The sequence below is a fragment of the Anopheles marshallii genome, chromosome 2 (genome assembly GCF_943734725.1).
Source record: "Anopheles marshallii chromosome 2, idAnoMarsDA_429_01, whole genome shotgun sequence".
NCBI lineage: Eukaryota > Metazoa > Arthropoda > Insecta > Diptera > Culicidae > Anopheles > Anopheles marshallii.
The window spans coordinates 41,093,657-41,165,745 of NC_071326.1; the positions used below are offsets into that span (position 1 = coordinate 41,093,657).

At 44.3% G+C, this 72,089-nt stretch overlaps 2 protein-coding genes across 2 annotated transcripts in view; one reads left to right on the forward strand and one right to left on the reverse strand.

Annotated features, from left to right (window-relative positions):
• Window positions 1–12,869: 12,869 nt before the first annotated feature.
• On the forward strand, window positions 12,870–57,242 carry LOC128710140 (serine-rich adhesin for platelets). Its single transcript, XM_053805181.1, has 9 exons — window positions 12,870–13,245; window positions 20,151–20,536; window positions 35,650–35,768; window positions 35,853–36,073; window positions 39,736–40,160; window positions 49,939–50,604; window positions 51,362–54,442; window positions 54,793–54,956; window positions 57,035–57,242. The coding sequence occupies exons 1-9, from the start codon at window positions 12,885–12,887 to the stop codon at window positions 57,240–57,242; spliced, it is 5,631 nt and encodes a 1,876-aa protein (XP_053661156.1). The 5' UTR covers window positions 12,870–12,884.
• An 11,406-nt stretch (window positions 57,243–68,648) lies between these two features.
• LOC128719091 (interference hedgehog-like) overlaps window positions 68,649–72,089 on the reverse strand; it is a 5,946-nt gene continuing 2,505 nt past the window's right edge. The window contains exons 4-6 of the mRNA XM_053812711.1: window positions 71,270–72,085; window positions 71,039–71,199; window positions 68,649–69,446 (exon numbers count right to left, since the gene is read on the reverse strand). Of these exons, the coding sequence (XP_053668686.1) occupies window positions 68,649–69,446; window positions 71,039–71,199; window positions 71,270–72,085 (1,775 nt within the window). The remainder of the gene's footprint in view (window positions 69,447–71,038; window positions 71,200–71,269; window positions 72,086–72,089) is intronic.

A 72,089-nucleotide genomic window follows, 5' to 3' on the forward strand; every position in this document is an offset into this window, starting at 1 on the left:
CACGAAACCGTCCAAACGGTTGAAGTTGCTCATTTCGTTCATACCACCCGAACGATCCTCGCCGGTGTACTTGGGAGTGTATATGGATATTTTGTCGCATTATTCGTGCATCCCAAACCCACGGCACTGCACTGCCACCGAACCGTTGTTCTGTTTATTGGCAAAATTAAGCAAAATGCAACGATGACAACACACCGCTACGGACGGTTACGACAATGTGTCCATGAGTCCGTTGTCGAACGTCGGGTTGCTCTTCGGAGTACGTCTCATGGCACCAGCGAGGTCGCCCGGCTAAAGAAGTACGCCAGCGAGTGGGACAGGAACAGCCAGAAAAATCCCTCCCCCAGTACATGAAGTGGTAGCATTTACATGCACGGTTCGTATTTCCAAAGCGACCGGATCCGCTCTTGTGCCGCTTGGCTCTTCGAGCTGGTCGCTTTTCCGATCGCCCGTTGTTGATGCCGGATTACGGTTACGGTGCGCCAAACGCGACTGAATCGTCCCCCGGAGAGCGAGAGCCGTAGTGTCCGTGCTTCGGCGGATTGGAGTATCATAACCGGGTCGGTTTTGGTGTTCACGTCATGTCGTACAATAAACATGAATCGTAAAATTCAACTACCTTTCCATCCCATGGATTACGTGTACGGGAAAAAGGGGGTTGTAGCGTATGTGTTGAAGGCACACCCTACTGTACGGCAAACAATCATTTTCGATTAAATAGTGGGATCGGTTTTGTGCAAAGCTGTTGTTTGCTAAATGCAACAAGAGTTTATGGGACTTGAAGCAGCTAGGGTTGCTTTGTACAATTATCTATTGTTTTGAAAGAATTTGCCCTCTAATCGTCGTTTCTTCCACAGGGTATGTGGCACAGTTCACAAAAAAAAACAAATAAATTGATTACATTGTGAGTCGCGCATCCTCCATCTCACTAACTTCATCAGCATAAAACATGATCTAATACAACCGAACAAGCTACGTGCTTTTGACGATATGTGGTTTATGTCTTCCTGTATGATGATTTTACTTTACAGCACAATGAAAATCTTCCCCACTGCTAGCATTCGCGTTGGATTGTTACGTCAAAACAGACGGCTTGGTAGAAAGACATCATAAAACTCAGTACACTCTGCTGCCGAGTGTTTGGCACGTGTGCATTGTGTCCTGCTCGCCGCTGAGTGCGTATGATGTGAACTCAATCAGACCGGACAGCACTAACACTCCAGACGGTTCGACCCGGCTTTGGTGATGACGAGATCGTACCCAAGTCGGCGCTGCATTCCACTGTCGGTATGAATCATGCCCTAATGTTGGGTAGAAATTTGAGTAACTCCAAACCCACCCCGGCATATCCGTTTTGAAGTCGGACGCTCTCGTGACCGGTTGTTACCTACCAAAAGACCTGTCAGATGAGTTTGATGTGGTGAGGAACAGAGTGTTTTTTTCGTGTGGTCTTATGGTGAACTTGAAAAAAAAGGAATATCAGAAAAAGTTGACTCACGTAGTTGCATGGGAAGAAGTGAAAGCGAGCTCAAACCGGGAGAGAAGTTGGACGATTGCATGCCGACGATTTTTGTGAACCGGATCGTCTACGCCCGCGCGTAATTGATCTTTGAAAACGGTGCAAATTCCCCTGAACGCTCTTCGGGGAAGGACGGATGCCCTAAAACTGAACCAGTTTACCATCGTTCGCATGATGATGGTCTGGTAACGTAATATTTTAATGCACTTTTCATTCACCTTTCATGCCGCTTAAAGGGTTTTCCTTGAGCACTCTGCCACACTCCACGGCAACGCAGGTAACACGATCAAGACGCACTTCGGTGTCTTGATATGAAACGTTCCAGACCGTGTGCGTTTTTTCGAGGGTTGTTTCGGGGTCATCGAATGCGGGGCACAGCGCTGCTGATGGAAAGCAAATACACCGTGGAAATACGCGCACTTTGGAGAGGTGGCCTGTCAGGAACGGTAAGCAAAAAACAACAGCAAAACACCCAAACACAACCTTCCCCGTTTGTTGCCGATTCTTGAGTCACTTGCCTTCAAGTCGTCATCTTTACTTGTTCCATCTCTCACCAAACGGCTCCGGTGAATGCGTCATGTTTGCGTGCCACAGCATCACCACTCCCCCAGCAACGCAGCCGAGCTGACGCAAATACGCGTGCAAACGCGGGGTGCGAAAGGAATGCAGAATTACAGCAACCGTGTCCGGCACCTGTGTCTGCCTGCCTGGGGTCTCAGTCCCACCAAAATGGCCAAACCACCAAACGGGGTGGAATGGAAACGAAAGGAAGCGTGTAGCATGTTCACGCGCGCACAATACGCATCATGTTACGCAGGCTGACATTTACGCAATGGCGACTGAAAATAATAAAAAATAATACTCCCCGAGACGATGGGCCGGGCCGGGGTTTTCGGGTTTGGCTGGATCTTAAGTGCCAAAAGTGGAACGCCACTTCCATTGCGGCTTCGGATGGAATACTGCGCTCGCACGGTTCGGTGGTTGGCTTTTCCTTTAAGACTACTATTTCCTCCTTTAAAGTTGACGATGTGTGGCCGAGTGCGTTCGTGCGCGCGTGTGTTTGGCGGGATTTGGCGTGAAATTAATGGATGCAAATGTCTTTCGTTTTTTTTTTCTTGCTTTGTTTTGCCGTCGTTGTTGGTTCTGTTGTTTTGCACAACAATTTTGGAGCTTCGTTTCGCAAAGTGTCCAAGGTTCCAAGGTTTTTCGTTGCTGTGCTTATGCAATCGATGACAGTCGTGTGTACGAATGTGTTTCACCATGTTTTCGTGAGGATATTTATTCGCGCAAGTTTCGAAAGCATGTCCAGTGTAGATTTTTCACTAAAATAAGGATTTTAATAAAACAGTTCTAAGAAACATAAATATTCAAAAAGTCTCATATGTATTTGACTACTCGGTTTTTGTTTGAGTATTTAGAAGAAAGATAATTTTCAAGCAATAAAACAATAGGATAAGCGACCCAATTGCGGCAATAATGTGCATTATATTTCATCTAAAATGAAAAATAATAAGTTTTAAAATTACTGAGACAATAAAATAATTAAATTTTGACATTACCTATACACTTTTGCACCATTAATGTTGAACTGCTTGTCGCCAACATTATGTTGTTTTAAAGTGTGAAAAATCTACACTACAAAGCAATTTTAAGATAATAAATTCTCTATGTCGATGACGTATTATGGACAAAATTAGGCCTCTTACCCTTAAAATAATGTCAGAAAACACTGATGAACTGAAACTATTTTTCTGATTATGCCATGTGCACTTGGACAGAAGATGCGCTTGAAACCCAATATGGGATGAAGTGATAGCGTTGGGTGTGTCCACCAGAATTGTTGCGATATTGGATTGACAAGCGATGGCGTGTCGCTATGAGTGGTTCACAGGACATCTAAAGCAGGCGAAGATCGTGAATCGATGTTCTTTCTCAGCCTTTCTGGCCGACGCATCAACGCAACCACTCCAGCTTAGTTTGTAATCATAACTGCTATCCCAGAGCTCATTATAGTAGCGGATCGTGCATTGCACTGTCACACATACGGAGCTAAAATTCCTTCTGACCATCTTCTTCTTAAGCGCCGCTAAGTATATTTCGTCAGTTTTGGACAACATCCATGTCCAGCGCACTAAAACTTCACTCCAATTTGTAGTAACTATAAGACAAGATTACAAAATAGAAAATCAATCACACATGACTTATGTCTGCTTTAGTCAATTCTGACCAAACCAATCAGGCATGTTAGAATAATCGTAAATGCTCGCACCTATTGGACAACAGGGAGCGCTTCGAAAATCTCTCCTGCAGCGAATTAAATTCAATAGACATGGATTTGCTATCCAAAGCTATTCATTGTCCTCATTTAAACAGCTTGAAATGCAACACAGCACTAACCCAACCGGCGTTAAGCTTTCACTCCACCAAACGACTTCATTTTTCCATCACTCGGCCCGACACGCACTCGATCGACCTTAACTCACGACGCACGCCTCAACTCCCCACTCACACGCACACCCAATTGAATTTAATTTGGCAATATTGCTCCGTCAATTTTAATCATCCCACACTCATCACCTCATCATTATGCTCGCCCTGAAAACATTGGGCTGCCCAGTGGCGGTCCGGACACCGGGGAACATGACAAAGGTTTCGTTCGAAACTCATAAATCAAACACGCAGTGCGATGACACTCAAATTAAGCCGGGCCAGACCTGGCCGGTATTGGTGCTGCACATAATATCACCGTCACGCGAATGGAAAAGTGTGCACGGGGAAGTAAAAAAGGCAAAAAAAAAAACGGCCACAAATGTCGATCAATTTTCATCTTATTTTAGCCTGTTTTGTACGTCCGGACCACGGTCGCACCGACGGTTTCGTGTGATTGCGCGGCGGAGGAGCATTTCTCGCTCCACCCCAGAATGTCTGCACCGTTCTCGTTTTGTCAAATAAATTGAATCGAATTTGCCATACAATAAGGCATGGCTGGGTGGTGGGCCAAAAAGCGGGACCGGGGAAAAAAATGGCAATCGTTGCAAAATGAACAGAACGGACGCAAAACAAAGTGAGCGAGAGCAAGAGGGAGAGAGAGAGAGAGCAAATAAAAAAGGACACACACACACCTCATTCGTATCAAAAATCATCCAAATGGAAATGGTTTCCGGGCCGAATCGAGACAAACACACCGGCGCTCGGTGCTGCGGATGCCTTTCGGGAAGCAATTTGGAAAACTCGATACAAGCATGGTTGGGAAAGTCTAAAAACCTCACCAGAAAAAAAACCCTCCAACCTCCCTCGTGGCCCCGTGCGCAGGAAGAGGAATAAATAAATAAAACAATTTCATCATCCAATCCTCCGGGATGCTCCTCTTTTATTTACCCTAATTAAATTTTAATAATCACATCATTGCTCCATTGGTCGTTTTCAACGGCTTCGGATGCTTCGACCCCGTCGAGCGGTTGCCGTGTGTTCGCATCAAAGCCGTGGGTCAAGTGTAGCGGGGATCGAATATACCGCTCAACACCGAAAAAGAATGAATAAAACACACCACAGCTTCGCTATCGAGTGCAGCTCAATACAGTGGATTCACCATCCCGTAGCCATCCGTGTCCCGTGCACCGAAACTCAACTCAATGACAACGCAACGATGATGGCGATGATGACGGCGATGATCATAAAACATTGATAGATATTTGCGACCATTAAAAATGCAGCGTCCATCTCACGTCCGGTGAACGCGCACGGCCATTGGCCTCGCTCGTCCGCAGCTCCACGTCCGTTTTGGTGGCTGGTGCTGGTGACGCGTAACAGGACAATCGCAATCGACAAGTCGTTCATGCGTTCGGTCGTGCCGGGGGACGGGCCGAAGCGTTCGAATGCCACCCGCAACACGGACGGACGGGCCAAAGGGTTGAAATTGCGCATCGGGACCATCGTTGTGGAAACTGGATCATTCGTCCGTGACCGGTTATTTTTCTCCCATTCTCCATGCAATGCGCTGCCTGTTGTGGGACAAACATCCTCCTTCGGTACCGAGCACACCGTGGCTCGGTGGAGACAGCACGACGCCTTTGGGGTACGATGTCGAGGGCATGAAATATTTATTTACCGGAAAATGCTGGACGGTAGCACGGGTTAGGTGGAATGGTAGAAACGAGACGGGAAGGTTATTTTTATTTGTATTTAAACTTCGATCTCGGCATCCTGCCGGGTGACATTCAGCAATGGGGGACACTTTCAGTGACCATTCGTACCTTTAAGAGACAACCCATGCTGCAGATTCGATTGAAGCGTGTATTTCTTCTCCTTCTCTCGTTCATCAGATGTCAGCAGTAAAACTGTATAACAGGGATTTCAATATGCCAGTGTAGAATTTCAACCTGGAAGAGTAGCTTTAAACTAATCTACTAGGAGATTGCCGACAGTGAAAACCATCAAACAATCGTCATTCTAGATTTGATGTTTCATGTGTCAAAAATCCGTTTTCTGTTCTTCCAGAGTTTCTTTTGAATGCTAGTTGTACCTTGTTGTACCTGTATAAGAGAGCAAACGCATATAAAAGTCATGTGCAGCTCTTAATTTATTCATTTATTTATTTAACCTCAACACTTGCATGACTCGTGCAATGTCCGGAACAAATTTAATCTGACTTAAAACTACAGATTATACATTTTCATATAAGATTTTCTACATAACACTTTCGACAGTCCAAATTTATATAAAGCTAGTAGGTAATGTTTACACGTGTCCATAGAGTTTCTATAATCCAAATAAAAAAAGGGCGAGTTTCAAGTGCGAGACAAGGACAGCGAGGGTGCATAGGAGATATACTGACGCCTCATAAAGTCTATACGTTAATGTTCGTAACGGCGTAGTGTCCTAGAGTCGTAGTATACAGGGAAATCAATACAGTGTTGGAAAATTGTAGCCACAAACACACTTTGGGCGACCGTTTGTTGTGTTTCTTTTAGGAATTGTAATCCTAGTATAAAGCAACGAATGCGATATGAATTCGTTCATCAAGGCACATTTGTTCACTTAGATTGACATGAAGTTATTTAAACACCAAACGGAGAATCTGTCTATCAACACCAATACTTCATACAGGATGACATAAAAGTCGTCAGTAATTAAACAATTCTTGGTCGGTACCGACAAGATGAGACCACCTGAAAAGTGGCCTTAAATGATTGCCTTGAGGTACGCCGGAAGGGTTATTCAAATTTTAAGAACCATTACTCTTGAAATAGTGTTTTCTATTAAGTAAAGAGGAGCTCAACAAAGCCAAAAGGAATTGAGAGAACCCCATACGTTAAATCATTATAGACGGTATCTACCAGACAGCGTTAAAAAAAGGCTTTAGACACAATGAGCGGAACTCCAGTCAATTGTTGGTGACCGATCGCTTAGGGAACAATCCATGTTGTCGGGTAGAGATGATAAAACGGCAGTAGGTCATTAATGGGGTAGATCACGGGCTAAGCCAGTTTTTTGTATGCGTTTTGACGTTTCCAGGCTTATCCGCTTACAGCTCGCCATACAAATGGTAAGCCAAGTTAAGCCTAGGATAGAAGGATTAGATTGGTTTCTCAATGAAAGTACCCAAGTACCCAATACCCAAACTCGGCAAATGTCAAAACAAAGAATTTTGCTAGCTGGTCTGAGCCAGGTTAGGCCATATTTCCCGTGTGCAAAAAAGGAAAACATTTTTTTTTAACAAAAACAACTAAAAAAAGATTATTTAAATAACCAATCTTGCATATAATTTCAAACGCATTTAAATTAAAATTAAGTTACTAAACGTAAATCGATTGTTCTCAAATTATAGTTTCACAAAAAAGATCCCTTGTGTCATTCTTTATGTCAAAATGCTATGTCCTTTACGAATCTGTACAGAATGATACCGCCCGGTACCTGGATTATTTGACAGATACAGGCTTAAAGCTTAAGCTTTCTAACTTTTGGGATGATCTACCCCAATGTTTGGTACAATAGCATCTTAAGCAGTTTGGGATGCTTCACATATTTTTACTACTTAACCAAATTAAAGTCGCCTTAATTTGTCAGATATTTCGCCACTTAAAAATTCTGGTACAGTGTCGCCATCTGTTAGTTAAATTGGAAACTAAAATAATGCTTATCAATTGGTCAATTTTCTATTCAAGGTGAAAAAAGACACAAATATAATTTGCAATTACTGAAAATGAAGAAAGTCTAGCTCCTGATGTTGTTTATTGTTTTTTTATAGAGACTTTGAGCTGGGCAGCTTCATTCACCTCTTCAGTCTAGCTCTTTTTGCTCACGCATCAGTAGTGTGATCGGCTTTTAACCTGCAATTCAGCCATTTTAGAAGAATTTCCCTCATCATTTGATCATCATTCTGGAGAGGAACTGACCGCACTAGCCGACAGCTAGCTTTCCTCAACGAAATCTTACAGAGTATGCAACACTCCAAGCCCCGATAATTTCTACGTCTAAATATCTAAAACCAATTACTTAAATACCAAATGTTAATGAGATCTCATCAATTCTCACCAACAAGTGTGATTTAAAAACATCTCTGTAACATTACAAAAAAATCATATACTGAAAAAAGAAAACGATGTTCCCGCTTTCCATATAAACACATACTAAAAGTGCTAAAAGTTCATTATGGCAACATTGTTTGTTATCAACAGCCACCCCTCCCCCCAAACAGCTTCAACTAGCTTATCGTAGCAACTAAATGAATAGTGACGAAAGATGGATAGGCCTGTTATGTGTCTACTGCCGAACCGTAAAAATGATCACTAACAAATGCACCCGGTAGCCGTGCGATCGTTGCCCGCTCCATTAAAACCCTATCCACTGCGTGTTTCTCCTTTGCCGAATGTTTTATTGTTCAATAACCATTTCCCTAATCAAACGGTCGATTCCGCGAAAAACTACTTTACCGCTCCACCCGAACTCTGCACCATTGCCCCTTGGACATCATTTGCCGGCTCCTCCCCAATCATTTCCATCCAAGGTGGGGGAGGAAGGAGGGGGCGTCTTTTATATCGTCCATCAACACATTTACGATGGGTGAAAGGCGAAACAACAACCCTGTCCGCTTTCGGTAAAGACGGGTCCGGTCCGAGCGTCACAAGGTTCGGGAACGATTTGGATAGATTTTATTGATCACAAATGGCGGAGGATTTGCCCTGCCGTTCGATTCGTTTTCTTTGCACCGTAAAAGCACCGTTTCCGCAGGGTTTTTTTTTTTTTTGCTATTCGGTGGCCCAAGCGCGGTTGGATCGATTTCGAACCGGGCGGCAACATTCGTGCCCGATTGGACACGCTTCATTTTATGATGATTCCGTACCCATCCTATGCCGGCAGATCCGATTTGATGATTGCATTTCTTAGCCGTTGGCCCGATGTCCCATTTCCGGGTGTAGTAAAAGTTCCGCCCAACAGGAAATAAATACAATAAAACTTAAAGACCCTCCGCGCAGTGAGGAACCGAGCCGCCTTTGCCGAGATGACCTTTGGCTGACCTTAGGAAGCGCTGGTGGTGGGACTCCCATCGGGGTCGGGGCGGAAAACCATATTTTTGCATTTGCATATCCGCACCCGACCATCCGACTGCGGGGAACTCTTCCCATGACTTCCGTTTCGCCGTCGACAGATTGTGTTAACTTCTCGCCTCCATTCGACCGCCCAACGCACTGACGCGACACATATGGTTTGACTGGAATCCAATTACTGGTGCGAACGATGGGCAACGCAAGACGGTTTGAGTGTGGGAACGAACCGGCTACGGTGCAAAAATTGTCTCGTCTTCGTGAGGCATTCTTACGCAGATCCGTAACATGCCGTGCTTAACGTGTTGGCCATCCGGTGCTACTCATAAAAAAACACCCACCCACACACACGCACACACATCCGCCTCTGCTCTTTTCCGTGGCGAAGGCACCGTGTCGATGAGGGAGCAATATTAAAATTTGATTACGATCAGCACACGATTTGGAGCGTTGCGCCTTGCAGCAAACGGAACGGAAAATTTTTAGAGTGAGAAAATTTGCCAAAGACGCAAACAGCATGCAGGAGGAACTCGCCGTTTGCCTCACTTTGTTAGAGGTGCTTAAAACAAGCCAGAAAAAAAGGACCCCGAAGGGATGCTTTTTACGACCCTAAAATACAAAATGTTTTTCCGTGTGACAAGTGCAGTTTCTCCCGTTGCACATCCCGGGGGTTTGGTTTCGCATGCGCACGGGAAGCTGTAACGCTATGCTTTACACGTTTCGCGCAAATCTGTTTGCCATGCAAAATATGCAATGTTTATGACGCTTGCACATGGTTCCTTCAGCAAAGATGTTGGTAAGTGTTTGACAATTTTTCACGTCGATGTGAAGCGGGTCAGTTTTATTGTTGCGATTGGATGTGCTACTTTTACGGTCTTGAAATAGTAATTTTCATATTGAAAAGTCAATTTTTCGGCAAATTTTCATACTTATTTGTGTTTTTCTTAAAATCTTTAAAATCGTTTAAAATCTTCACGAATATGCTAAAAACATGTTAAATTGGCAAATTTACGGTCTTAAAGCGTAATTTAATCATTTTTTTTTTTTTGTTAATTTTGGGCAAAGTGTCACTATCGCAACCAAAAAACAGACCTGACCAAAAAACAGACCATATAATGGTCGTAGTAGCATTTGCATACAAAACTTATATGAAACGACAATAGTAAGCTTGGCTTAAACATAACCAAACAAACCAGTCAACGGATCAAACTTTAAGGGATGAAACAATCTATCGCTTCTGGTCATTCGAGGGACAAATTGACCTCCAAAGATCGGAAAAAGTTACACAACGGCCATAGGGAAAATGGAGAACGAAATTGGATCATTACCTCAATGTTATGGGAAACGTGTTAGTGATAAAGTGTTAAACCAAAAATAGTATCACTATTGGTACACGATACCAGCACAAAAGGATCGATTACAAGTACAATAGAATATTTACAAAAAAGGGATTCTTTATTTAAATTCGCTATATTAATATTAATATCGCTTATATTATTCGCGGTATACTTATCCTTTCTATTTTTTTATCGTATTTTGAAAGTATATTTGAACATATTGTTCACGATGTACAATCGAAATTGGCTTGAAACTGTTTAACTGGGGTTGCTTTTGATGGGACCAGTTAAAAATCCTGTACCAAGAGCTACAAAGCAACATTATAAAAAGGGAAGTACGTTTATACTTGAATGGTGAACAACATTTAGTTTATTAACTTGTTGTTTTCGCCAATTTATAAGTGAAGGCTACAACAATTGCAGGACGCTTGATTTCCTGATTAAAAAACAACATTGCAGGATTTATCAGGCGTACGAGTTAGCCGCAGGATGAACATTTTCTATTTCGCTTCAATATTATTTAGACAATGTTGGAAAGTTTCAAGCAATGTTGTTTTTCTATTTTCCCGGAATTACGAGCTGTTATCATGTGTGCAGCGGGGAAATACAAGCACACGTTAATGTATTATCATTTCTGATTATTTTGTACAACCATATCTTGTTTTTGAAACATTTCTCCCTAACTCCCAGTACAGCAGCACCACACTAAGAGCAAGCTATTGGTAATGCACTTGTAAATGGGGCAAAACAAAAGTGCCCCATTAGAGAATAGCTTATCGTAACTTTCGCTTGCAATATGCAACGTGTAAATTGCAACTCTGAATGCATCTCGATGCAATGTACAGCAAACAATCCGAACATGATTCCCCGTTAGCTGGGGGTTTAAAAAACATATTCCCTTATGAATACCTGTTAGATATGCTGCACCATGTCGATGTTATTCAATTACTGTATCAGCAATGTGGCTAGACGAAGTTCGTGCACCGGAGGTATGCAATCGTTCCCGTTTGTATAAAGAGTATGTAATTTAATTTAAAAATTATGTTCAACCAGCAGAACAAACGGAACGTTCTTCCAGTGCGAGCCCCTGAACACATTCCTGTAATCTGGCGCTCATTGTGCTGGAATGCTTATTTATAAATGAAACAGCGCAATCTGATGGATACGAAGAAGAGATAAAAAAACAAGCTGCAGATAAAAAAAATCATATCTAACGCTTTTGAAGTCCTTTTGCAACGTCATTCAAAAGGGATAAGGAAAAAGGATATCCACCACCAATGAAAGGCGGATTTTTATTTCACTCCTTAAATCCTTTCAATGATTTAAACCACCACGAGACAGCGCACGGTTGCCAAGGTGACGGATTCGGCTTGGTGGAAATAAATTTAACAAAACGCTTAAATAAACTTTCCGGCAAAGGCTACCAAAAAATAGAAAACACAAACGGGCATAACCAGCAAAAAAAAAAGTCTCAACCCAATCCCAATCTACGGACCGGTTGCGCCTGGAAACGGTCTTTAAAGGATAACAAGCGCAGAATGTAACAACAAATAGCACAAAAACGGGAACGCAATCCAAACACATCCCACCCGGAAAGGACTTAACCAAAAAAAAAAAAGGTCCACGGGTTAGAGTGACAGTTCGGAAATCCTGGCATAAAAGAAAACCCATTAAAACGCAAATCCCGTTCCGCGTGGCCCATCATCAACGGGCGATACATCATTTCCCTTGGGAGAATGTTCCATCGTGTGTTTTTTTGTTGTTTCGTTTATTTGCAAAAACCGTTTCGAAACACGGGTATGGTTTAAAACGGTGGTCGCTTACTTGCGTTTCTTAAAGGTTTTTTCGTGCACATCTTTACATTTGCCAATTTACGTTCTATCCTCTTTTTTTTATCGAAACCATTCTCTCTCCGCCATTCAACCCGCACCCAACCCGTCGCAGAGCCAAGGCACGGGGGAAAGAAAAATCGCTCGCTTACATGCACCGCGTGACCCATAAAACCGTCGCCAAACGATGGCAGTTATTCAAATTGGCACCGATTGGAATATGCCAAACGGTATGTTTTATTTACTTCTTTTTACGACACTCAACTGTCACCGGGCGAATCCGTGTGGGCCCCCCCCCCCCCTCACGGAGGGGTGGACCACGATGTGACTTTGCGTCAACTGTGTGTGGAGTGTCGTAAAGTCGGTGTCGGATGACGGTGTGAGCAGATGGAAAATTACCTTCTACTAACACATGCAATCGTTACGCAGATTTCACGCGGCCGTTTTACCTTGTTGAACCTTGTTTTATCAATTTTTTCCAGCAAAATGCTCCCACGATACTTTCGCGTTTCAGCATTAATTAATCCGATAAGTGTCACTAAATTTAGCTTACTAATACGATCTCTCTTTATCTTTCCATCTCCATCTGTTTCGCTTCTAGGTCCAGAATAGCATTCGGTTGCCATTGGCCGGACTGGCACCACCGCGCGTCCTTATGTGTAGTGCCTCGATGGGTGCGGAAGGTTCCGTCACACTTCAGCTCCGGGAAGCGGTCCAAGCGCCAGATGCGACCGGTTCGCTGGACGGAGCGCTCACGATCGGCTACCCGGACTCGGAAATGTTGGCCGACATGCTGGGCACATTCCAGGGAGCCTCCACCGGTGCGAACGATTCGGACGGTGGCAGTTTCGATCTGCTACAGGACAGTAATGGTAGTTCCGCCGGTGCAACGCTACGAGCGGCCGATCAGATCGAGCATCTCGCGGGGGCTATTCTCACCAAAACGAGCAGCAGTAGCAGTAGTGGTAGCAGCAACACAACCGGTACGTCCACGGTGACGATAAAGGCAGAACCGGGTAAGTGGAATAACCATTAACACCAAAAACAATTAAAGTTATTGCAGTGCTTTCTATCGTTTATAATTCATTTTGAAAAAATGAATTCACTGATGAATTTCTTTCATACAATTAGTAAACTTTTTGGCAAACATTATGTATCTACTTGATTTGTTTTATTGCATGGTAAAACACTATCAAACTTGCTAAAGAACTGATTAAAAGTAGGCCTAATGCAGGCAACATGGTTTGTGGATTGCATACATTACGGCTGATTCCACAAATAAGTGTTATACAGATGCATCGCCTAAAGATATGCAATGTACTATACAAAACAGCTACTTCGTATGAAGCTCGAAAAGCAAACTCAGTTTACTCCACAAAATGAACCCTACGCTACACTCAATTATTGAACAAAATTTACATTTACACCGTAAATTACCGGCTCGGCTCGGTTCTTTTCAATGCAAAAGCTCAACAAGTACTAACTACTTTTTATGCGTCCAGCCCCCGTTTCCCAAACTCTCAAAACAGCCCATGCCGGCAAGGCATCGAATAACTTGTTGGTCCTTCGAACGTTTTCTTCTTCCTTTGGTGGTGTGTGAAAAAAGCAGCCTTACACGAATGGTTTATAGCGTAACCCAAGCTAATGGTAATGAAAATCAAAATCCTCTATAGCCCGACGAACATTGTTTCTCCGGGCAACTGGTTGTAAAGTATCGATTCTCGTAGTGCCAAACCCTCAAATCGGGGAAAAGGGTCAAATCGAATTACACAAGCAAAGCTCTTTTGTCGATCGGCTATAACCAAACTTTCACCCAAATGCAAGGTCTTGGTTGAGCTTTATACTGTGAAAGAGAAATGAAAAACCATAGTCCGGAAAATTCATGCATGCAAAAGTCAGTGTGTTGCCAACAAGGCTTGAAAATGTGTGTTGAAAAGTTTCTTCAGCTAATGGGGCTACAGATACGGCGAATGTGTGCAATGATTTAAAAAAATGTAAACACATTTCACATTACTACATTCCTTTTTCTATCCACCGTGAAGCATCACGTAGCGCAAAAATGCACCTCATTAGTTTATAAAATCACACATTCCAGCACCAGAAACGGATCATGTTATTCAAACGCATAATGCTTCAGCAATGGACGCACAAAAAAAGCTCGAGTGGAACATGTTCCCCGCTTGCAGGAATTCTTGTGATGCTTATTTTTTGTTCTACCGCTCTGTTGCATGTTTATGCACTCGCCGTACTCATGTTTCATGATTATTCAATATCCTTTGCAGTGCTGTACCCGGTCCGTTCTGCGAAAAAACCATCCCACTTTCGCCCCCCATCCGTTGCATCCGTGCGTTCTTTTTTGTCTCGCAGTGTTGTTTTGTAAAATTATCGGTAAAAAATTGATCAACCCACTGGCTCACTGGTACTACCCTATCCCTAACAACGGTCCGTTCGGTCCCAACTGTACACCAGAACATAAATTTATTGAAATAACTCTGCATATCTCGCTTACGGGTCGGAGAGGAAAAATCCACCACCCCAACTGACCCCAACCGTTTCGGGCTCGTTCATGGTCCAGCAGCGGTGTGGTGCCGGTTTCCTACACGCTTTGTCCTACGGTATGCAAAAAGCGAACCTTATCAACCGTACCGAACGCCCGTACACGTGTGTGTGTATTTGTGTTTGAATCACCAAGCTCATACGGGCAACGATGAGTACAACCCAACCTGTCCCCCGAACACCAGCACCAGTGCATAAACTTTTCAGCTAGGTTTTATGGTTTTAAAGCATATTTATGTGCATGCACATGAGCTTTGATATCGGACTCCCATCGGACGGGTATCCTTCTTTCACTGCCGGTCGTAGACCGTTTCCTCGACCAGCCGTACCCGATGCCAACGTCCTGCAACGACAAACAAATTCAAGGCTTGTCCGTTCGTGCAACGCTTTTTCCCCCCACCTTCCATCCCACAAATCCCCACCAGATCCCACAGCTCCCTGCCTCGTTTTCGGTACGGTCCGCCCTCATCTGTTCGCATTGCCGTCCTCGTTTTTGCAAACGATATCGAACGATGGTAAAGTAAACTTTGGCTACACGTGCCCTCCGGTCTGGACACTGTAATTGTGCTAACCAACAATAGATATGTGTCTGTGGTCGGTTTGTAACAGGCCCGCACTGTAGCAGCGCCGACACAGTGTGTACCGAACGGCTACAGTACTGGAAGATAAATCACACTACCCACCCAGCTCTAACCAATTTTTTTTCGTGCCATAGCAATTTTCCACAAAAACTTAATTGAGTTTAAATTTATGGAGCAATTGAGAGCGTGGCTGGGTTTTTTTTATTCTTCTACCACCAAAACTATTATTAGTAATTATTTTTTCATTACAAACTGATTGCTCTTTCCCTCGGCCGGAGCGGGTTAAATGATAACGTTGTTTTTTTGTTTAACAATTATGCTACAATAATTCGCATCTTGGTTTTACTGATCCTGCACTGCACAGTATGTTTGGATGGCTCACGAGCGACCCTACACATACGCCACCCACTGTATTCGTTTGGCTTGTGTCCGGTGAAAATATTTCCTTATGCGTCACTTTATATGTACATAAACACCGGAATGTGCAGTGGTCGTTGAAGTACGAATGGGCAATGGTTTCCGGCACCCCTTTTCCAACCACCGGTCAGCAACCACCATCGTCATCAGCATCACTCATACACCGCACCGTGCACCGAGTCTAAGCCGTCCGGAGGTTTTCCGGCCAAGCCGCTTTAAAGCAACCTTATGCATATATTTACATGCACCGTGTGTACTATTTGCATTTTATATTTATCTATCTAGTTTTGTGAAATTATAAAAGCAAGCTTTGCGGATTGCCACACTCCACACGATGGTGAGCGGGACGGTCTAGGTGGGTAGGGGAACGATCGGTGCACCACCGCACTGTTGTTCCGCCATGCAAGTCCATTCGAATTTAATGATTATCATTGCATTCATTTGCCCACCAGTGCTCCAAGGTCGTGCTGCCCGAGTGTGGTGGTCATCTCGCATGGTTTCGATCGGTCGGAAGATAATAACCCTTCGGTGGCAGCCACCAGTGTTGCCATCCATGGTTTTGTGGCAAAATGGACATGAAATTAATGACACAGATTTTCCTTCCCATTTTCCATGAGGCGCATGAGGTATGGGAAACCAAACCCGGTGTTTGAGAAGATCCGGTGTGCAAGAGCATGCACATGCAGGTCTCGGCGTTGCGTTGGGCAAACACGTGGACAATGGCCCTGCCCTCGCCCCGTGGACGGTATGAAAAACCCCTTTCCCGCGGTTCCGTTCTTCCGCTTTAATGAACATGAAATGTTAAATGTCACGGTGATTGACGTTTGGGACCGGTTCATTAGCGCTGCGGGACCTTTTGCTGCAGGATTTATGCTCATAAATATAAATAGTGGGCGCGCTCGGAGCGTACATCGATGTATTTGCTTACATGTGTAGGCTACGTTGGACACCCGGCTGGGGATTGGTTGGGCATTGATGCGCTGCCGCTTCATAATCAACGCTCTGGGTCGTATTTGCTGCACCGACCGCTGTGCCGTTGCCGGTGAATGGACGGTATTTCTGAAGAGCTAACATGAAAAGCCCTGCCTCGTTTGGCTTCGCAACGCAACGCTGCATCCGAACGGACCGATTTGACTACGATGGAATTTAATTATTGAATTTTTGCTTCAGCAAAGCAACCCAGACTGGGAACAGTTGCTATAACAACATCTAGAATAATAAGTTCGGTCAAACTATGGAGCAGATATGCTATTCACCACATATGAATGGATTTCATTAAATATTTTCCATTCACCAACTCAACTTATCAAAAAGCGTTTAACGCAATCGAGTGGAATGTAGTAGTACATTATCTGCCACTAGTTGTTAGCGGCAGACAATGAGCTTTTCTCTAAAACAGCCAATTGCAAAAGTGAATTACAATAGCCCTCAAACAGTCTGTTACGCCATGTGGATTGCATACAGTAAGGCGCATTTAATAACACGAGCACTGCAGGGCTCACTTGATAATTAAACCTCCTAAATGTATGCAATGTTTTGATCATTATTCAAACATTTTATGAAGGTTGTACGTAGTTTTCAAACTGTTGTAATACATCTGCTATGGTTGGTTTAATGGCAGCATGCAGAAACCTTTGTATTTCCATAAAAAGAAACCACGGGTTCAAGATAACTAATAATTGTTCCATGATAAAGAAAAACGTATCTATTCCATGGTTACCATTGTCATGAAAATGCACACATGATACAATGCTGTATTTTCACCTGAAATCTATTTACGATACAGCGTTATATTATTCTCTTGATTCTCTCTCCCATGACATAACCAGCAATGTCATTGCTACAGCACATTCCGTTCCATTCCAGTACATGGTAAACCATTTTTAGAAGCCACCACATTCGCTTCATGCTGTACTTACCTTGGCTGCTGGATGCAGTTCTTCGGTCCGTGCCATTTACGAAAGTATCACTATGCAGCGTTGCTTATGCTTCACATTGAAACGTGGATCACGTCCACCATGGTACAAGCAACCGTACTTCATGTGGCACAATAAACGTAACCCAGTGTAACCAACGATGCAGAACAAAATCGTATCCATTTTCGCACTTTTAACGCACCGAAAAAAAAGCCCCGATCGATCTCCATTGCTTTCATCTTGCCGATCGGTTCGTATCGGGACGTCGGGGCAAAGAAAACTATGCCCGCACGTACGGATGGCTACACGATCAGAGTATTACCCCCCTTGGTCAGCCAATCAGCACAATAGGAAAATTGTGCTTTTTGCGTTGTACTTTTTGCCTTTCGAACGCGCAATGGTTTTGTTAACCCCTACCTCCCCCATAACATGCACGGCTGAAATGTGAAAGAAAATGGAAAGTACAGGTAGCTCGAAAAAGCTAGCGTGGCCAAGCAGACCAAGCAAAAACCCAGCGTATACATTCGGGGTTTGAATACTGCCATTTTTAACGATAAATAAATACACGTCAACACGGTGTGCTAAATTCCACTGCCGCTTCCACCATCCTATAAAACGCCCAAAGTCTGTGGCGAAGGGATGCTTTGCTGCCATTCGAAGCTCGTGCAGCTCGTGTAGCTGTTAGCCACGAGCTACCCACGAAAAAAAGAAACAAAACCCAATCCCGAAGGTTCAAGGGAAATGCGTCGGGGATGAAAAAAGGACATAGAACCGGTCAGACTAGCAGCATCAATATAAATAACGGGAAAAACGGAGCCAATTCAGTTAAACTAACGAGTGGAAAAGCTTCAAAGCGCTGGGCTTAGAGTTTTGTGATAGGCGAGCACTAGTGTGTCTCTGAGCTGGCCTGACGGTGCTGCCATTGTTTGTGACCAAGTTCTTGTTATTGCAACCAACGGCAAGATGGCGGCGATCGGTGAAGTGAAAGTTGATAGGGCTGCAACGGTAGATGAGCATACCTTTTTTTTGTATCGCTTGCTTGAAGTGGAAGCACATTCGGCACACTGAAGCATAGCTTGTATAGTGTTATATGACCTTTGGGTTGAAGTCTGCTTTGAGAGAAAAGGAAAATAAAAGCAAGAGATGGATCAGAATTTGGCTGAGCAAAAATGCTTTAAAGATATCTATTTAAAGCTCATCTCCTCATTCTTTGTGGTCGTTTTTAGCATGTAAAATTCTCATTCATATAGAAATTCACGTACACAAACAATCTAAACTTACGATTGAAAATCATCTCCTATTTGAGCAATGATTGTTTTCAAGATATTGAGCCTAAATGTATGCAATGTACCTGACAAAAATGTTTTTTTTTCATGAGCTTTCAAACAGTTTTGGTGCATTTTTGCTTATGCATTCCTCATTTGCAGCTTTATAATTGCACTGAGTATGAAAATTTCTACCGACATCAAATGTCGCCACCAATTCGTTTTCTTTCATCTCTGAGTCTAATTTAATTGCTGTTCAATAATGAAGCGATTGAATGGGGTTGTTGCGGCAAGGAACACCCGATAGATCCCGATAGCCGGAGCAATGAGGACGAAAAAGGGTAGATAGAAAAAGGGTAGAAAAAGGCTGATCCGGCTGCAACCTTTGTCGGTGGGAATTCAATGGGAAAGTTGCAAAACGTTCGCCGGAAACCTCGCCGCTTCATGTGCTTCATTAATTACCCGAATGCTTTCAACTGTGTACCACACCCGTCGATTGGACGCTCGTCCCACGATTCTACTTTACCGACCGAAATTAATTTGGATTATCGGACACGCACACACGTATATCTGTGGTAGAAACCATGCCAACTCGGTTGCAGGACCCGATGCATCCTTATTGCATTCCGTTCAATTATCTCTAATCCGGATAAATTCCTTCAAACTACGAGCATCTGAAGTACGAACACAACATCAAAGCAGTTGACTGTTTTCTTTCCTTTTTTGGTTGTGACTGTACCACTGAGTTTCGCTACTTTCTACTTTCTGCTTTTCAATTTGCTTTTCATTCGGTTCGTCCTCGAAGGTTAGTCCACACACATTCCTGGGCACGGGGCGTTCGTCGTGCAATTGGCTGACTCTGTCGAACTCTTTCGGCGACAGAACGTACAGCCAAACAGGGCTAATCCGACAGACGCAATCTAAATCCGTACCGACCCGAAGTTTCTGCACAGCGCTTAAAGCGAACCTTCCTTAGCACCGGCCAACAGATTTAGGGGGAAAGAATCGGGTACGGTGAAGGATTAGGAAATCTCATTTCGATAGTAACTCCATTGCAAAGCAAGTCTTTCCGGCTGTTGCCTTCCCTGAAGCTTTGCTTCATCGTCGCACACAGTGAGCGAAAAGTCAACCTGATATTGATCGGATTTCTTTCTATCGTTTCCGATTGCCCGCACCATCGATCCAGGCACGAAACCAACCGGGGAGAAAACGAACTCAACCACCAACCTACTGCCGAACCACACGTCCAGCACGAGCATCAGCAGCAACAACCTGTCTCCATCGTCGACGGCCATCCTGCACCACGGTACCACGATGGTGACCGTGAAAAGTTCGCCCAGTGTTGGGGGTGCCAACGCCAGCATTGCGACCGCTACCAGCCCCACCAGCCTGGTGCTGACGACGGTTGGCCGGGCGGAGACGGCATCCGGCAGCAGCAGTAGTGCGTCGTCATCACCATCGGCCGCTTCCTCGCCGGGAACGGTTTCGCTGGGCGGGTTGTCCGGCGGGCTGGCGAAGAAACCACGACCCAAGACGGTATCACCGACCCGCCATGGCCCGCAACAGTGTCAGGTAAGTGCAGTCAGGGTGCAGCGAAATGCAACAGTGCGCCGGCCAACATTTGCAATCTCATTATCGATCGATTTGGAACGGGCTGTTGGATAAACGATGATTGGTTATATTACTGACTGTGGGATTTACTTCGCTCACCTAGCGATTGGTGAATTTATGTAACATTCCCCTTTTGAGATAGTCTTTTATAAAATTTATCCACTTGAAACATGGTACTATTTTTAAATTATATATAAACTGACGCAGCCGACGTCTTAAATAGCAATTTAGTCATGTACAATAAACAATACTTTTCCATGGAACATTCTGTCCGCCAGCACATCGGCGAAAGCATGCGAACGATAAACAATTGAATAGAATAACTTCTAATGGGATGCATAAATGCCATCTTGACTGCTTCAACAATTTGCAGGCAAAAGCTAAATACCGAGAGCAAATGTGCAGCAGCCTCATACCCCATTGCATGTTCGAAGCATGGTTTCGTTGCTGCAACGACGGCTTGCTACGTGCGGCCACGTATGCATCCCCAACGTGATCGGCCCCCTACACACGCTCGGACTCGGACTCGGGCGCAAGCAAAATGCCAACCCATTCGGTTGCCTAATTTCAGTTCCGCTCCTATTCGATTCCGGAGCCGGAGCGCTATTTATTTAATTTTCCCTACGTGTCATCGAGAAAGCGCGGATCGGTACGGGCTTCTCCCATGGTTCGTCTCGGTATCGTCGATTGCCACAACCGGGTGGAATCTTTTCAAATGCAACTCAAGCATAAATATGGTTCTTGGTAGTGTTCTTAGTGATGGCATGAATCGTGCACCGGAATTACTCATCCCGCGATAGTGAATGTGTGTTTTAAAAGCTTTTGTGTACATGACGATGGCTTTTGCTGAAGGCATGATGCTAAATAGACGTTTATTTTAATTATTTGTATGTGATAATTCGATTTGCTCAATTGTGCTTATTTTCAACTACATTTAGGTGTGATTGAATATTAAAAAAATTCATTTCGTGATGAGCATTGCAGACATTTAGGCGTCAAACGCGCAAACGATAATGACATACAAATACACACTCGTGTTTCTTCTCTGCTCTGTTCGGGAAGAAGTTTCCATTTATTTTTACTTTTTTTGCATGTATGAAATCAAAATATCAAATGAAAAAAGAGAAAAAAAAACAGTTTCCTGTAATATTCAACACCACCCAGTCGTCCCTCGAAACGATACTACTTTGAAGCGCCTTTGAAAGCAATGCAAAAGGGGTGACAGAAACTTCAGATCTTAACATTTCAAACGATTTCCCAAATGAAGTCCGACCGTTTGCTTACTCACTCGCCAACACCCGGAAGCGTATGATGGGCGCAACTGAAATCGGAACAACCGGAAACGAAAAGGTTTCCGTTTTCGCATGCCGTGTAGTTAATTTTTCTTCCGCTCGTTGCATTGCCGCTTTTGGTGCTTTCGATTATGACGATAAGACGCCGCTGGTGACGATGTGTGGTGTGCAGCTGTTTTGCTGCCAAGACGTTTCCGAAAACGACCAAGAAGCGATCTCTTTCTATCGCAGCTTGGGAATCGTTTGTACTGGAGGATATTAAAATCATTTAAGAAACGAGTCCAAAGTACTTTATAAATATGATACTACTCTTGCGCCACGAGAGACAGCGAGCGAAGCGGTCCCGTTATGAAGCCTTAAAGCAGACGAGCAAAGATCCACTGTAGACTGTGTGCAAAGTGAACGCTTCCGGAAGGTGTATGTACGTGTATCATAGCTCACCATCGCATCATCGGCTTCCCGGATGATGTCTTCCCGTGCGCTTGACGATTTATTTTTGATCGTACCATAGACCGTAGCTGGGTTTGGGTTCAATCGAGTCGGAGATGGAGATCATTTTTGAAATGGAGACCCTCCCATCCCGATGCGAGGACACGTTGCGAATTGCACGGAAGAGTTTCGTTCCACCGGTGAACGGGGGAAATTTGTCCTGATTTTATTTAGCCTTCGTATCCGGCCGTACGATCTGTAGCGGAGCAACCTTCACGGCACAGTACCGTGAGAAGGGCACCGTGCAAAGGGCGTACGGCTAGGAGAAGGAGCCGAGATATCCATCGCTACCCGGTAAAGCGATAGCGACGAGACGAACTTCAAAGCAACATTTTCCTTTTCCATGCGTTTGTGCTTGTGAGTCGCTCTTTGCGCCCAATATCCACACCAATCTCCACGCCCCGGAGGCATTGCCGGGGTGCCGTGGCATAAACGGACGGCTATTTGCGCTGCGGCATGATAACGATATCCATCTTGTTTTCACAACCAAACCTTACCGCGACAGCTCGCTGCCCTTCCCGCACGAGCCGTGGGAAAGCCTTCTGAAGCCGATAGTAAACATTCAACAGATCAAAAAGATGTTCATTAAAAAGATGGTGCAGTAAACACGTTCTTTCTCGGAAAACGGAGTTTTGCTGGCAGGGACCGAAGCAAGTCACTATGGATGGTGGCGCGGTGGCTGGGAAAGCTATCGAGACCGGGCCCACGTCAGGATGCCATTAAATTGAGAAGGAATTTCAAAACAAATTTTCAATAATGCAAACGGTTCCTAATTGCATACGTCAGGGTGCCCGGCAAGTGCCGGAGATTAGCCTGGATTTGTTTTCCTACCTTCAATTGTACGTGTGCCTGTGATGGGGATTTGCGCCTAGAAGCGAGCATCGGTGATAAAGCGTTTCCTCGAGAGTAATTACAGTGAAAGCTTTTTACGATAAGATTATGAGATGAAGATTTCCTTATCTTGTGCTATCTTCACTACAAACAGCTCTCAAGCGTTCACGCACAAGACGATTGGAAAAACAATTTTAAAAGGTTCGTATCAGCTCGACCCTATTTTGCAAACGTTTACAAAGTGTTTCTTTTTTTCTACCAGCACCCATCACGGGAGGCTTGACCCGAACCCTTTTGATTAACTTTTTGGCCCCTCCCGTTTCGGACCGGCAATCCTTTTGCTGCTGCCCAGTCAGGCTACGCGATGCTCCAAGGTCAAATCAAAACGAATTTACCATCATTAATCAACCTCCCCCACGGTACCGTGTTAGGGATGGCATGAAAATGAAGTTGCCTGCCCAGGGAAAGCTTCACCGTACCGAATGGGGAGCATTCACAACAAAACAAGGGTAAGAAGCATCGGTTAAGATTTTTCTTCTTCACTTGGCCAAATTTTTTTGTTTTCTTGCCAGGGCTGTCTAATGCACATCGTTGTTAGACACTGTTTGTATTTCAAACAGGAAACAGACATCATGAAGTGCGCAAAGAAATCGTTTACTAAAGCAAAGCATCATTAACACACGATTGATTAAGCGTTTCAAGCATTTTTGGGGGGTACTTTGTACAAAATGTCAAAGCCCTGGAATATGTTTTCCTTTTTTTTGTAGTTTATACTATAACATAGATATGTAAAACTGATACTGTGGAAAAATTGTTCAACCACAAAAATTAACTAGATGCAAATAAAGCATTCAAAAAGATGGTGCAGACAATCTTGTTTGACAAATTGCATAACTCTAGGCGTTTTCATAAAATGGGATCAATGCTCCATCTAAGTCATTAGTTGCATAGTCTTATTGTGTTATTTGTCTGTAAATAGAAGGAATTTGCTAAATCTGTTCTAATATCGTTCTTCTCTAGTGATTAATAACAAGTTTTGAATCGTAAAGGCTGTATAGGAATAAAACAGTGAGTCTGACATTCCTGTCTTTTTTTTTGTTGTTCCATTTCCTCCTAGCGCACAGATAATAATAATCCCGCTCGGCCGGTGTACAAAGTAATAAACTATAAATCTTCATCTCTATTCCTTCATTCATCCGAGGTTATGCTTTCCAGTGGCAGGCTAGTGCGTCCTTCCCTCACCAATACTCATCCATCGTCTCCAACCGCCACACCAATTCCCTGCATCGGTTAACCCGTTCGGTACGTCGCAGCGTCCGGAAAATCTAACCGGCAGGTAGCTCATTTGTAACTTTATGACAAGAAAACCGGAGAAAACGGGAAAAAGAAGAAGGATTCCATCCCGGACGAAATACCAACCCGACGCACCAATTTCGTACCAATGCCGTACGAAACGGCATTCGACTGTACCTTTCGCCCTCGTCACGGGGCGCCAATTTTCTTCGCCAGAATTACTGTCCTTCAGCACTGCTTCGTCCTTTTGATGATGAAAGGCAACTTGTTAAATCCGAATGCTCCGTTACACCGTCCATGGGGTGTCCCTGGTGACGACGTCATTGCTTCTATTCCTCCCGAGTCCGCCAGGTTTCACCCCGCACTGTCTCGCTAGTCGCTGCGCAAAAAAAGGGATCGACCAAGCGAGAAAAAAGGCATGAGATTAATAAGGATTTTCCTTTCCGGAGCGCACTCAATAGATCACTAGCAATTGAGGGTCATTAATTTGTACGTGAAACGAACGGTACCGGTGCTGTGTCGTGGAGCTGGCGGCGATATTGCTACCGCGCTGTAGCGGAGACCGGCTCAAGCAAAGGATCATCAAGGATCTTCCGAGCGCGTTTCGTTTCGTCGCTCCCGGTGGCTGCACTTAACGAGATAAACCATTCGCAACCATTTTCCCAGAGCAGGGCGTGGACGAGAAGGCTGAACTTTGGCACTTGTTCCTATTAAGCTCAATTTGTTATCGAGTGGAGGCCTCTGTATCGTGCCAGCAGGCTGCATCTTGACCAACTGGTGTGAGTTGGTTTTTTTTCTCTTCCTTTGTAGCTCTGCTATTGCTCTGCTTATTCCTTCGCTTCTATAATGAAGACAATTTTCCAGTGCGAATCAGCAAAGCCGGTCGCGACCCGTGGGTCGTTAGGATGGAAAACTGTTCAAATGTTGCCATTTATCATACGTAAACGTAAGGCGTCGCCGAGGATGGGCGTTGTTTAAAGATTTCTGTTGGCTAGCCTCGTAAATAATCGGACCGCGTTGCGAAAAACCGAAACCATTCGAAACACGCGAAAACTTCCCTATCCGTAGTGTTCTGATAAAGCTCCCAACGAAGGATATGAAAATCCTCACCAACCTCGTTGAACCTTGTTCCCTCAATGATCGACGAACGGTGAAGGTTAAGGCAACGATAAAATTGCTTCGGCAAGCGAGAGTTAGAAGGAAACAAAGGAAAGAGAAATTAAAATCTCATTAACAGATATTGCAAGGTTGGGATAGCGAGGGATGAGAATGGAAATGAACAGAACGACTCAAAACAATTCCTTGGCACAAAACTTTGCTTCGATTTTGCCAACTATCGTTGAATGCCTCCGTTTGCTCTGCTGCTTCCCTTCCTACGAAAGGGGAGTTTTCGTTATGTGCGCAACTTCTGGAATCTTTTGATGTCGATTAGGAATATAGCCGGCATTTTTATACACTTTCTTGCTCGAATAACGATTTTGCTAATGATGGTGGTTTCTTGTGTACAATACGACCGTATTACGATGGGCAAAGTGGAACAAATTCTTCTTAGCAACCATTTAACGTTCACTTTTTGATACAAATTTGGCTAAAAGTATGCAATTGGCATGACAAAAGCAAGAATCTTGAGAGGTCGGCTAATGTTCGAATTGCTTTTTAAAAGGTATGAAGCTCATTTAACTCCTTGTCCATCATTTTATCTGTTATGTCGATTTTGTCATGCTCAGTGCATACTATTAGGCGCATAATTCTAATACCGCTCATTCCGACATCTAATCGTTCGAATCAGTAACATTTAAGTGGAGAATGCGCATAGACAGCTATTTACGCCTTAAAGAAAAATTAGGCGAACTTTAAAAAAATCCACTCATTTTCTATCGCAAACAACTCGATGAAAATCACGTACTTTTCCAACACGATAATCGACACTCATAGCATCATATTCGACCGGATTTAACAACAGTTAGAATGAGCTAAACCTACACTCTGCAAATAAATCCGTTTAATCTTGAGTTCCTCATCCAACGCCCTCTTTCTTTCTCTTACTGCCTTCTGCTTTAATCAATGGCCACCTAAACAATCTCTACAAACGGTAAGGGCGTTAAGCTGCTTTACAAAACCTTCACTTAAAAGAACATTTACGCTACCGCCGTCTAACGGGCACTAGCACGCATCCCCGTAATGAATAGCTTTGTGCTCATATGTGCTGAACAGAAGGGCGCCAAAGCTAACGAAGACATGTACAGGAGAAAATAAAGAAGAAAAAAAAGCATTCACCTTCTTATCCCACCCTAAGTGCGCTAAACCTTCCGCGGCACCAAGAGCACACGGGAGCCCCTGGATTGGGAACCGGCTGGGACGGTGGAAATTGCTTCGACATAAATTAAAACTTCCTCCCACCTTTCACCGGCAAACCGGAAGTGTGTCATTTGTAAGTGCGGTTTTATCCTGCTTTCCTTTCCCTTGTGCGTCCTTTCCTCGCTCTCGTTCATACTTTCATTCAGAGAATTCGTTCATTTCATCCTCGTCAAGGATGAGATCGTCTCTGAACTTGGATTTTTATTGTCTACGGTAAGAGCTGCTCAGACGCCACCCCACCACCGGCATCATTCTCTTCCGGCGGTACTAATTCCAGAACTAACGATTATCCCTTCTGCCGTACGCCCCTTCGGGAAATGTGGCTTGGGAAGATTGGTTGATGTGGTCGTTGTCCTATTGTGGAAATGGGTTCTCACTGACGCACCGATCGCAGTGAGAACAGGCGGCAAGAGGAAACCTTAGCAAGCGTGGAGTGGAGTGGAAGGGAGTAAGGATGGGATAGTAATTACGGTTGATAGAGCATCAAATAATGCTCGGACTCGGTCGGTGCAAAGGGATAGATTTCACTTCGCACCGCCCTCGCACAAACCCTGGTCCATCGCCACCGAGACCACGAAAGACAGTTAATGAACTAATAAAAATAAAATGAGAAACTGAACGCCTTCCAACCCGGTGCCACCATCATGCCGGTGTGCTTTTGACGTCCCCAAGCGACGCTAAATTGCAACAACAACAACCAAAAAGGGATGGAAAACCGAACCCCCCCTCGGAAGATGCACAGCAACAAACAAATATAGAGGAAAAGAAACTTCTCCCTCGCCTTCAAAACGGACCGATACGATAGAAGAAAATGGCAAAATAAACATTGCGGCAAATGTTGTTGGCATCCTGAGTATCGGGCAAAAGCCATCCCCTTGATCTGGGAGCTAATTTACAAAACTAAATGCAAATAAAAATTGTTCCCCATTTCCTTCGAGCTCGGCATCGGTTCAATTCATCCAGCGGGATTCAAGGACTGCTCCATTTGCCCGTGAGGTTAACAATCATTTCCGGAGCTTTTGCCTTTATTTCGCCTGCCCTTGAGTGGAGTTATCCCAAGCGAAAGAACAAAGTAATTAGCAATCGCCGAGCGGCGACTAATTACGAATTCCAACTAATCGTAGTAATGTTAATGCAATTCTTCTAACACTCACACAATAAACCATAAGAGAAAAAGGGGCGGAGAGTTTTCGATCCTTTTTATCGGATGATGATGATGATGAATTGCACAGAGCTGTGTTCATTAAATATAGTTTATAAAATTAGCAGCAATCAAATCCCGCGTTTTGTGCTCCGTTCATTACCCGCGAGAGCATTTAATCATGCAATTATTTGCTTTGCAAAATGAAACTTCCCTTCTGCCATGTGTACTCTTTATTTGCCAATCAATATTGTAAACCTCGCTCTAATATTCTCAACAAAGCACTGTTTTCCAACTCGCAACCCATCTCTCACACACAGTCATCGGAAGAAAAGGTAAACGAAAACTTTCCATCCACAGGAATTCTTTTTTTTTTTTTTGGCTAAACCTTTCAATCATCATCATGGCATGTAACTGCCGAAAAGGCGTCGAGTTCTTTCAGCTAATGGATGCGAGCCGACCGAAGCCAGCAACACTCGTGTCGTGCAAGACAAATCGAAACCTTTTCAATCAGTCCTCTGTCAAACATGCCCCCCCCCCCCCCCCCCCATTCCAGCAACACAACCCAACATGCACGTACCCAAAAGTACAGCAGCCGTGTTGCAAACATCGGTGGAAAATTGAAATAAAATAAAAACATACCCCCAAGTGCCAAACTCTCCGTTACCGTTTGGCCAAGCGTACGCCAGCTTTACGCCCATATCTTACACGCGGTACAATCATTGCCGGCGGACACGTACGCGCACGGACGGGCGCGTAAAGCACACGCCTTAACCATAACCATCAAGCCTCATCAATAATTCAGCCCCATCGGGTTGGGTTAGAAAGGAAGCCAGAAAAAAAAAACTACATAAAACGCCCATTCCAAGCCACCCGATAGCTACCCGGTCCGTCCCGTACCACCCCTTTTGTAACAGTTCCCTTTACGCGAGGTTTGCTGATAAATTGCACGAGGCTACTAAATGGTCACCGGGGGATCCAGAGTTCGGTTCGGTTAAGCACATTACACGCCCGCTCGATGACAGCTGTATGCGCGCGCTTTCCACGCGCGACACCAACCATAACAAACGGCACTGAGACGGACACAGAAAGGAAGGGAACAAGCGACAATCTCATTAAACGGTTCGGCATTGCGTGACAACTAAATTTATCATATTTTCACGCAATCACGAAACGTTCGTAATTGTCACGCCGGTATGGGGCAGTGGGCAGTTTGTTTGGGAGTTTATTTCGGCCGTTCGGTTTCTCCCAGGTGACTTGCGTGCTCCAGATTTTTCCTCGCACTCGGTGTGCGTGTTACGCTCGGGGGGTTGAAGGATTCGCTGTGTAATTACAATGGGTGTTTCGAGGAATCAAGGAAATGCGCTTCTAGCACACGGGAGGGTATCGTTTGTTCTTCATGGTGTGAGACACAACAAGAAAAACGAGCGATATATTGCCATCGTAAAAGTGTCGTCAGTCATGTCCAAGTATTAAAAAGTGTATGGAAATAAGGAGACATTAATTATTAAGCTTGCTAGTGACTCGTTTGGGAATTTTGAACACACAATACATTCTTCGAAAGATGCTCTATCAAATAGTCATGTCGAGCTGCCACCACATCAACCGTATTGCTCCTCAAGAACAGCTTCAAATCAAAACCCAGGCATATCACTACTCATTCTATGCAGTTTGCCAAGGTATGCATAGTTTTAAGCTTGGACGTCCTTTTACTTGCTGGGAGTCCTTATGGTTAAACTCTGTTGTCAGTGTTGATGAGATGCACCAATCTCATCTTTTCATCTCTGAAGGAATCGACTTCACCTCCTCTGTACGTGTTGATAAACTAAAAAGACTTTACGGGATGCGTCGTCCGATTGCCTGTTAATGGCATGATTAATGAGCCCACCGGAACTTAGCAAGCTTTATTATCTTAACGATAATGAGCTCAACATACAACTCATAGAAATGTTACGTCAATTCACATATATGGGACTAAAAATCCTTCAAATTTAAAAATTCTTCCTTAACTTCCTGCCATTTTGGACAAAGTCCCTGTCTCAGAAGCATATGTCAGTACAGTTTGAATCGTAGCGACAGAAGCTACCAAACAAGCACGGGTAACGTACTGCGGATTGCATCCATCTAGGCGCCAACATTGCGTTCCCGTGTGACTCTCACTTGATGAAACCGAAAACTCGAGCACGAACAAAAAGCAGTTGTAGCAATCGCAACAAAGCAAAGTAACCTGTGTTACTTTTATTTGATTACATTCAGTAGTAATGCGTAGCAGTACTTTCATTAATAGTACTAATAATAGTAATAATTCCAACTCTTTTCTTTTGATGCACCACCAAATAATGTTTCAATCGGCTGCATCTTTAAACATCCCAACGAAACAATGTAAGGAGGAAACCAAGCGAAAACACACAAAGCGACACACTCACCAAAACAGCCGTCTGAGTCTCGAATGGAGTTTCGCTATTTCATCTACGCACCAGGATTACATTCCGCTAGCCCACCAAGCGATACAACAGGCACACCGTGTCAGCTGTGCAAACGGAAGCGGAAGTGCTTTTGAAATGGCTGCTCCTGCAAAGGGAATGCGGAATTAATTAACGATGTATTATGTGTACCGTCTTCGAAAAACCGAACTGTAACAGCCGGTTCAGCGCCTGTTTGAGCGTACCGTGATGAGGCGATAGCGAAACCCGACGCGATCAGCGTTCCGTCTGGCTGAATGAGCGAAATTGGTGCGAATCTAGGCACACAGTAATGATGCCGTCGCGTGGTTTCAGCACGAAAAACAGCTTTACAGCGGCCTGCTGTTGCAAGTATTTGCCTTGCGGGACGGTTTAAGTCGTGTGAGCACCTTGATGTCTTTTCCTCAAGACGTTACAAAGGAAATTCCACACGGTAAGCCACGCAGAAGGTCGATGCTAGTGGTGGTGGTGGTAATGACGGTGATGGTTGGGTGGGATACAGCTTTCCCGGAAGACGTTCTCGCGCCGAAAGCAGCACTCCAAGCGGTAGGAGAAGATTTGTTATTTGGAGAATTATTAATTAATTTCTCACCGCTTCCTGTCTTCGGGTGTGTGTTACGAAACGCGGCAGGGGAAAGGCAGTAGGCGGGTTGTTGAAATTTTCCGCCGAAACATTGCTGACGTCCGTGGCAGCACCGGGACAAGCGGAATCCACCGGGAACGGCGAGCAATGCTACGTGCATGCGAAGCTGTTGTGCTGAGAGTTCGCGTGCCCCGGTAATTGCTTTCATGTTCAATTAATGGTTCAATTTGTTTGCTGCCGTCTGTCCGCGGCGCTATACTACCGCGGATGATCATTCTAATTTTTCACCTAAAAGTCAACCACAGCTAATTCAATTGACGGGTGTAGGTCCGGATGGAAAATCGATGCATAATCTGGCGTACACATCAAATAAAGCAAAACTCTGCACCGAAAATAGAAATAACATTTTTTTTTCCCAGGAATGCTTCGTTAATATTACGGCGGAGGTGCATTCTTGCGGGGTGTTTAATTGAGCCAATTGAGGTATCAGCAATAAACTGGGCCGATTGTAGATAATTGATTTTTCCTTCCTTCAGATATTCTTCTGCGGGGTAAAAACAATAAAAGTAGTTTGGTGGAGTTGTCCCGTGGCTTTGATATTTAATATACAATACAATAAAATATATTTATGATATTTACTATACAATACAAAGCTATGCAATTCTTTTGACAATTTTCAATATTTAGAGACATATTAACGAGCTTAATTACTTTAATTATTGATCCTGTAACGATTGAAGTAATTAAACTCGTAAATATGTCTCTTAAATTTATTTATCAAAATAATTGCATAACTTTGGGCGTTTACTCACAAAATCGACATGACCATATCATGAAGCGCCTAAAGTCGTGCAATTCGTTTATTGTGTTTTATATTAAATATCAAAGCTACGGGACAACTCAACCAAATTGCTTTTATTGTTTAAAAAAAGAAGGATTAAAGTTTAATCCTTCTGGCGGTAAAGAATTTTTATATTACATTAAAACACCAGCTACAGGTACATAATAAAAACACACAATAGGACTTTTGCGAGACTTTTTTCAGCATTTTTCGTTTTTTTTCGTTTACCGAGTCCCCGATCAAGTCCGCTTTCAGCCGGTAATTGATCCTTTATGCTCAGGTGGTCCGCGGAACTCCGCTCAATGCAGCGCCCTCTAAAGCCAACTGCTCGAAGCCAGCTATCGCAATCGAATTGACCGTTGAATAATGTTCAACAACATTGTTTCTCGAATAAATGCCCTCCAATTAAGTATCGAAACTTCAAAGCCGTACATTACATACATCGTCAATATCTTATTCATTTCAATATCCCTTTCAATTCAGAGAAAAGCCCTCAACGGGGTAATTACTAGGAATCAATTTTCAAATCATTCACCATCATATTCGTAGCCAATCATCTAAATAATACAACTATTGTACATGCCTGCTTGATACGCTTCATTTCTAGTTCCAAGCCCTTCAGCAAGCCCTTCACCAATTACGATCGTCCATCTGAAGCAAAACCCCATCCGTGGGCCACATTAACTGCCCCTCCCTCCAGTACATAAACGAATTGTGTGACCGATGTCAAACATTTATGAGTTAACATTTTCCACTCGATTGCCACCCGGCTTCAGGGCTTAATTAAAAATCTCTTAACTCAACCATCAACGCTCTGACAGGGCTCTGCCCCTACCAGTGACTGACCTGTGCACAAGCTGCTCACTTTAACGAGACCTCCACACAGGATGAAAGTTTAATCGCTTCTAATATCGACAGTATGTCCCACCGGTACCGATGGGGCCTTTGAAGCCGAAGCACAACACGCATACCCACGCATTTAAAAGGACCGACGGAATGTCACCGGAAACTGGGAGAGAGTGACTGGGAGGGACCGATGGAAAATGAATGCCCTCTTTAGTCCTCCTGCACACTTTCCCGTTTGCGCCCTTCAATAGTCCTACCCGTTGCCCGGTTGCTGAACAGAAACGGGTAATCGGTACCATTTTACGACTCACTGACCAAACTGTCCGAGCGATTCATGGTTTTGATAGTTTGCAGACACGCTGACCGTTTCACCGGCAGTGGGGCGAGGGCTAAGGGAGGTTGAAGTGGTTTTTGGTGGTGCACAGGAGGATGGCGCAGGCACAATCGAGCTTAATCGGTCCTCGGAGAAAATTAAAAGCCATTTTGCTATCAACCGTAAAAAGGGGTTCGTAATGCTGATAGTGCTGGTGGGTTTATTTTTAACGCCATGGGACACAAAATAGCTGGCCAACGAGTGATAAACGTCACCAGCTGTAAATCGACACCGATTCCCGCCCCCTCCCACTTCCGTTCGCAACCAGCTCGATAGTTGGCCGCTGGGAAAATTCATTTGCCGGGGCTGTGGGTTTATGGGTTTTTGGGCAGTTTATGGGTTGAGATGTTGTCGGTTTATGAACAAATCTAAGAAATATGTTAACCTATGTTTAATGTTAGTTTTGGGGGAAAGCTTTTAAATCACTATCCATGCATGAAATGGGTTGGCATGGGTGTAGGAGGGAAGGTGTGTACCGAGCTATAATCGTCTCACTGGCGGAGGCCGGGCGTGCTTGTGAATTATTCTACGTCTGTTTGCAATAAATTTCCTTACCTAATCCTTCCATCGCTTGACCATCGCCCGGGTATGTATCGCTGGTAGGCTACAAGTGGTATGGTTAAATCTGATCTTCGATCTACTTAAGGTGTATCGGGGGAGAAAAAAAAAGGAATCAACCTTAAGCGTTTCCGTAAAGGATATGCACCGTGAGAGAGGAATGTGGGACAATTTAAGCGAAAACCAAGCGGCAAACGATGCTCAGGACCTTACTCAAACGAACCCGTCTGGACGTGGGCTTTACCTTCACCTATCGGTCGAAATGGTCCGTTCGAAAGAATCCAACACAAGGCTAAAACAAATTTCCGTACACTGGAAAAAAAAAGGGAATCCCGCAAGGATAAACCCGGAAACTGGTACCGGTCGCACAGTGTACCCGCTTTTAATAAGACTAGGTTAATAAATAACCGGCCCAAAGGAGCATCCTTCGGTGCTTATCTGAGCCATTCCGCACCGATCGATACACTTGGGCATTTTGGGCTTTTTGGGTGAAAAGCGGGAGAAAATCGAGTGAAATTCCTACGACACAATATCCTGTGAAAATCGTGTTTGGTTTTAACCTTTTTTGTTTCTTTCCTTCTTCCTTCTGCCTCTACGATGGACCTTAAGCTGCTCGAACTCTGAGACACAAAACATTCCAGATTGGATGCCGGGTGCAACGGATTTTATCCTTCGTACACTTGAGCGGCACGCACACGATGGAGACGATGTTTTACCTATGAGCTCCTACTGAGCTACCATCTCTAAGCCTCCCCAAATTGCCCAGGAGTTCGTTCGGTTTTCCTTTTTACACGCACACTTTCTTTATTCCACCCTGCTCAAATGAAGTGAGGTTAAGTGGACGACGGGCTGTGTTCGATAAAATAAACAAGTTGCGTGCTCGGTGAGCAGCAGAAAAAAGAGACGGAGAAACACAAAAAAAGCTCTTCAAAACACCACCCAACACTCGCCGATGTAATGCCCGTCTTTTAAGGCTAGCGAAAAACGACACCTCACAAGCATGAGAAAGAAAACTAACCAGTACAATAGCTTTTGCTTAGAATTGGGCTTTTTTTTTGCTCTATGTCACCCTACCCTGTTGTTCTGTTGCAAAGAAAGGTACGACCACTTAAAAGACTATTTCCCAAGGTTTTTCTTTTTCTGTTTGCTGTTGTAAGAACGTCATCGTACGCTTCATGATGATGATGACGATGAAAAAACACATACCTTCGGTTCCATCCTTTCACCTCCAACCTTTTTCCCGTTATGCAAAGAACACGGGAACAAGTAGCATTCGGCCCCTCGAAAAAAAAAGGATACATATGCTTTCACAACAATGACCCTTTTTTGGGGGAAGTGCGTAACACCGCCCAGGTAGCCAACAGCCGGTGCTGCCTAGTCGATGGCATTAAAGACCCTCGGAACAATTGTTTCACCCGGGGTCGTGGGTGTAAGCATACCCTTCAGGATTGATGATAATAAAGCACATGTAGCAACAGCAGCACCGCTTTGTTGAACCACTGGCTGGGCTCCTGCACTGAATAGAAACACCCGTCCTGTTCGGGGTAGAGGTTTTGTGTTTGAAATGACAATGAAATATTCGGTGGGTATTCGAATTGGGTAGCGCACACAAAAGGTTTTTGGGAAAAAACAAACGTCAGCCCGCCCGTCGGTGGGTGTACGAAAGGTGAAAAACACATTAAAAGTGGACTTCACCTTCACTTGAGCGCTAAGATGTGCCCACGGTTTGGGCGAAGGTGAAGGAAAATGTTCTCGCCCAACAACAATGCAACGTTGCACGGAAAGGTTATTTTTTTCCTCGCCCACTTAATTTCCTTCCTAACATGTCACAAATTTACCCTTCCAAAACGGAGGGTTTATCTTTTGTGTTGTGTGCTTACCTTTGTCAACATAAATCTATTAAAAAAATTGAAATTAATTGTGTCAAATAATGAGATTGCTAGTTGACCACCTTTCACGGAAAGTAATTCCATTTTAAACGCCCCCTCCATTTTGTTCCCTTCACAGGTCTGCAGCAAAGTGTTCGGAAATGCATCCGCGCTCGCCAAACACAAGCTAACGCACAGTGACGAGCGCAAGTATGTGTGCGGCATGTGTTCGAAGGCGTTCAAGCGGCAGGATCACCTGTAAGTATCTGCAAGACGCACCCCTACACTTAATGCCCAATTTATTTGTCATTATTTTGGTTTTTCCTTTTTTCTCAATTACAGCAATGGACATATGCTAACGCATCGAAACAAAAAGCCGTACGAATGTAAGGCGGACGGCTGTGGCAAATCGTACTGTGATGCACGATCGTTAAGACGTCACACCGAAAACCATCACAGCGCACTCGGGCTAGCGAACTCATCCGGTACGGCGAGTCCCGGTCCGGGTGGAAGTAATGCAGGGCCACCCGGTGGGCTTAGCTTATCACCAGCGACTGCGAGTGGTGAGTAGAATGACATATTTGCAGAAGAAGCGCACGACGCCTCAAAGTATGCAATTTGTTTGTAAATTATAGTTAGTAGAAGCGGAAAAAGGGGAATGACTTATGCACATGTTTGTTTGTGGCCAAGATAAGTTTCTTAAAATTCCTAGTTTAAAAGAGAGCTAAAATAGTGTGTAAATGTGTGAAAGTTTATATTTTTTGGTACTTAACTAGCACATAAGGGTGTAATTGCTATTTCAAAAAATCATTGCATACTTTAAGGAGAGTATAATCATTTTCTTAAAAATTAAAAAGAATAACAAGTTAGAAAACACTAAAATACCAGTCCTATATAAATGTCATTCAATTAGCCATAATTTTTTTTCCTATGAAATCCTGCATAAATAAAATTTGTTACAAGCTTGCTTATCGGACTAGCCCGAATTAAAATAGAAATATTGATTGTATTATAAGAACCAAAATGACTATCCTTCTTCTTCTTCACCGTCACAACATCTTCGAGAGATTGTGCTTTTTTAACCTCTATTAATCCGTAGCAGAATAGTCAATCTTGCGTACTGGGGTATTAGTCCGGATGGGTTTTGTCTTGCCGGTCCGGTCTGTCGTGTGCCCTATATTTTCATTGTTCTCAAGGAGAATTTTCACAAAGACTGAAGTTTATTCGATTGAATTCATGAATCAACAATACGGTTCAAACGTTCAAACAATTTGTGGTTACATTTTGCTTAACGTGAGATGTATCATTTTCCAAGAAAAGCCACAACGAATGTGCCAAAGAGCCACAAGCGACTCGCGAGCTGTAGTTTACCGACCGCTAGAGTGGCCCGATATGTATAATATTATTAAATATGTTTTCCACTACATTGGTAAAAAATCAAGACTACTCGCCTTTATCGACAACCAACATTCTACTTGGGGATGGGTCGTTCCCAGGGAGAAAGATAATGGAACAGTTGTAAATAAATTAGCATGATTGAGATTGTATTTCCGACTGCTTCCCATGAGTATAATATCCCAGCCCAGGATCCATTACAAACACGCTATGCTAGGATGAAGTGCAATATTAAAAAACCCCACAACATTCTGTTCAGTTCGAACTGCATCTTTCTCACCGCGAAATTGATTTATTGCATTTGTTCTGATTTCCTATCGTTATTCATCATTTCCTGCTACGTAAAAGAGATAACCCCGAGGAAACAAAAATATTCCCTATCATACTAAAAGGCTCAACCTGACGCTACATCCTAATGGAGCTTGATTCCTAAGAATCGTACAACGTTATGGATTCTAAGAAGCTTTTAGTGCGTACCAGCTCGCAATTTAATTTTGTGTACATTTCCTCGCAAATTGTCCTGCTCCACACGCAACCACTCAAATGAGCAAACAGAGCTCACCCGGTCCGCAGTACGGCTCGAGCGCAGTGAACACCTTTCCCGGCCCCCCCAAAGTGCACCGTTGTTCGAAAACTAATTTCAATACGAAACGTTTTTAATGCCAACTAATCAGATCAGCCATTCTGGTTCTGACCCAACCCAACCTGTACGTTCGCTCGCGCAGAAAAACTTAAAACGGAGAGAGTGTCACAATTTGTGACAGCCACCCGGTTTCAGCTGCCGGTGTGGTTCTGTCGTCGAAGCATCTGCGGGTGTTTGGCAGGGCTGATTTTGTCTGCCATAAAAGTTCCCGCCCCGATCCGCGTCACAACCCATCCTGCTTTAGCCGTTGGAATGGAACCACAAAACTACCGATGGGGAATAGGACGTCGGAATTCATTCAAAGTACGTGCAAATGTGCGATTGTTTGCACAATTTTGTGCCCAACATTGCTGCACGTTTATTTTCACAGATAGCAAAAATGAGAGCGGAATACAACAAAAAAAAAAAACAGCACAACAACACAACGTTCGGTTTTGTGTTATTGATGATTTTTTGTTTGTCGTTCGTTGTCGATTTGTAGTTGGGAAAGGAGTAGCACAAGGTAGCACGAGGATCGCAGTGAATTCCTGTTCGTTCCCTACAGAGCAGGATGCAGAGTAAAAAGGGATTGCTGTTTGAAGGTTTCCTCCCCTTTTTCCGTTTTTCCTACTCCCCGGTGAAAAGTCCTCGCCGTGGCCCTGCTGACGTAGCCACTCCGGCAGCCTGTTGTCGGTGGTGATGATGCTGATGATGGGAAAAAAGGATCGAATTGCTTACGAACAGCTTTCGAGCACCACAGGTACACCGAAACTGGCTCCCCGGCGCACACGTGCTGCGCGGGGGGGGTTGAGTGTTCGTGAATAAACGTGCAACAACATCGACAAAAAAAACCCACCCGCCCGTACAGAACCACTGGAAAGGGGATCGAAAATTTGATTGGTGCTGACAGTTTATTGAAATTGAATGGGATTTTCGGTTTGCTGCAGCAGCAACAAGAGAGTGGCTGAGTGGGAATAAGGGTGCCGAATGCAGAAGTTGGCAACCAGCCATCAGCATTTTCGAAGCAACATATTCCCTGGTTCATGTGGGCCAGCGAGCGCAAGAAAGCGTTCGAACATTTCCAGCCACCGTCTTTCTGCCGTTGAGGCAGCGTTTTGAGATAACTTCCGAGCTGTGCGTCCCTTTTGCCATTGACGAGCGCAATTCGCGAAGGTGGATGGAGACGATTGCAAAAATTTCCAAATTTGCTGATGTGTGTCGCAACGAACCTGTGAACCTGTTACCGTGTGTGTGTTTGAGAGTGACGTGTGGATCGAACAAAAAATGCTCCGTACCGTTCCTTTCGTATCCGCTTCCGCTGAAGCGCTGCGGCGTTCTTTATCCGTGTGCCTTATCTCGCAATGCTTTCGAGCTTTCATTGGCTTTTGGCGGACTGCGTTTCGTTAAGAACAACTCAAGCATGGCTGCCAGTTTGCATTCGCATCCGATGGACGGGAAAAAATGTGCTCAGTGAGATAAGGCGGATAAATCTGATGATTTGCGGGGTTTAGACGGCATCCAGTTTTGCATCACAGTAGGTGTCGTCGAGTGTAAAGATTTGCTAAAGTTAAGCAACCAAAAATCTCGCCTGACAGAAGTTGTTTGATGGAAGACACGTTCCTTTACAATATTATAGTACACAATTTTATCAACCAGAACGACGTCGTTGTAAATAGATGACATTTAGTCATACGGAAAATTGGGAGATATTCGTTTTGTAGCTATCATACCCAGAAATTCGACCGTGAACACCCGGGATAAGGTGTCTTGTTGCGGTTTGGGGAAGGAAATGTCTCCCACCCAATGTATATTGTACAAATTTTATGCTTTAGTTAGCGGTAGACAATGCGGTAGACCATCTTTATTGAAATAAAAAACAAAACTCCTCAATGTATGCAATTATAGCATCAAACTCGATTCGTCACCAATTTATGGATTACATTGCATACCTCCAGGCGAATTCAAAGGAATCCGCACAGAGCCAGCCCAATTATAACATCAATGCCAATTTCTAAAGAATTCCTACTTTTGAGCCATATTAATTATTAGTATTTCTTATAAATATCACTATCTGTTGTCTTGTGTTCAGTATTGTACGATAAACTCTAAAAACGCAAATATTAGTAACATTAAACACCCATTAAAGCTCTTGTCCGGGCAATTTAACACATCCGCTAATGGTATCGGAATGGTTCCTTTCTTACCCAGGCGATGCGAGCTCTCCACATGGGGCAACACTAGTCCAATTCACCACCACAACCACCGGCAACGGAACGACCGGCAGCTCCAGCTCCGGCAGCAACAGCAATTTCAGCCTTTCGAGCAGCAGCTCGAGCAGTAGTTCCAGTAGCAGCAGTAGCAGCAGTAGTAGTAGTAGCGGAAACGTCAGTGACTCCAGCTCCAGCTGCAAATCACCTTCGCCGAGCTCCCCGGCGCCGGGCACGGGAAATGAAGGGCTCACGCGCCAACAGCTCGATCTTATTTCCCAGATCATGCAGCAGACGAAGCAGGCGAATGCGGCCGCTGCTGCTGCGGCCGCTGCCTCCAGCGGCAGTGCGAACGGTAGCAGCACTGGCCAGTTGGTCACCACCAGCCAGAAGGTGCCGGTACGTCCACGGACGTGGAATATGCAGGTAAGCTACCCCTAATCAGCCACTAAACACGAAAGCAGCGAAAAGAAATGTGTGTGCTGAGAGTCGTTTAATGGCCGTTAGGCGCTCGGTGGTAGCATCAAGCATTTTAACGACACTTTCCATCCCGTCCGGCCGTCCCAACCCCGTCCGCTCACCTCCTATCTAACGCCGGAGCAAGGTAATTTAATTCTTCCTGTTCCAGCGCCCGGCACGAACAAAAGGAAAAGTGTCCCAAATGTCCGCTTGTTTCACGAGCGTTCCTTCACTGCTTCTTTGGTCGTTCCAAATGGTTCTTTCGTTTGCGACCATTTTTCGCTGACTCGCAGCGCGCGCGAAATGGATGCCATTATCATATCCTCATATTCATCCACGTGCGCGCACCAGGCGCCTCCATCGGAAAGCGCATTTTGGTGGCGCTCACCGGGGCCGTGTAGACTGTTTTCCGCCCAGGCACCGGAACAATGTCCCGGTGCTGTTTTGCATTTTGATATGGATTCAAGTTTCCGCTTCGTTCTATTCGATTTTCCCCCCACACACACACACAAAACTCACATAAAAAAGCAACAACAACGGCACTCGGGTAGAGGAAAGGCTCTCGCCACATTCGTGCCATCGAATTTCACCCAGCAGGGAGGAATGATGCGCCCGTTTGTAGAAGTGTAGTGTGTTTGTGTATGTGTGAACGTCTGTGTATGTATGCATTGCAATGCAAACGATACACACCCGTGTAGTTTTCAGCGTTCCCAGTCCGGACAACAGCTTCCCATTGGGACCATTCCCTTATTCCAAGCCGCGCTTTCGTTACCATTCGAATCGCTTATGCTCTCGATGACAATGGGGATAGTGAACGATGTTTTATTCATAATTTTTCTCAAACTCCACCAACATCATCCCGTACGATTGTTTCCTCAACCTCATGCAAAGATCCCGCACCGTTGGATGGAAACTGTATTTGTTCTCCGGTTTTTTTTTTTTCCTTTTGTTCCCCCGTACAGTGACTTGCGCCGGCGTTCGCTTCGATTGGCAATGCTTCGCGGGGGATGGTATGCTAAATCAAAATGGCAACGGTGAGCCCATTTTCGAAGCGCTGGCACGCATTCAACGGGATCTTGTGAAGCCCTTCCAAGCGCGCATTATCGCATCGATAGCTTTCACCGGCACTGCGTGTGTTTATGTGAGCAAAAAGATGGCAAAAGATAGCTGTTGATGGCATTTCTTCAGCCTGGCGAGCTGTGTTCAAACGCGTAATGCACTTGGCACTTGTTGAAACTGGGTTGACAATGGTTCCAGTCGCGCTGATTATTGATTTTGTACCTGATGTTCGCTGAAAGCTTAAGAAAATCTGCTTTAATACAAACAATGGAACAATGGACCTTAATTGTATTCAGTATCTTTATAAATGATTTTGTTGAAAGACCCTCACTTTGAAGTTCAGTGTGATTCACTTTTTATAACCTGATTATTGTGTTGTGAATTGCATATCTTCAGGCTAAATGTGTACATCGCATTTTTTTTATTTGCCTTCAATTGTCATGCTAATACTGACAGCAGTATTAAAATACTCCCTCAACAAAGTAGTGCACGTTCGCATTCTATTTGCTCAATCGCAAGCTACTCATGTGTAAATCTCTACATCACGCCTAAATGTATGCAATCGTAATGCAAAAGTATCTTCTTTGTGCATAGTTTTGTTTTATCCTATTCTCCAACTCGTGCTCTAAAAGCTATCAAACAAAAGGGCTGCGGGTTTTGTGCGAATTTCCACGATCATTCAACCAACATCCGGTGGAATTGAAACATAAAACCAAAACCAGTTCTGCAAACCTTCAACCATATCACAAGCTTGGATTATCGAAGAATAACATAGCTTGCAGCTGTACGAAACGCTTTCACTAGCGTTGTCTGCCTGTGTGAAGCGTAATGATCCGACTGTAAACCTACCCAAACCACAAGAAGCTTCGAGCTACCACAGTTGGGTGCATTACCGATGATGTACCCAATTCGAGTGACATTAATTACTGTCGTTTCAGGCAGCAATAACAACGCCCGAAGTGATTTGTGCTACAACGCACTGGTCCACGTTCTACCGTACTGTTCCGGTGTAAAGATGTGATTTTACAGTTTCAAACACTGCTCGAAACGATGGCGATGTGTTCTGAAATGTGCATCCAATGTACACAATCAACAAAATACTCCATTCCTGGAAGGGAAGCCATTCCTGGTAGGGAAGGTATACTCGTGTCCAGCCAACGTCCCTTTAGCAATCTGCAATCATGCCGATCTTTATTAACAACTTCATTCACTACCTGTATCCGGGGGTGTGTGTACACTCTGGACATGGTTTAAAATTCTTGGAACCAAGATATTTCCCTAGCTAAGGATACCCGCAACAAAACCAACTACAGCAATACGCATTGCACAGCACTTTGACAACGAAATTGCTGCGTGTGCGTAGGTTTCCATTTCGCTAAATTGCAAACCATCTTTGCTCCACTCACGCAACACAAAAGTTGCCCTTTTTTTGTTGCTTGTTCGGTACCACGGAATGATACCTGTTTGGGGCTCAATTTTCAAAAATTGCTATATCTTTTGTGTTGCCTGTCTCGCACTGTTTGATTTTGCTGTTAAAAAGTAATAGAGAGAGAGAGAGAGAGAGAGAGAGAGAGAGAACAAAAATAGCACCCCGAAATTAAATGAAGTCCTTCGACCATTTGGCGACGGGGTTTCCATCATTACCCCGGTGCGACCTTTGTTACGATGTTTTTTTTTTTGTTGCACCGTTTGTTTGAGCGTAAGTGTAAGCAAAGGTCTCAAGGTGTTATTATTATTATTATTATTATTATTGTCATTATCAGCGGTGCCACCGTCATTAAACTAGATCGAGCTTGGAATATTGCCAATAGAGAGAGCGGTGTTCTACTAGCCTCCACTCCAAAAAGGACACACGAAAAAAAGCAACAAATACCAGGAATGATATCCCCCAACGAGAAAGCGGTTTATTTTCCCACGAGAAAGGACAAACCGACATATAGGGCAGGGTGGGAAAGGTAAACTCTAGTGCTTGATAGTACTTTATAATTTTGAATTCCCAACCACCCGTTGGCTTTTTTTCTGGCTGCGTGCGGTTAGTACAATGTGCCTTTTTCCTCTGCTTGGTACCAATATTAAAAGTGCTTCCGTTTTTCGTACCGCAGTTGTTTCAGTGTGTTCCAGCTGTGGGGATTGTTTTTTAAACGCTGTACACGGGACCGACAGCACACCTTGCGCGTTGGAATGAACGTGTGTAATGAAGGCGCTCTTCATGGAGCACCGGTATCCACCGGCAGATAGGACGGTGACATCCACCCAAACCACCCTCCAAACAAGGCGTTCGAAATGAAATTCCCTTTCAAGAAGCTTTTCAAGCCCTTTCAATGAGCAAAGGAAAATAAAATAACAGAAAAAAAAATCTCAAGCGTTGGTACGCATTATGATAATCGATATGGCAAGTGCTTGCTTTTTATTTCATCGCACGAAGTGTCACGAAATAAACGCTAACGAGTTTTTTTTGTTTCGTTCACCCTCCCGGTGGGTGTGTGTTAGGCCGAGGCGGAAGGTTTCGATGTGTTATTTTTTCATTTTCCACATCTTAAGATCGCTTGCCATAGCTTTCGATCCCTTTCGATGGGGGGGATTTTTCAATTCCGTCCCATCGTTGACGTTGGCGAGTATTTCGAGAGCCAAAAACAATTCTTTTTTACGGAAACAGCGGAACAAGTGTTATCCTTATCCAATATTGAAACGGTTAAGTCGTGCCGGGTGTATCGTTCGTGGAAAGGCGTTTAAATAAAATGTCACTTTTAATGTCAGTTCTTGGGACAGATACAGCTTCGTTTCAAGCATGCTGTGCTTTATGTTATCACCCATTTTTCCGTTGATGAAAGACTTCCATTTGGTGGTCGTCTTATTGTCCGAAGAGTCACACCGCTTTATCGATAAGCCATTCGCTTTCAGGGCAATTTAACTTTCGCAACAAAAGGCTCTCCCATGCCAAACACCTTTAAGCGCCAGGTGAACTCGAACGCCTCGTCGCGAACACCTTTAAAGTCGAATCTCTCAACCGAAGCACGCTAATGTTTCACGGGTAATGAGCATCAGCCGAACCGATCTTGAGCACCGCGCACACAACACGGGTGAACGGGAAATGAAAATTAAGCACATCGGTTTGTATTTCTGCTCGCGCTTCATGGACACACTTTCGGTACCTTTCTTCCCCCCTCTCATTGCGGCAATCATCCAATTTACCTTCCGCATGCCCGGGGTTCCCCTGCACACTGGGTCGGGAATTGGCCTTTCCGGCCATTCCGACACTTCCGGCATGCGAAACCCAAATCAGACCGTGTCAGCAATCCTCTCTTGGCTTATGAATTATTGCCCTTAGATATGGGACGGTCCATTAATTTTCGCACAACTTCGGAGCAAACCCCTTTTTTGCCGTTGTCTTGTGCTATGCTTCTTCGAAAATTGCAATCCCCAAAGGAGGTGGAGAAGGCATTCCGTACCAGGCACATTTCTTTCAGCTTTCCCAAGATAAGGCAAAGCATCCGTGTAAAACGGGCACCCTTTAAAAGTATTTTCGTACCCAGGCGAATAAAAGCAAAACGGTACGGATTCAAAACAAATGCAAATACTTAAGAAAGGTTTAAATATGGCTGTTAAAATCGGTGTTCAGACAGATAAAAGTTGATGAAGGGTTTGATTAATTTCTTCACAATTTACTGAACATTTTCTAAATGATATAAATTGGAATATACTTTAAATTATTCTATTTTATTATCTTAATTATTATCGTCTCTTCAATAATCACAACAGCCTAAATTTTCTCGTATTAAAAACAGATGCTGAAAACTGGTATTATCACAAGACATAATTTGTTGTCATCTTGACTTTTAGTCACTCATAGCACTGTGATGAAATTCATCATCGCCTGATGACCCTACAAGAAACTTCATCATGTAAACTGTGTACATTGTTTACAACTCAACTATTCCAGTCCTAAACGCAATATTCAAACAAACATCTTTAAAACTGTTACGACGCAGATTCTAATCATTACTCTCGCTGATAGAGCAACGCTTTCCATTCCAGTGTTAAAGGATTATAGTGCATCACAAAGCGCCTAAAGTTAGGCAATTCTCAAATCAAAAGTAACTAATTCCCTCGTGCAAGTAAATTCGCTCATACAATAAGAGAATAATATTTAAAAATTAAAATTCTATGAAAAAGTATCCTTTTAAAGGTTAAAGCTAAAGGATAAAGTTTCCTTTTCCGCGACTACAACATTGGTAAACGGTCCGATGGTCCATCTTATTCCCATCCATTAGCTCCGTACGTCAGCAAGTGCCTTTCCGCGCTGTGCCATATACTTAAATTGTAAACCACTTCACGCAGGATTTCACTTTCTAAAGTAAGCTTTATGGCACCAGCCAACCAACCAGCCAACCATTTGCGATTCATGTAAAATCTCCCAAAATTGATCCATTCCGTTTTACAACCTTCGACGCGGCCAAAAAAAAAAACGAAGCTCGCGATAACTCCTTTATACCACGCAGGCCGGAGGATGTCGTAAATGGAACGAACACAGCGTTTGCCACATATGCACACTAGCGGCTCACACTGCAGATAAACAACCTCCACAAAGGCATCCTCTTCAGCCGGTCGAAAGTGTTATAAAAAGTGTTTCCACCGTCCAGAATCCGGTAATGGCCACGGTGCGTAATGCGATTCGTCCATCCGATTCCCGTCGAGTGACGTACGTTTCCGCGCGGTGCTTATGAAGAATGTGAATGGATACGGTTGAATGGATGGGCACAATCATTCACCGTGTTTGGGGCTGTTCGGTACCGTATCCGGCCACATCCGTTCGTTCGTTCGCATCATGCTTTTACGCGCCACCAAATCAAATCCTTCGCCGAGTTCGAACCATCGAAACCGAAAGGTAAGGGTGGCATAAATGTTCAATGTTTTACCGCTGGCTTACCGAAACACGGCCAAGTACCGTGGAGCAGCGGGAGGCAACGGGTTCCAAACACTAATATACGACTGCTTTCAACCGATCGTTCCGGCCTATATTTACGATCTGATCCTAAGCTTACGGTTCCTTGCCGGGGAGATGATTTTAATGAACATACTTCAGCCTTTTAGAAAACACGAGCAAAAAAAAACCGGCCCCGAACGAACTCCAATAGCATAGCCGACCCTGTCAGAACCATTCACCGTCCGAAATGTGAGTGTTTGCTGTCATGTGTGATTTGGGGTTGTGCGCGCAAACAAAAAATGAGATACGGAACGGGTTTGGCTGCTTTCCGGCATCCAGCAGCACTGCCCCAACGCGTTCACGGGCAATTTATAGCCCACCCCGTATACATGGTATCCGTTTTGCCGAGATATCATCATTGGTGCTGGTTTTCGGCCACTCCCGCCCCCATTATTGATGGGTCATTTGCCTGTGAAATAGCACCGGGCAGTATCGGCGCAAATCGCCCTAGGGGTGCTTTGATTTTAGATCTCCCGACCGTAATGGAGTTGGTGGCAGTAAAGGATTGAGATGTGAAATCATAATTGAACACGCACATCAAAACTTTCCGTTTCGTGAAGTGGAACACATTTCCGATGCAAATCATCACCCAAAGCCTTTTACCACGTGTCGTTGACAGCCGGGGTACATGCGAAACCTTATCCGCCGCAAGGTAAATAAATGCTGTCCCCGGTTAACCAGGGAAAGGACGAAAGGCAAACGGACGAGTTCAGGGCATCTTCGTGCGTGGAAAGTCGATGAATCTCCCGGATGGGATGGCTTAATTTCTTCCCGGTTTCGCGTTGACAGAGCGTGATTGAGAGACGGATCTAGGCGAGGCCACTCGTTAGGGGTCCAACAGACAACCACAAACTTTGTCTACGGGTAACGAAACCACCTATGCTGTATGTGTGTTTGTTTGTGTGTGTGTGTACTTCGTTATGGGACTGAAACGATGTGAGCAGGAAAATGGCTACAAAGCAACCTTGATTCTACACCCGCCCACCCTACACGGTTGTATATGGCTTTGTCCGTCACACAATTCTCATCCCTTTGCTTTGCGTTCTCCCAAAATGAATATGTCACTTTTCATCAAGGATAAGTGATGAAAGATAACCGAAACCGAACCCGGGGCCACCCTTCGGTCACGAACCGTACGAATGGGAGATTGTCCTTTGCATTCAACGTCTGTCTTTAGCTTCGCGTAGGTGGGAACATCCGATGCTTGCGACCTTTTGCAGCGAGCCGATATACATTTCTTTTCATGGTAAAAAAGAACTTTATCTTCCGAGTAACTCTGTTACGCGTAATCTTATTCTTAGCATGGTTAATATTCATTTAGGAAGTTTTGTAATGCATTACGATCACACGTGTAATTCAAAATGCATAACATTCAGGCAAAGGACTGTAACTGGCTGGAATAAAACGCCAAAATGTATGCAATTTGTGTGTAAAACTATTCTTCCACGCCATTTCCTCACGAGGCCCGGTAAACGAATACATCATCACGGTAATTTTTCTGCCCCAAACGCACACGAGATATCGCTGCTAACACGCTTGCTAAACCGTAAGCTCATTTGCCACGGCATGGCCGTGGTACAAAACCGAAAATCTCATTTAATGGGTTTCGAAGTTTGATCCTTGTCGGTGGGTCCGTGGCATCCGTGTATCCACCCAACAACACCAAGCACACACATTTCCGGTGACTGTTTTGGAACTCGACCAAATAGGCACACGACATCACGCCCCCCGCTCCCCGGGGGGTGGCGGATTGAATAACGAAATTTGATTGAATAGATAAGTTTCAATTGAATTACGGACTTAGAAGACGACGGCATGCAGGGATGGCATGACGGTTCGCAACTCCCGATGCAACGGGTGACTCCGTCCGCTGTTGCTTTAGTGTGTGCGTCACCAGCCTCTTGTCACAAAGGGTGACAACGGTGGTCTCCCGGACGCCCCGGGAGAAATGCCAATGAAAAACGTGCCCGAGCCCAGCTCCACTACGAGGCGTGGTGAGTTGGTTGAGAGTGCCTGTCCTGGAACTTCTTTTGCCTAAAGTGCCTGTCCGTTTGGGGTGTCCCGAGGTGAATGTGTTTGACGAAATGGGTTTATCGTCTCGCACCGCATCGCAAATGTAGGCAATGTGGATACAATCGGGGGGGATGGGGAGGGGACAAATGGATCGGGTATGACAGTACGGGATCTGGGACGATACGTATCCAAACCCCCGGTCTCGCCAAAAAGGGCAGCTAACGAGCTTTCGGGTTAGGGATTACAACAACTCGAGAACAAACAACTTGTCGAAAGTGGTTACCAAGTTTCCTCGGGCCTGGGCAGGCAAACAAGCGGTACTGTTGCTGTCGGCCTTTTTTGAGGTGCGCGCGTATGTGTGTCCAGCGGACACAATGTTCTGCGGTGTTGCATACATTTCAGGGGTTCGGTGAAAAATGAAACCGATACGTACGGCAGACCGGTACGGGGACAAAAGTTTAGCGGTGGATAAAACATTTCTTAACGAGATGTTTGAAACCATTACGGTTAGTGAAGACATATTAGTCTTTTTCGAGGTACGTCTAGTGTGTGTTGAAGTTTAACCTGACTTTATGATATCACAAGTTACTGTGCAATTTGTAAATGACCTGCAGCGGTCAACTTCCTAAAATAGCTAATGTTTTACTTGTGTGAGAAAACAAAACAGCTAAAAGTATAGCCCAACATTACAGTCACATGCATATTCTTCTAACATTATATAAGCATGTGACTCTTACAAATTGCATAATTTCTGCATAACTTTATCGCTCTTCTTCTGCAAAAAAAAAACATAGAAAATTCGCCCTCAAAACTTACAAATGCACTCTTCCACAGTGGATAAAAGCTTTCCCGCTTGGTTTTAGTTTTGTTCGGGACCACTCTACCACTCTGTCCACTTTCTCGGACCGCCGTCCACCGATAAGCGCTTCCACCTCCTGAGGCGGAAATGCAAGAAATGTCCCATCAGAGCGCTGGCTCGAATCTCGCAAAAGTTTGACCCTTGGTGAATCCATAAATTTCGTACAGCCATGCCGGGCCGAAAGATTAAGACAACTGGTAACCGTACAGCCAAGGGAACCGCGTAATCTACCAACCGAAAAAGGGACGTCGACGAAACCGCCCATTAGCAGTTCCGGCAGCACCGGATACCAACGTGGACTGCCCGGCGAATGCCATTGCGAAAGACCGTCGACAAAAGGGCACATTTTCATTTTAAAAGATAATAATAGTTTTACCCTCCCTGTGGGGTTTTATCCGGAGGGGGATGGGGACTGCTGTTCATTTCTCGGACAGTCTGGCTGCAGATGGCAGATGAGAGAATAGGACGCAATCCAACCCAAAAAAAAACACACTCACACTGCCGTAAATTAACATTGTGCTTCGTTTGCTTCGCCATTCTGTCCTTGGGGTGAAATAATCCAGCAAGCGAATACAACAACAACGAAAAACCGACCAACGCTTAGCCTCGTTTGCTACATCCCACCGTGATCTCCGGACGTGGAACCGGAACGACCAAAAGTCAAAAGCAGATTCCCAACCACTTTTGCGCGACACTCTGCTGTCACCTTGTATCGCTTTGTTCCACCCTTGAGAAACGGCGTCTAGTTTTAATGCTCTTGCGTACGCACACACACAAAAAAAGCACAAGATGACCGACTTACCCGAACGTTGAACGCCTTACTTTTCCAGCTGCAGCTCAGCCAGAACAAGCTGTCCGCAACGACCGCAGCGACGGCGACGACGCTAACGTCAGCGGCGGCGTCGACAACGGCGACGGTGGTCAGTGCAGTGCCAGTGCCTTCAATGGCAGTCACACCGACGACCGCGCAGTCCACCAGCGCCAACCCCACCATCATCGGCACACACCCGAACGGTACCATCACCACCACCACCACCAACATCATCAGCAAGGCGACAAATGCTGGCAGTGCCAGTGCCGATCCTAATGGGTTACTCTCCGGGACGGCGACCATCACCGTGTCATCGTCTGCGGCCGGTACGTCCGCCATCAGTGCGGTCAATGCGGTTTCGACGACAACCTCCACTACGACGACCACTACACCGACCACCGGCGCTGGACAGGGGGCGCAGAATGGACACCAACCTGCCCAACCACCCGCCACTACCAAGCTCGAACAGAAGCCGGTCGAGTGTAACCTGTGCCATCGGAAGTTCAAAAATATTCCCGCCCTCAACGGACACATGCGATTACATGGGGGCTACTTCAAGAAGGATTCGGAGGCGAAGAAATGTGATAAGAAGGAAAACACTGGCCCACCGCTGCAGACGGCGAGCGTTGGTGTGCGGGCACTGATCGAGGAGAAGATCATCAATAAGCGCAGCAAGGATTTGAAGGTAGGAATGCACAACAAGATGTATCTGTGTGGTTACTGTTGCTGTTATACTTTCCTTTCCGGCAGATTGTTGCAAAAGAGGTTTTGGAGGATTTCAAGTACAAAACATGCTTATAAGAAAATTTGTTCAAAAGTTTGTAAGAAATTCAATCAATTCAATTTGATAATTTAGGGGGTTATTATATCATCAAAAGCAGAATTTCGAGAATGACACAAATTCCCCTAAGTTATGCAATGTTTGTCTTACAGGGTTTTTGAGGATCAGCGTGATGTTGTTTTGTTCCGGCCATATAATTGACTCCTTCGGGACGGAAGATGTTCAACACATTCACACGTTCAACAGAACTAATTAGCTTTGGTAGACTGTTGTTACTGGCAACGCGGTTGTTATGGGTTTGCCAGCAACAACATTGCTGTTTGTTAGACATTTTGTTGGCAGCAGTGTTGCCAGCGATGGTTGCCTTCAAGCTCAACCAAACTTATCAACGCCATCTATTGTAGAATTCGTTAACTCGCTGCACGAGTCAAAAGTAAACCCGAACAAAACAACATCTCGCTGACCTTATGAATATAATCCCAGAAAACCCTGTAACCGTCAAAAACCGCGGTTTGCAATGGTATACCTCACTGCAACAATCCCCGTCCCGTATATATGTGATGTATTTATTGTTTCGTTTCTTTTCCGTTCCGTTGTCCTAATGTGTCGTATCTTTCTTTGGTGTACCGTTTCGTGCCACCGCGCGTTTTGGTAATGATAGAATCTCTTATTGAAGGGTTCGTTCGTCGTGCCTGCTCCACCGCTAACCGCCCGTCGGCTGATCGACGCCAACGAAGCATTCCTCTCGCCGAAACCGAGCACGGTAGCGATCGTCTCCACGTCCAACGGTACGACCCAGATCATCAACACCGCCACACTGCACTCCAAAGCGACGCTCATCAACGTTACCAGCTCACCACAATCCATCAGCACCTCTTCGGCACCTTCGATAACGATCAATGGCTTAGCAACCGGTACCAGCAGCACTACCACCGTGGCCGGCACCGAACTGAAGGATGCGACATTAATCGAACTGCTGAAGCGCGGTACCAAGGTGGCGGTGAAACGGGCGGCCTCCACAGGTGACACCACCTCCGCAGTGTTATCGCTCGCGCAACCAGCGATCAATCCAACGATCTCCTCCACGGCCATTGCTAACCACACAACGGCTCAGCTGATCACATCCGCCAACTGTCGTACCGTGACCGTTCTGCCCGGTGCAACACTGTCCACCACGCCAAAGATGTCGCCCACGATCACCGGTACGAGTCTGATGGCGAATCCCACCAGCGATGGTACCCCACTATCGCTCACCATATCGCAAACTCCATCTTCAGCACCTGGCGATGTTTTCACGTTGGCCTACTCCACCGACTTTGGCGATGGCGATGTGTACAGCGTAAGCGATACGGCCATGCTACTGCAAGCCGTCGACCCGATCCAACTGTTGCAAGACTCCAACTCTACCGAACCGCTCGACGAGATCGCTCTCTCCGATTACGGCTCCATCAGTGATCAGGGCTTTGCACCTTCGCGTCAAATACAGGCCGTACTGGACTCTCCACTACCGGAGGGACTCGCCGAGTTCGGAGCCCTGCACGGTAAGGACTTCAGCGTGCTATACGGCGGCACAACAACGTCCGGTGAGGTGAATGGAGGAACGACATCGTCCACCACCAATCTGCTGCAATCATCCCCGTCCGGCCCTCATCTGTCACCGCTTCCCTCACCACTGGCCTATCCGACACCGCCGGCTTCCCACGAGGCGGTGGCACAGGCATCGCCTTTCCTGGACGACTCGCGCCACTTCACCGACGCGGGTTCCTTCTTCGACGACAAGCGTGGAGCACAAAGTTTCCTCGACGATGGCTTCTTCAAGACCGAACCGAAGGACGACGAAACGAAGGTGTCCGACCGTGAGAAGATACTCGCGCTCAAGCACGAGCTGCTCGACGAAAATCACGACCTGTTCCGAGCGAACAAACACCTGCTGGATGAACATTGTTCGGAGCTGTTCAAGACGGAGGATAGCTTTTTCGCCGAATCAAAGCCCACCTCGGTCGACGGTACATCCAAGATGAACCTGGACTTTCTCGACGACGCGCAGGTGTTCATCGAAGAGACACGCAACGCGTCCTCGCCACTGTCGAATGCTTTCTTCTCCGCCACCATGTCGTCGGCGGCGGAAGTTAAGGAAGCGCTCGAGGAGGTACTACCCAACGATGACGACGATGACATTGGCGTGACGGAGGGTGACATCGATTTGTACTACCTAAATGGCCTTTCCTCACTGCAGTCACAAATGATGCCCAACTCGGACGATCCACTGCTGTCCTCCTCGCCGAAAGACTTTGCCCACCGGCAACATCAGAAGTTTCTCTTCGAACAGAGCCAAGCCGCCCAGCAACAGCAGCTACAGCAACATCAGCAGCAACTCCAGCAGCAACAGCAGCAACTGCAACAACAACAGCAACAGCAGCATCTATTGCAACAACAACAGCAGCAGCAAACAGCTGTTGGCGTAATCAACCAATGCATGCCTCCTAGTGCCAAAAAATCGAAGCCCTCTGACGTCGAATCGAGCACGTGCGGAGGTGACGCGAACAAGGTTCCCCTCACGGTGCAAACCGACCCCATGCCAAAGGATGCGGACAGTGTGTTCCTCAGTCCGAGCAGTCTGTCCTCACACAGCTGTTCCTCTTCGTCGTCTTCATCCTCGCTGTCGTTGTCGTCGGTGGCATCACCCAAGCTGCAGCACGCGCTCTTAGGCAGTGCCAACTCCGGTGGGCCTGTGTGGCCTCGCAAGCGTTCCCAGACATCGGCCACCGGTGCTGTGAACGTTTCCAGCCATCCCGTTGGTCAGCGCAAACCCACAATCTATCTGTCCAAACTGCGTCGATCCACCACTTCGCTCCTGCCGGCATTACACTATACCCCGGCGCCGATGCTAAATCCCGAGCGTATCGGAACTACCGGGTTGTACACCAACGTAAATCACGCTCGATCGACTGGTGCCACGGATGTGGACCTCGACTCCACCATGGACAGCACGAGTGACATCTTTTCCGAGCCTCCATTACCGATACGTCCCCGCATCAATCTCGGCCCGGACTACCAAGCCACCGTACCCGAATGTACCCGACCGGTCTACAGTGGGCTGCAGCAGTTCCACGCCGCCCAACAGGCCCAGCGTCTCTGGGATCCGGCGTTAACCCCGAACGAGCGGCAGGTGCAACGCTTCATCGAACTTGCCCGTTCGTCCGCCGCCCCGTTGGGCTGCCACTCGGAGGAGAATGCGCTGCGTGCGTTGCTCGAAGCGAACGGAGAGATACACCAGGCCATACTCGGTATGTTACAGGGCCCACCCGCCACCATACATCGCCGCTGGACGGCCGACGAGATCGAGCAGCTCATACAGGGCCTCGAGGAGTACGGCAAGGACTTCTACCGAATCGCACGTGATTTGCTGCCCGGCAAATCGACTGCCGACTGTGTGCAGATGTACTACTTCTGGAAGAAGCTCGGAATCGAATACAAAGGTACGACGGCACTGGCCGGGCCGAAGTACACCGGCTTGCATGGTTCTCCATCGCCTACACCGTCACCGCCGGCTCCACCGCCACCGGTCGAGGATCTATTGCTGGACCATTTGGACTACACGGCCAATACCAGCACTGTGACAACACTACCGAGATCGCATCAGCCCAGTCAGTCGGTTCAGCATCAGCAAAATGGCCACTCCAACAACAATACGCCCAGTGATGTCCGACCGCATGTTTGCGAAGTTCCTGACTGTTCAGCGGTAGGTTAGCTTTGATCGATTTTTTTCAACAATTTTATCTCTCTAACAACATTTACCGTAGATAATATTATCTTTCTAGCGTATGTTTCAATCTTAACTAGCCTGATATTAAAAGACACACGACCTCTAAAGATATTTTCGTCTACATACTAACTAGCACAAAAGTGTAATTTAATTGACAAGTTTTTATGGGAATTCTAAGTTCTTTGTCGGATCAGCTCACGTACAAGCTCTCAAGAATAGATTTACTACTTGCAAGATCCATTTTATCCGCTGGGTTTTTAGTTTTTTTGCCCACTCCTGTACTTATCTCTCCCTTTATCTCTCTCCGCATCTCTTCCTCTCCGCAGAGCTTCTCGTCTAAAGCGGCCCTCCACGGTCACATCCGCATACACTGCATCGGGCGTAGCCACAGCACCGTTCAAAATGGTAATTTCTTGAGTGCCGCCGGTAACCCCATTAACCCTAACCACATACCGACAAAGGATGACTATCCCTGCAAGGTGTGCGGCAAGTAAGATCACCCCATAAATGCTCGTTTTACGAATAACCCGTAACCAACAAACTTCACTCAACTCAACAGAAATAAAAAAAAAAAAACCCTCGCCAAAAATATTCAAACAGCACAGAACAAACGAAACACAACAGTTTGGCCAATCTTAGGTTGTTGTGCAAAACAGGCGCGCCCTACACTTCCGCGTTGGTCAAACCGGTGTGTTGGTGGGTGGATAGGTGTTGCCAAGGTGGAAGGATATGGCCGATTCCAGTTAACATTTTTATTGGTGCATTTTAGTGTTTTAGTTGCTGTTTTGCTACTGGTACACGACAACAACGATCTAATTACCGTACCTTAGATACCGGAAGCTTCCGCATTTCTCCAGGAACTAGAAAAAACCGAACCTTCCTTTCAATTTGCTCGTTTTATCGCCATTGTTTTGAATACCGCTTAAGCAACCCCAAAAATATAACAATCTTTTAATCATTCTAAAGATAAAAGTTAACGAAGAATTAGGATTCGGACCGTGTCCGCTACCTTTTGGCCAACATCTCCGCAACACCAACAGCAACCGTTTGGCCGCGGAGCGCCCATCTCTTATCAGTTGCATCAGCTCAACTCTGTTTTCTACTAGAATGTTTGTGTATGTACGCGCGTATGTGTGTTTGCATTAGAACGTGCGTATGTGTGCGTGTGTGTTTTCGGTCCAGTTGAACAAATTGACACACACCAGTATTCAACTACACCAGCACAACAACAGAACAATAGTACTCATAGTAATTTGAGGGGCGAAAGCCAATTTACAGAAGGCATTCAGCTGTTTAGAGTGTGCTGCTCGCATGACTGTATGCGTGTCACATCTAGCTTACCGTTCTATCTTTCTATCACTCTCATCTAGCCTACTGATCTATTTGGAGCCAGTTTCGTTAATCGATTTGATGCGAATTAAAATTAACATAATCTAAGTAACTCTTTCCAATGAAACAATCTTCTTCGCTACACTGTCAATGATTTAATGTAACGGATGTGTCTCCTATATTTGACTGTTCTATCCGCTCTCATCTGTTTCCTGCTATTATGGGAAGCCATTTGCAATGGTTTCCACTGGATCTTTGCTTCTATTTCCTTCTCTTCATTGCAATGTGCGTATATGTGTGTGTGTGAGAAAGAAAGAGAGATAATGTTTGTGTGTGTGTGTGTGTGTGCGTGTAGATGTGTTTATGTGCTGTCTGTTGTGTTCTCGAGTAAACCATACTGTGCTTTAAAACGAGCATTCTGGGTAACACCTGAGTGCTTACATAGTACTTCCCCAGAGGGAAAGTCCTCTGATTCTCTATTCCCTACTTTCCTTTCAAATGCTTGCTGTTCACCTGTGCCATAACGAAAATCGACGGCCGAACTGGAGATTCTGCTTCTAACGAAACCAACCGCTACCTAAGATAGAAACTAGCCCACTTTATTAGTGTTGTGTCTAATGCATCTGTTAAGAAGCGTCATCCATAGGAATGACAAGTAAAGCAATTCTTTAGGGATTCATGAATTTATGGACATTTCAAGAAAAGTAGAAGATTTATGAATCTCTGGAGATACTAAATCTTCAAGTATTCTTGAATCGTTGAGGAATCATGGTTTCCTGAAGATAACAGTTCCAACGTTATTCATGAAGTTCAAAGAATCATTCAAATTTATGAATCTAAATTAGATTAACCCAACAACACGCTATATTCTCCTCTATTAACTGTTGCTATCTACTAGATACTACTTATTAATGCCTACTACCACCTTCACCACCACATACTCTTACTATCGCCATCTTTATCTTACTGCTAAGCCTAGTGTTGAAACTGTGTTGTATTTTACCCGGCGAGCTACTAGAAAGAATCTGCTTCTTACGTCAATGTGTGTGTCTTGCGTCCCGCTTCTAGAGCCGTAGTGAACAAACTCAAACGACTTCACTCAACTAACAGCAACAAACCCGAACGAATCCACTCTCAAAAACTTCCACAGCCCTGATTCGTATTGAACGTCGATTAATTGCTATTTCTATCATTCCATGTCTTCTCTTTCCGTCGGCGACGTTTGTTGCACCAACCAAGGGTATTCAATAAGGTAAAAAGCCGAAGCGCTCACATGAAATCACACCGGCCGCAGGATGCAAGCGATCAGCTGCAGCACCAACTACAGCTTCACCAGCAACAGTTGCAGCAGCAGCAGCAGCAGCAGCAACGTCAACAGCAAGATAATGAAAAGCCAGAAATGCACGCAGAGGAAAGCGCGCAACTGCAGCTAACAGTGACGAAGTGAGCCAACAAACAAACACATCTCCATACCAACCGTGACGACATGACCCCCAAAAGCCATGGAGAACACCCAGCTAGACAATCTTTTTGCCAAAAACAAAAAAAAAAACAATGCAACACAAGAAAAAATGATGGCCCCCAACTCGGGTGAGGTGATGTGAATGTCCCCACCACAGCCAAAACACTCTGGAACGCGTCTCACCGTTTTTCACCACCTTTAAACAAGTGAAACAGACAACCGGAAGGCCATTAAGGGGGTTGTTAAAGAAAAGCAAATGGAGAAAACAAACACTGAGAAACTTTACACTTAACTAACGAAAGGTTGTTAAAGCTACAAATTACCGAAGCAAATCACAATAATGTGCAAAGCAAAGCGGATAACTCAGAGAGAGGGAGAGAGAGAGCTCAAGAAGAATCCGCCGTAAAACCGTAGCACTAAGATGTTCTAAGGAAAGAGAGGGTAGAAAATTGGAAATGATGATGATGATGGCACCCGAATGCCTGACACCCGTTGTAGTTGTGTAAGTACTGTGAAAATACCAGGTCAAATTATGTAACTTCCAAGCAAATGTCCTCCCAAACCGCGGGACTTTACTTAACCTTAGAGGCACTAACGGTGCCACCGGAGCGAATGGAAAGTGAAGAACTTTAAAATCTCTCTTACAAAAAACAAAACAAAAGCATGGTGACTAAGGTAGCTAAGCTCTCTACAGTAGGCTACACTAAGCAAAACGGACAAAGCAAACATGTGTAAGATGGCGATCACGATGGTAGCATAATGGTAGGTTGTAAGATGCGTGTGTGTGTTTTTTGTACACAAGTGAGTTTTTTCGTTGTTGAATCTTTCTACTCTAGTCGTAAATTTGAAGAAAACTGCTCAACACAAACCCCCCCTCCCCCCTCACATACTCCCACAGACACAGACACTTAACGTAATATAATATAATACAAATCGTAAGGTTGTCGCAAAATGGCGAAGGGTTGGAAACAAAATGCCGGCTTGTATCGATGTTTAATTGTAGATCATGACTTTTTACGGGATTGCACATACACACGCACACGCGCACCTCCTGTCGCTCATTGTACATAGAGAGACTGTTCTGTGTTTTGTTCTAAACATTGGCACACACACACACAGCCATACAAATGTGCATTCATTGTTGCTCACACAGGCACGCGAGCAAGTGTTTTTTTAATAGGCTTAAGAGCTATCCAGCAAGCGTTATAGGAAAAGACACATTGGATCGGGTTTTCTTTGCCCTTTTCCCGTACACCGAGCGCTGTAAAATGATATAAAACGAATGGAAGCAAAAAAAGGCAAGCGAATGATTTATTTTCTGATCCTTTAATTTCTCACTGTTTTGTTTTTAATCTATTGCGTACCCAAACCACGCACCTTAACCCAAGCAATTGTAGCACCGTTAGTGTCAACGTTTCCAGCAAATAGCAAAGAAGAATGGTGGCCAACACGTTTTCCCAGTATTATCAATAAACGCGAACAAAAAAACACCCTCATCCCTCTTCACAATCACAGGAATAACGTTGCCAATGGATTTGTTACGCGCGCGTGTCACGCCAAACGACTCCTTTTCGCACGGAGATCGTTCAGCAATGCGCAACGAGGGAAGAAGAACAAAAAAACCACGGAGAAGCACTTTGTTAAAGCAAAACCAAAGGAAAAAAAAGACATCCTTCGAAAGTAGCATGGATGGTGTAGTGTAGGTGCGCTAGAAATAAGGCAAGAAAAATACAAAGTAGTTGTGCGATACATCTATTTCCTAACAAATTACTAAGTTTTACTAAAACAGATGTGTGTAGAAAGTGGTTGGTAAAAAAAAGAGAAAAAAAACCGTAAACTTGAAACATGGTTGTATCTAGAACTTAAGTGTTGATCAATGTTCTTAATTCTATAAATGATTAAATTGTAAGTAAATGGATAATGGTAAAACATTGTGGTAACGATGCAACTTAGATTAGCAGAACAGAGCGAAATGGACGAGTTAAAGTGCTTAAAAAAACAACTGAAACAAACAAAACAACCAACACACACACACACGCATTACAGCACCGATCATTTCTAGCACAAAGAAAGATTAACTCGATCGTTGTTATATATACAAATAATTCATGACAGAAAACGCGTGCTAGGAGGGGGGGGAAACCAAAAGTGAAAAACGTGATTTAAGCATTGATAACAGGGTCGACTCAAAAAAACTTCTATCTTCATGCCCACACACACACGCACACAAATACATCACTCGCAAAGATACTCTTTAGCTCCCTTTCCACTCAGTGTCGCTTATGTCTATTGCGGTCTGGCATTTTTCACGTACGAAGTGCACGATCGAGATGTACCAGTGTCCTGTTTATTGGTATATAAATTTATTTTTCTACATCCAAATGTCCCACTTTCATAATTGCAAACTTTCGAAACATCTTCGCACTAGAAACACAAACCACTTTGTGCCATTTGGCAATAGCAATCCCGTGAGATACACGTGCACGATGAACCGATGAGATACAGTTGAATAGGGGGAGACAAAGGAATGCCCACAACTAAAGTGATCACCGCAAAACTAGCGCAAATTTAACGAAACTTTTTAACGAAACGCTCAAATTAGTGTGTGTGTTTTTGTTTAGCACAGATTAAATGCCAAAATAACAGGGCTTGCGGTAGTGTTAGGGTGGCGTTGATTTTAAATTGATTGCTCATCGTGAACGGTTACAGTGACGCACAAACCGGTTGACGATTCATTTTTTTCTTCTTTTCGTTCGTAGATCAACTTTTACAAAATGTGATATTCAACAATTAGCCGTTTTCCGGAACGATCCAAAAGCTAGCTCACGTTGCTCAACAATCCCTAGTAACTGTTTAAAAGTTTTAAAAGGTTAATATTTTTATTCCCTTCATTTTATGTGACAATCAGTCCGGTGAATCTCACCATCTGTCGAAAGCTCAAATGTGCTCAATTGTATTTTATTTTTTGTACCATGTTTATTGCGTGATCGTGTTAGTATCGAACAATACCCATGTAGGTGCACTCTTATCGGGAGATACCTGGTACACGTTTGAACGGTTAGTTCCATACACTCTACCGATGCTCCAAGATGGTGACCGTTTAGTGACAAACGCAATGCATTAAACAAAACAAAAATTAAACAGAACAAACAACCAAAACAAAACACTGTTACTGGCGAGTGTGTATGTGTGCAAGCTGTAGTAAGGTGTATGTGTACAGCAAACGAAGGCAAAATCAAATACTCCGCGTTGTGATTTTTAAACGAATTAAAACAAAAATGCAAACGAAACCACGAAACGAACCGCAGGAATACTCAATACACACACTCAATCTTTGCTGTGCTACTGGATACTGGATGCGTTCGTTTTTATGCTGTTTGTGTGGTTCTAGAACAATTTTAAGCTATATCTGTCTAAAGGCGGAGATGTTAACGCACGTATGTTAATGGGGAATTGTGGCAAGGAAAAGGCTCGTTTACACGTACTCTTACGTTTGGGGTGCTAAAGGCATGTTTAGAAGTTACCTCCTGAAAGGAATTTGTTTCGTTTCGGTTTTTCTACCATTCTTACTCTAACTCTAAGGTGTGTGTGAGTGTGTGTGTGTGCGTGTGTATGTGTGCGTGTATAACATTTACAAATACAGATTAAGATTTCGTACAAAAACATCCTGGTGGTGTGATGTGTGGTAACGCCTATTTATACTATATCCTCTGTTGTAACCCTGAAGACATGATGCTCTGTAAAGGAATACGGAAGAAAGCCCCTAATTTTGTCAAAATGGAGATAAAAATATCCCATCGGTCTAAAGCACAAAGCAACTCAGAACGAAAAGGAAACATTAGAACAAAGCAAAACGAAACAAAACATACACGAAACTGCACGAAGCGAATGAAATTGAGATAATAGAAGTTAATACATATCAGTTTTCTAGAAGAAATTTATGATAAAAACAAACAAAACCTAACGGCAAGTGTATTTAAGGCAAACAAACAAAAAAACAAGGCTCTTAAGAAATCCGTTCCGAAAAGAGGAAGGCACGGAGTAAAGTTGAACAACAAAACAGTGTATAAGAGCGTAGTGAATCACCGAAAAGGAAATGGTAGCAGAGGAAGACTAAACAAACACTTTTAAAACGTAACTTCGAAACGAAACAAACCAACGCACCAGCAAACGGTGCATAAACCGTACTGGCTTGTGTTGTGTTGACGCTCGGTGGAAATTCAACCTTACGAAAACGTGTTGTGTACCTTGTACATCTTTAAAAAGCAAAGGCGCAAAATACTACGACACAACGTTGAATACTGTCCCGGCCTGTTTCCGGGCGACGGTGTCGGTGGCTGTGTTCGTACGTTTAGCGGTTATGTTCCCCATTTTGTCTGGCTGGTCATGGAACAGAAACGGATAAGAAACAAAACGATGCCAAATTAGTTTTTATCGCTGGGAAGGCAAGTGACTCCAAAAAGTCTTCGAAATGCTATTTTATCTTAGCAACGTAAACAGCCAAAACGAGAAATCACAACATAGTAGAGCAAAAGTTTGAACGGAACCGGAACGATAGCAAGCGAGAGAACGAGCAACAATGAAGAGGGAAAATGCATGAAAAAAATAAAGAAATCAAGCCTTCCACAGAACGAACGCAAAACGCGGAAGGTAAATAATATTTAAAAAGTAATACTCAATGACAATCCAATGAAAAAGCAAACAAACACCTACACAACCAGGAGAAAAGGAAGGAAACATGGAAACGAAAATGAAACGAACTCGTGCAGAAAGGAAAGGATGAAAGCAACAATGGCACATAAAACAAAATCTTGTCGCTTCTTCAGGCTGTTTGTTTGTACATAGTGGAAGACTCCTTGTTTCTTGTGCAAAACACGCAATTAGTAGCTAGTGCGTAAGTTCTATCGATGCAGATGCATTTTACTCATTTTTAGCCCACACGCGCACACATTGAATATTTTTTCAATTCGTTTATATTACCTTATAACGGTTAGTCACAATTATGAGCTTTATTTAGCGCTTTAATGAGGAACAATTCCTATTGAACATTTTGTCTGTGTGTGTTTATTCGCTCTTCTTGTTAGTTTAACTAAACAAAAAAAGCATTTGTTTGTAAGACACTGTAAAGACATGGCCTACTCTACCCGCCACTAGGAAAACAGTACAAGCAAAGCCTACTTACACTCATACAAATATTTCCCTTTTACGTTGACGTTTGAGACGGATCAACGATAAGTTTTCGTTTAGTCATTTAAGCAGCTCGTAATCAGCTGTAAAGCGCTGTTAGTAAACTAATTAGACAATTGTAAGCGTCTTGGGTGCAATGTTTGAAACTGGTTTTCAACTGCACACACAAAACTCATACATGGTTTGTAAGTTGTTTTTGATCGGATTTTGTTTTTGTCGCTACTGAAATCTCGTCGTTTACTTGTCAATTACGTTGATCGTTCAGTGTTATGCATTAGGTTAGTGGAAAAGTTTTTTCCCCGTGTTTTTTCTTTGTGTTAATTTACTATTATAACTAAGTACTCTCTCGTTCACTTACATACTCACTAACACACAAACACACGCACACAACCCGACACAAAGGTCAGCTTTCACACGTTTCTTACCGTGTTGCCGTTGGACACACGATCTCCACCCATACCGGAGGGATTCGAGTGTCTATGGCAGGCTTTTTAAGGCTCCTCACTTACGCTGCATTGTGCATTGCGTGATTTCAGTGATCTGTGTGTGCGTGCGTGCGCGCATCGTATTGCGATAGTATGGATATATTTATAAATGGAATTATCGAAAGTGTATATTATACAATTATTATAATTATTAATGCATTATTAAGTAATCGTTATATTGTATGTGCAGAACGCAAACCATGAAACCATTAATGGAACGTACATTTAATGCGCCCGAAAGCGCTAAACCACGCTAATGCTCACGTTTATGTGTGTAACAGTTCTTAAGAAAAAGAATAAGCAAGCAAGAAAAGTGCACAAGTTTTAACTGATTGTAAGCTAAAGAAGAAGCAAACACAAACAAACACAAGAAAGAAACAACCGAAGTAAGGAAAGAATAATTGCAAAAATGAAAGGAAAACAGTAAACGAATGAAGAAGATTTCTTTTTAACCAGCAAACAAACTGTACAGACAGAAAGAGCGAGAGGGGAAAAAATGTAATATTAAAAGCTACACAACACAAAATACACAACCAACAGACAAACACTCACACTCATACTAAACAAACGTAACGTTCTGCCAGCCAGCTCGACAAAGAATATAAATGTTTTTCACTGTTAGTTTTTAATGTGATTATATTGTAAGCATGAAAAAGGAATTGTTCTGGCGAAACAATACACTTTTGCCACCAGAGAAGCACGAAAGACATTAATTGGGCGGGGAAAGGGATGAGGGAAAGGAAAGATTAGTGTTGATGGAAATGTTACAAACAAAAGCAAACACACTGAAAGTCGATTAGTATCAAACCTGTAAGAGGAAATTTGTCGATTTCCTTCATCAAAAGGAAAAAAAGGTAAAAAGTTATACAACACAAAACAAAAAACATGAAAGCAGAATGCAAAACAGCAGTAATGCAACCAACAAACAAGAAAGAGAGAGAGAGAGAGAGAGAGAGAGAGAGAGAGAGAGAGAAAGGGGGAAAGAGAGTAGAAATGACAACCGAACAAAACACAAATGTAGACGAACTGTTTCACTAATACACTAAAGTATTGGTTTAGCTTTTATTGTAACAGTCTACTATTTTGTGCTGTTGTAAAACTTTTTCCATATCTTTTGACTATTTTTGTTATTTCTTTCACTTGTTTCTTTTTTGTTGATAAAAAGTGTTTACTACTGTTACCGCTCATAGTTTGCTCCTTATCACGATTCGGTTGTTTATCGTACTCGTACAGTGAATTATTATACTTAGTGCTAAAACAAAAGACAAATACCTGTTTACATCGCTACTCACTTTGTGGTTAGTGAATGCGAAGACAACAAAGAAAGAAGAACAAGGAATACAAATCAATTTGTGTCAATTCGGTGAGCAACGGTCAAACTACAGCAACCCTAAAGGATGAAAGGGAATGAGCCATAAACCTTCATCGAACCGACGGCACGGTAACACACGCCACACATCGAAGCTTTTTTAAACTTACATCGATTATAGCGCAAACAGATTTTAGCAGCGAACGGACGCCCAAAGCGGGAAGGATGTTTTAACTGACTCACTATAGAAACCACATAACAAATGCTTTTCACACTAGCAGCAAAACAACGAAACTGAAGTGCGTGTTTTTATTGCAGCTGCAAGCAGAAGGCTACTTTGTTTCATTGGGCATGCCTACCCATCACGCAACGCAACGATTTATCTTCGAATTAACAGCATCGAGTATCCACGGTAACGGTGCAAACGTTACGTACCGTTACTAGGCCTACTTAACTACGTCTTATACAGTGATTGACCGTTTGGTTGCAAAAGAAAGTAAGAGCTGAATTTTGCTTCCGTATAAGAAATTGTGGTTGTACTTTAAAAAATAGCACATGCACTCACAATACACATCCACCAACACATGATATTATTTGCTGTTCACTGTGCTTTAATTTGCGAAACGAAAAACAAAAAAAAACTAACCAAAAGTAACAAAATACCGGACTAAGGCCAAGAAAGAAAAATAAGCAAAACAAACAAGGTAGCAGTGAATGGAAGGAGGAAACGTTAAACGAAAATGAAAACAAAAAACAAAATTCTGTGATTTCCACGTTGTAATGAAATTCACCCTGCTTTCCTTCTTCAGGAAAACCTGCACCCAATCTGAGGGATTGGATAAAATGTATCAAAGCAAATGAAGCGTAAAACGAGGAGTTCAAACCTTTGTTTTCTACTAATACAGCTGTAACCATTCGAAGTCGTAGCGAAATCAAAAAGACAGATAGAGAAATATAATCTTTTTTGTTATTAATTTATGTTAACGATTGAGGATTACTGTCATTGTCTCTCTTCGATGTTGGTTTTGTTTTTGATTTTTTGGCTCCTAAATTTTTGCTGGTTGTTTCTTGCAACTTGCAAACGTTTTACTCATAGAGAAGCAGTCCATAAATCAAATGCGTGTGCTTGCATGAAAACACATCCGAGAGAGAGCAAGAGAGAGAGAGAGAGGCAGTATAAAAGAAAGCAAGAGATGATAAGTAGATAAAGAAAAAAAAACTATTCAAAATACAAAGAAGACAGCATAAGAGAATTAAAAAGAAAACAAAACACATTAGTAACCAATGAGAAAAGAAAACAGCAACAAGTTGAATATTCCAGTGCCAGTGCTATTTTTAAAGAAACAGAAAATACAAGAGAAATAATCGGGGAAACAGCGCTCAACACTAGCACAACATGTAACGCAGAAACATGGCTAACATGAAGAAACCCGAAACCGTAACCCGTTATGCCGTTCAGTAAAAGTTACCGATAGTAAAAGCATGTGTCAGAGAAAAACTCTCTCTAAAAAAAAAGAATCTTGTTAAAAGAGGTAAAATAAGGGAACCGTACGTTTTGCTGGGAACCGATTGTATGACCCAGGAAAAGAGTGATTGAAACCAACCAACACAAAACACGAACACACATACACAGGAGAAGTATAAGAAAATACAAACAAACCATTGCATTGAGTGTAGAAGCAAGAGGAGAACGTGCGAAAAATTGGATGAGAAACGATGTATATTTTAAACTAAATGTGTGTAAAAAACCAGCAAAAAAGCAAACCAATACAAAAAAAAACAAACGACAACAACAACAGAAGAAAAAATACTGTGGAAATGCCAGAAAAAAAGAAAAGAAATATATGTAATGTAAATTCTATTTAAAAAAAACACACAAACGCTTTATGTTTCTTTATTCATCGCTCATGTGTAACTGATAGCGATTTTGCACTGTTTGCTATCAATATCACACTATTTCAAACGGGAAATAAAAATAAAATATAGAAGAAATATATAATATGTATTCCTTTATTTTCTAGCAATCCTTCTTGAAAAAAGAAAAAAAAAGTTCCTCGCTTTCACAATCGTTGAAGTCTTCGTTCGTTAGCACAGACACGAACCATGCAGATGAGCTTTTTCCCAATACATCCACCCAAACGTGGTGAATTCAATCGATCACAGTGGCTCTCATCCGTGTGCGGTGTGGTCTTTTTTCAATGTTATTAAAAATGTATGTCAAATTAAAGTTAACACATTTTTAAGAGTAATTAAGTTTTTATTGATTTCTTTCGATTCACGACATTTTTATGTGCATAAATGTTAATTTGTACACACGAAATAAAACACCACTCATTTGAATTTTGCATAGATTTTGTTTTCTTTAATGAAAAGAAAACGTGTTACACGTTCTTACATGTTTCTCTTTCTTGACAGCGTTCCATTAACGCTACCTTTTGTTACGGTAGCAAGCAACCTTTGCACCATGCAGAATCCCCGCAACCATTAGCCGGTTTGTGGAGTTGTTGCAATTACATTAAAATATTTTAAAACAAAACCATACACTGACGCTGGAATAATATTTCTCTTTTTTAAGGAAACACTTACACACGTGACATTTTTCGCATTTGCTTTGCTAGACAGAATGAGTTACGACTATAAGTAGACGGCCAGTTTGCTTTCTCTCTCTCTCTCTCTCTCTCTCTCTCTCTCTCTTTCTCTTTCCCTCTATCTATCTATCGTCTATTTGCTTCTATGTACATTATGCTGATACATTCCGCATTTGGGGGGTGGGGGGGGGGGGGGGGGAGGAGAAGGTTATATGTATCATTATTGAAACAATATTATAACAACAACATCAACAACACAGCTATAGTACCACCATGGCATCAAACTTTGCTTCAAGCCCATCCCTAGTACAGCTACAAACAGCAAACGAAAACGTGCGCATTCGAGATGAAGCCCACAAAACCTCACACCGTCTGGAATATTGTGTTCGTGTTCTACCTCCCCATGCTAACACAAAATACTATCGGCTGATTGCCTTTGCCTGCGAGCGTGTGTGTCTGTGCGTTGTTTAGCGTTAAATAAATAATTTACACGTAGTATACTAGAAGATCCCTATCCTACGCTCGAGTGGTCTGGTAATAAGTGGGTGTTTATAAACAATTCGTTTCGTCTTAATCTTCCTAGTTCTATGTAGCTAATAATTAATCAGTGCCCAGTCAGTCAGTAAAAGCTCAGTAAACATCTCTGTCTCTCCCTACACTTCATTCGATATCGGTTCATTATTCGATTGCGTTTGCTGCATTATATTTGTTTGCGCGTTTTACAATTTAATAGCTCCATGTGATTTTGCAGCTGCTACTTTGATGAGTAATCAAATTTCCGACTGTTGAAACGGTAAAGCCGAACAAAAAAGCTCTCTGAAACAGAGCTTTCATCATGCGCCCGCAACATAACCGATTCAAAATTGGAAATTCCATTAGCTTCGCGTTGAATGATTCGCTACAAATTTTCGCATGTTTGTGTGTATTGTGATCGTTTCGTGTGCGTATTTGTTATTAAGTAGTGGTTAAGTAGCACACCTTCACCATATGCCTGACTGTGTCTTTTTTTGTCCTCTATCTCTCTCTCTCTCTCGCTACTCTACTGTTAGCGGCTAACAAATTTATCTACGATTTCTTCCATCGTCTACCCTCCGTTCACGACATACCCTTATCATTATTTACATTTTATCGACCCAACGGTGAGTAGGCACCGGGAAAATAAGGTACATTCAAACTAAAAACATCCTTATGCAGGTAATGATTAAGTACAGCAAGATTTTGTTAATACCCCCCGATCATGGGACTTCTCTCTATCCCTCTGTCTTTTTCACCCTTTTGTTTGGGGAAATCATAATAATGCACAACCTAATACGTAGCCTAATTAAAATAACATCCTTCTAAGCCAGAAAAAAAACTTAACGTTAGTGTGTACAGGACTCTGTCTGGGGTGGTTTTTGTAGAACGCGACAAAATGACTCTCGTTCCCTTCTCACTCGCTGTCTCTTAAAAAGCAAAAAAAAAACCAAATGGACGGATGATGAAGTGCGAAAAGCATGGCGAAAACGGAACCCTTTGTTACGCAGCTAACTAACTAAACGCTAACCACAAGATCGTGTAGTATGGAGAGCAGCAGCTCGATGGGCGATACTCAGGATATTAACCGGTATCCGTTCGCCCGCTCGTAGAACGCCTGCTTGTGACAGTGATGCTCGCTGTCCTGCCGCGGCATGCTACTGCGCCCATCGAGCAGCCCGGCACCACGCTGCCGTTGACGACGCACCAGGTACATCAGCTTGAAGGCGCGCCTTCTACGTTTGCGGGACGAGGTGCGGGAAAGGGTGGTGGTGGTGGCGCCGTCCGGTGCGGCGCTGTACGGTCATTCTCATACCTCAATACTGTTCAAACTTCCCGACGACATGTTCTCGGCCCGCCCGAGTCGGGTGGCAGCGGCAGCTGATCGTTTCATGCCGGCGGCCCGCAACGGCATCGGTGAGCGTGCCACCGTTACGCCCGGTTGTTGTTGCTGCTGCTGAAGGAACTCACTGCTCGGTCCACGGCCTATCCGTGGACTGCCGGGTACGGAACCCGAACCACGCCGTGTACGCCTGATGGAGGACTGCCTACAGTCGGGCACGGGCACGGTGCCATCGAGCATCAGCTTCGGATCAATACCGTACGCAATGGTGGCTCCATTTGGAATCGGCCGCACCGCAGTCCGTTCCAGCGTACGGCGATGAGGCATGGAGGCAAGCATCATCTGCTCCTGTTGCTGCTGCTGCTGCTGCTGAGGAATGCCACAGCTGTTCATTGCCACCGTGGCGGCACTTGGATGATGTAGTGGTGGAAGTCCACCGCCAATGTGGGGTTGCTGCTGCTGCTGTTGTTGCTGCTGCTGAAGATGATGTTGCTGCTGTTGGTTGGGAATCGATTGATGATTGTTATTAGTGGCAGGCAGTTCGCTGGAGTTTGTCGTCGAGTTCGGGTTCGTAACGTCGCCTTCATCGCTACCATCGCCTCCATCACCGGTTTCGTTCTTCGGCACGTCCACTACAGCTGCGTTGCGTTTCTTTCGTCTCCATCCACCCTCGATCGGATTGGTAACCGGACGCTGCTGTTGCTGCTGCTGGTCACCCTCTACCAGCGTGTTGGGCAGGAAGCGCAGCTCCATCACGGTGCGATTCTAGAACAGTCACGCTGATTTCTGAGCTAGAATAAAACGCGTCTTCGCAAATCGATCTACACAGCAAACGGCTACTTGGGGACAGATGAAAGTACGGATGGAGATGGGAAGGTGGAGAAGGCGAGAACGGTTGTGTTGTGGACAGGGAGTGTGTGTAGAGACGAACAATGGACAGAGTTTTCCAAGTAGGAGAGCGAATCCATAAAGCCCCGTAGAAAAGATTCGAAGAAGAGAGGCACACACTTTGTTGTTGTGTGTGTTTGTGCTTATGTGTGGGGGGAGGGAGGAAAAGCGATCCCACGATCGAGCGGTTTGCCTACATCTAGGCGACCAGAAGAAGGGAAAATGCTAAACCAGCTCGAGCCTTTCAATTTCGGCGATAGTGCTGTAAAGGAGTGGAGTAACGCATCCGAAAGCGCGACAGTGGCAACAGAAAATGGGGGATAGAAGTATACAAAAGAAGAAACAGTAGAGAAAAGAGAAGAGAAAGAGAAAACATAGTTTTGTACATGATCGTCGCGGATCAACTAAGGCGTGTGTGTGCGTGTTAGGGAGTATGATGGTTAGAACCCTTTTTGCCCCCAACGGGAGATCAACAGATAACAGCGAAAGAGAGAAGAAAAAGATGAAATAGGAGTACATGGAGTAAGAAGGAAGGCGGTCGGGGATAGGAAATAAACATTAATTAAGCAGTCTCCTTCACCACGGCAGACGGTAGGCGATGGTAGGGCGATATCCGAGCGACGAACGACTTTGTTTTGGCTGAAAATTCGGCTCTCTGTATGCTTGGCTGAGGTTGGATTCGTAATCGATTTCATTTATAAAATACTACACGTTAAGTTCAGCTACTGTACACTAGCGGTCGGTTGTTTGTGATTCAGGCATGCACTTTTTCTACGAAAAGGAAAAACACGATCGCTATCATACTACTACACGGCCAAAAATGTGACTAACCAGATTGAGAATATTACTTTACACAAACAAAAACAAACAAACAATTCAAAAAAAAACATCCACATTTTGTTACAACCATAAGTTATAACACAAACATTATTTAAAACATACTTTAAAACAGAACGTAAAAAATTCAACGAACACAACTGAACAAACTCAAACATCATAACATGCGAGAGCATGATATAAATAAAAACAGCAAAACATTCATCGCAGCTGGTAACAAAAGGTCGCTAAGCCGTGCGGGATAGGAAATGGTACAGGTTTTCAGGGAGGTAAAATGGATTGCCGGGTTAAGGAGAGTATTTGGGAGGGATAAAACAATCGCTCATGCACTGTATCTCTAATGAATCATTAGTGGGAGTTAATCACTCTAGCAAGAAGATCCTCCCCATGGATAGAATGTCTTACAACAAGAGCTTTTGGTATGCGCATTGCATACATTGTGGCGAATAAGTCCAGGTGACAAAGAACGTTGCCAATGTATATTTTTTTTGTATGACTTCTAAAACATGGGACAGAAATGCTACGGTACACTGTAAGCAACCAATAACGTGCGGGAAGAATGAAGGGAAGGTGGGATGTGTCAACCGAACGCATAACACTAGCGGTACGAAGCATTAAAAGCTTGCCTTTACCTTGTCGCCATCCTGTGCCAACGGGTTGGGCGTGATGTTCATCCGTCCGTTCATGCCATTCGTTCGCGTCTTGTGATGTGCTACCCGTGAACCACCATTGCTGACAGCACCGGTAAATCCGTTCTGATCGACCGGAATGTGTACTTTGGCCTCTGTTTCATCTACAAATGGAGAAGAAAAATCCCTGTTAGACAACGTTTTCTATTTTTCAACGATATACACTATTCTTACCAGCACCATGACCTCGCTTTTTGCGACGACTAAAGCAACAGCAAAGAAATAGCACGATCAACACGCTCACGATCAGCACGCAGCCGATCACGAGCAGGTAGTTGACCGGTACCACTTGGCTTCCGTCGGGTCCTTCTGCGGCCGCGATCACCGTCGGTACGGTCGGTGGTGGAGTCGGTGGCTTCAGTGTTCTGCCCGTCAAAATCGCACTAAAATCGGATGCAGCCGAAGCGGTAAATGATTGTAGCTTGAATTCATAGGCCGTCCCGGGTTCTAGGTGATCGATCTTGAAGTGACGCGTTGTGCTACCGTCCACCGTGGCCTTCAAATACTCGCCGGCTGTAGTGGCGGGCCGATAGTACGCGTAGAACCCATCGATCGGATGTGGCAGATGTTGCGGGAATTGCCACTGTAGCACCACCGCATGCTGAGAGACGGGCTCGATGCGGGTGAGTGTCGGCGCTAGCAGATGGTTCTTTGTCAGGCCGAGCTGAGAGCCCCGCTGGAGATGGAACTTGCCGGATGCCGCTCCCTCCTTGTTGTCGTTGTTCGAGTACACTGCAAGAATCCGGAACCGGTAGAGATGATCCGACTTAAGATTGTTCACCTCGTACGAGCGTGTGTACGGTGAGATGTCTTCGTTCTCCGTCATCCACTGGGTGCGGGCAATGTTTTTGGAGGGATCGCCCAACATGCGGTACTGCACCTTGAAGAACCGTATCGGCAATCCGTCGCTGGACGGGACGGACCACCGTACCATCACCGATTCATCTGTCAGTCGGGTGATGTTTGGCCGCGACGGAGGTATCATTACCACTGA

Bases quoted from the DNA above. Each gene is read 5' to 3' on its own strand.
- LOC128710140 (XM_053805181.1), top strand. From the start codon at position 12,885: ATGTGTAGTGCCTCGATGGGTGCGGAAGGTTCCGTCACACTTCAGCTC. The intron at 20,537-35,649 runs GTAAGTGCAGTC...TTCCCTTCACAG, and splicing joins ATGGCCCGCAACAGTGTCAG to GTCTGCAGCAAAGTGTTCGG. The intron at 36,074-39,735 runs GTGAGTAGAATG...TTTCTTACCCAG, and splicing joins ATCACCAGCGACTGCGAGTG to GCGATGCGAGCTCTCCACAT.